General features: G+C 50.0%; 3 protein-coding genes across 5 annotated transcripts; 2 read left to right on the top strand and 1 right to left on the bottom strand.

Moving 5' to 3' along the window:
• The first annotated feature begins 34,046 nt into the window (after window positions 1-34,046).
• KDM8 (lysine demethylase 8) lies at window positions 34,047-39,280 on the top strand. Its single transcript, XM_081170906.1, has 7 exons — window positions 34,047-35,010; window positions 35,458-35,627; window positions 36,339-36,471; window positions 36,866-36,907; window positions 37,849-37,998; window positions 38,503-38,595; window positions 38,871-39,280. Exons 1-7 carry the CDS (start codon window positions 34,492-34,494, stop codon window positions 39,033-39,035), a joined length of 1,272 nt encoding a protein of 423 aa, XP_081027032.1. The 5' UTR covers window positions 34,047-34,491; the 3' UTR covers window positions 39,036-39,280.
• Window positions 39,281-40,312: 1,032 nt separating this feature from the next.
• Window positions 40,313-45,794, bottom strand: NSMCE1 (NSE1 homolog, SMC5-SMC6 complex component). Its single transcript, XM_081170938.1, has 8 exons — window positions 45,280-45,794; window positions 44,286-44,429; window positions 43,062-43,183; window positions 42,552-42,629; window positions 41,954-42,100; window positions 41,719-41,835; window positions 41,355-41,475; window positions 40,313-40,618 (listed from the first exon to the last, which is right to left on the bottom strand). Exons 2-8 carry the CDS (start codon window positions 44,419-44,421, stop codon window positions 40,527-40,529), a joined length of 813 nt encoding a protein of 270 aa, XP_081027064.1. The 5' UTR covers window positions 44,422-44,429; window positions 45,280-45,794; the 3' UTR covers window positions 40,313-40,526.
• Window positions 45,795-47,032: 1,238 nt separating this feature from the next.
• Window positions 47,033-67,693, top strand: IL4R (interleukin 4 receptor). Of its 3 annotated transcripts, none has more exons than XM_081170886.1 (8): window positions 47,033-47,058; window positions 47,454-47,563; window positions 60,375-60,519; window positions 61,245-61,411; window positions 62,548-62,702; window positions 63,688-63,838; window positions 65,223-65,322; window positions 65,699-67,693. In XM_081170886.1, exons 1-8 carry the CDS (start codon window positions 47,048-47,050, stop codon window positions 66,849-66,851), a joined length of 1,992 nt encoding a protein of 663 aa, XP_081027012.1. In that variant the 5' UTR covers window positions 47,033-47,047; the 3' UTR covers window positions 66,852-67,693. The 3 variants fall into 3 exon arrangements, with proteins under 3 accessions (XP_081027012.1, XP_081027011.1, XP_081027013.1); XM_081170885.1 differs by having other exon boundaries at window positions 47,451-47,563; XM_081170887.1 differs by lacking the exons at window positions 47,033-47,058; window positions 47,454-47,563 and adding an exon at window positions 56,276-57,142.
• The last annotated feature ends 1,874 nt before the right edge of the window (window positions 67,694-69,567 follow it).

Genomic DNA, 69,567 nt, shown 5'->3' with positions numbered 1-69,567 from the left:
GTTTGTTTACATTTGCTATTGTTTTATGTAAACTGCTTAGAGGTGGTGGTGGTAGTGGTTTAGTTAAGCAATATATTAATATTGTCCAGTAAATAAATAAGAGTGGTGTGTGTTTGTGTATCCGTTTACCCATTATTGGAAGTAGTGTCCCTTAGGCAAACTAGTCTCTCTCTCTCTCTCTCTCTCTCTCTCTCTCTCTCTCTCACACACACACACACAGAGAGAGAGAGAGAGAGAGAGAGAGAGAGAGAGAGAGAGAGAGAGAGAGAGAGAGAGAGAGAGATTGCTAATTTCCAGCTCACTGCCTACAGTTGCTAAGAGGGACATACAGACAGTTCATCTGGCCCAGATCCTGACCCAGAGATGGCAGGCAGCACCCCTTTCCTCTTCATTTGCCCACCAAGAGCAGTGGGGAAGAGACAGCCACTCTGCCATGCCCAAGCCAGGCCTTTCTTGGGCAAGCCAGCCTTGGCCTCCCTCATTGGCATGCAGACCATCCAGTCACACCCTTCCGACCTCCTTCCCCTTCCTGCCTCCTCACTCAGGGTCTTTGCTAGCTGCCCCAGATAAGAGGACAGCTACTTCTTACCTTCCTCTGATCCTCTTTCTCCTCTGCTGTTATCACAGACCATCTTGCACCTCATCGTTTACCTCCAATCAAGAATTACCCACATGCAAGGAGCAAAAAGAGCTTTGTAGATGCAATTTGCTAGTGACTTGCTGAAAAATGGGTTTAATTAGGATACTAACGGGGAGTGTTTTGCTCCTGCGGTTCAAAAGCCAGAGTCTGAGGGTGCCCATTATTCCAATATTTTCAATTATATATATTGGGATATTTCTCCTCTTGCCTTAATTATCAGAATCCATCTTTATAAATCCCAATTTGGAGCCAAATGAAGCAAAGCCCCCACCTTTGATATTTTACTTAAAGGGACTTGGAGCCAGGAGTCGCCATCATCAACTCTGAGCCAGCTTGCGGGGAGGCAGCTGTGGCTGCCAGTGCAGATGGGGCTGAGCACATACCTCTCCAGGGCTTTGTTGCCACTCCTCTAGGGAGGGAGGGGAAGGGGGTGCCATAGGGCAGATTCTGCAGACCCTCAGTCTGCATGGTGCCAGCCTGCCACACTGCAGTGAGACAGGGTTCAGGGGTTGGAGGTGGGGCCCCTGTTCCTCTTTGGCCAGCCATGGTCTGCTGAATGGCTCTAAGTTACAGCTGCCCCTTTGGAGACAGATGACTGATGGAATTACTAAATTGCCTGGAGAAGGTTTCTCCCAAGGAAACGCCGGGTGGCCATCATTAGAGCCACCGCTGTGCCCTGCCACCCAAGAAGCCCTCCCCTGTTGTATTTAAAAGGAAACCAAGTTCTGCCACTGAACTGCCTCTGACCTGCCGACACTGCTAAATGAGGCTTGTCATTGTAAAACACTGATGAGATTAATAATAAATATGGAAGGTGACGGGAGAGAGAGAGAGAGAGAGAGAGAGAGAGAGAGAGAGAGAGAACTCTAAGAGGGGCACCCAGCTGTGGTTGCTGCCATGGCAGTGTGGATGCCTGCCCTCCTCCTCCAGGATCAGAGTTTATTTCACGGATCAAAGGGGCCCCTGCTTGGCTGCTTTTTCTACCAGCGAGGAAAGGACTCATTTTCATTTTTTTAAATATATTAGCCAACTTGCACAACAGCACCAGCCTCTTGAAGCCCCTCTGCTTTGTCACAGGGAGAGTAAATTTAGAATAATAACAGCATGGCCTGCCCTAAAAATGCCTCCAGCTGACACTGGCTCTGCTGGTAATCAGCCCAAATGAAAGATAGGATGTCCAGGTTTGAATTAAACCAATGAACTCAAGGCCTATATTATTTAAAATGAGCCAATATGCTAGGCTCTCTCCAACCGCCTGCTTGCAAGGGTCTGGATTCCGCGGGGAGATTTCTCCTTGTCAGCTTGAATAATTCTCTCTCATCAAATATGGAAAAGGAATAATGTGATGAAGAGGCCAAGGCGTATTGCCTCGATTTGGAGCCTTGGCTTCGGGTTTCAGTTCACATCCAAAGCAGGGGGTCACTCCTGTTCCCGTTCCAAAGCTTCAGACTACATTGACTACAACGGGACGCATTGACTACAACGGGAAAATCAACAAATGGCTATTATTAAAGTTTTCCCTTTTTTAGCAGAAGTGGGTGGAATTTGCAAGCTTAGCAACCCCTTCTCAGGGGACGAAGCCTGCCATATTTCTTACAAAGAGGTCCAAGGGAGTTGTGCTAGGCACCCTTAAAGCTGATTTGGAAAAGAGAGCTCATCTGGTCTCTACCCCTTCCAGGAACAGTCTTGGGGGCAGCACAAGCTTTTCTGGGCTCTTGCATCATACTTGGACAGGCTGTTTTATTGAACTACAGTGGTACCTCTGGTTATGAACTTAATTCATTCCAGAGGGCCGTTCTTAACCCAAAACCATTCTTAACCTGAGGTACCACTTTAGCTAATGGGGCCTCCCACTCCGCCACTGAGTGATTTCTGTTCTCATCCTGAGGTAAAGTTCTTAACCCAAGGTACTACTTCCGGGTTAGCGGAGTCTGTAACCCAAAGTGTTTGTAACCTGAGGTGTTTGTAACCCGAGGTACCACTGTATAATAAAGAGTACACTAACACAAGCTTTGTTGGGTGTGTGTTTCTGTGCCACATAGTACTCAACCAAGGACATAGCTGCAGACGGACATATACCAGAGCATTGTTTCACACAGATACAAAACTGAAATGAAGTACAACTCAGGCCAGAACGAGGGGTAGGGGTGGGGTGAAAGGGAGCGATGCCATTATGAGGAACTAGAGGTGCTGTGCATAGGATAATCCTTTTTTAGAGTGGCCTGAGGTCACTCCATTGTGCTTTGTGTCTGAGCAGGAGCTAAACCAAGGACGCCTTGATGAAGATGGGAGTGGCTGGAGGAGGAGCGGGATGCAGAGGCCAGGGAAAGGACACCCCTCCATTCACAGTTCTTTGCATCACCCTTTGGACCTCCTGGGACACTCACCAAGCAAAAACCTTCTGTCACCTAGAACTGGGTGTGTGCAATGCAACTGAGCTGTGTGCGGAGTGGGACACAGCTGCAATCTGCATGGCATCTATCCACCAACTTTGGCATCTATCCATCAAAGCAAACCTAGAGTGAGAGACTAGCGTGGTGTCAGGCATCAGAGGATCCAACCCCCATGGTAGGCTGCCATGAACGGATAAGAAGGAAAGTTCTTACCAATGCTTTTTATGCAATATTCACGGAGAGGGGCTTAGAAATGCAGCCTCTTGGAGTAATGGTGTTGCTCCAAGTGAGTCTCCATCCCCTCCCTCTCTCCCTTCATGCATCATCACTACTGGTGCTGAGCAGTGCCCTTTGCCTCTGAGCTCTCTGCTCTCCTACTTCCAATGTCCGCCGGGTTCTGGGAGAGGGGAGGTCTGGAATGCTTTCTAAAGACACTGTGTCTGTCAGCTGCCCCCCCATGCTTCTTCTTCTTCTTCCTCTCCCATTATTTCCCAGATTTCCCCCTCATCTGCCTCTGAGCTGTGATCTCCCTCAAACCCCTGTTGTAATTCTGAACTGTCTTCTTCTTCTTCTCTGGAAGGGTCAGCCTGGGGGGGAGTTCTCCACCATTCCTCCTCTGCCCAGTCCCTGGTGTCAGCAGGTTCCAAGACTCCACAAGACAAAAGCTCACTCAGATAAAGGCTGCCAATCCCCATCCAGAAGGGGCTGGTGGGTGCCTGGAAGGGGCAGATACCTGTAGAAGCACCAGCTGGGTTCTTGATCAGCCTGGAGCTGCCCCCATCAGGGCCATCTGCATTTTGAGGTTCCAGAGGAAACATCCCAGCAAGGCTGATGTTTTGGGTTTGGCACTATTTAGCTCAGGTCAAAACCACATTTGCTGAGTATCTTTTCTTCCACAAACGAGTAGAATCCCAAATCACACTAGAATGACTTGCCCCTTCCCATGATGACTTCAAGGGTCAAGGGGCACATGATTGTCCCTGAGCCACCAGGGCAAGAAGCCACTTCATCTGGCACGGATGAAACTGTCCTTGCTACAAACTGGACAGCCCTGGAGAAAAATGGATCCACTTGCCCCTGGCCAATGAAACGCCACTCTGACACTTCTGAGCAGTGGGGTGGCCATCTCTTATTAGCCAGAGAAGCAGAACCGGAGCTTGACTCTGTCTTTTCTTTCCCTCAGAAATCTGACATATCTGCATCTGTTCCTCAAGCAGGCAGTGATGTATGCAAGCCACTCAGCGTAGGAAATTATGAGTGCCCAAGTTCTGTTGGGCAATCGCTCCCCTCCGTGCGATGCTTCTGAGCTTGATCACAACTCGACTGGCTCCTCTCCCTGCTTGGTTAAATCAACTCCGACAGCTCCTCAGCTCAGCTTGGGTGTAGAATTCAATTCACATAATCAATGCCTTTAAACAACAGTGAGGCTCTGTCTAGTCTGTGGAGAGGAGGGAGGGAAGGCCCGCAATCCCAGCGAGGGGGCAGCGTTAGCACCCAGCAGGGTGTACATCTGCTAGCAAGAGGAGGGAATACTCTCGAGAGCAAGTGGGGGAAAGCAAACACTGAAAGTGAGAGAACAGCCCCTGAGAGAGTACAGGGAGTCTCAGGACACCTCCTCCAGAACAGAATGCTGAAAAGAACCAGCTCCACCAGGAGGGCAGCAAGGAAGGGCCCTAAGGGAAGATGCACAATTTCCCCAGGACAGAACATCAGAAAAGCCCTGTAGTGCTGGATCAAGCCAAAGGGCAACCCCCATCTAGCCCAGCATCCTGTTTTCACAGTGGCCAACCAGGTGCCCCCAAAGGAAAGTCCATAAGCAGGGCATGAATGCAACAGCACTACCCTCCCCACTTGTGATTCCCAGCAAGGGCTGTTCAGAGGAGTCGTGCCTCCAACACAGCTTGGCCCCATATTCCGTCAGCCATATCTGCATCCTGGGACTGTCAGCTGCATGGATCTCTGGTGGTCTGGGGTGGGTTGAGGTCCAAGTGCCTCCATTACAGAAAGGGGTTCCAGCCTCTCACAGGATCTCTGCAGGGCCAGAGGGGGACATCACCCACCAACCCACCTGCCACCACCCTTCACCCTGACACACCTGATCACTTATGTAACAACTTCCTGTTTGGGACTTCAGGGTTTTCCTCATCAGCTTCCAGAATTACTTAATTATTAACTTCACTTTGGTAAAGATAGGCTGTTTATGAGTTTCCATCCATCTCAATGTGGATGCAAGTCACACTTTTCAGTTATTTAAAATAAAATTGCGGGTTCGCTGGATTGCTTCTTCCGGAGCGTCTCAAATTAAAACGCTTGCCAACAATTATAATTAAAATGTTTGCCAACAGTTATAAAACTGCTGGTGTGGCTGAGGGGGGAAATGGGACTTGAAAGAGCAGGGAAGCTGTTCCTATGAAGGAGGAGGACTTCAGTGGGCCCATGGACAACCAGGCATCCTGAAACGAGCCCTTCCTACACACTGGGCTCACTCTTCCTGAAGCAGCCAGAGCAGCCCACCCTGAAGTCACCAATGGCACAAACCTCAAATTGTGCCTCTTTCCCAAGAGGGAAAATTCCAAAAGTGCCCCCAAGCCCAAAAGGTTTGGTGAAACACATACACCTCTCCCCCTCTCCCTATTCCCTGGAGAGAGTCAGAATGTCTTCCACAGAATGAAATCCAAAAAGACCATAGATGACAGAGCTGTAGAGGGCCATCTAGTTGAACCCCCTGCAATGCAGGAATATGCAGCTGTCCCATGCAGGGATCAAACCTGCAACCTTGGCATTATCAGCACCATGCTCTAACCAAGTGAGCTATCCAGGCTAGGAGAAGGTCTGGCTGCCCTGGGCTTCCTCCTGTGCTACCCTTCTCCAGCCTGCAGCCTGAAGTGGGGAGGAATGTGCTGGCTCTGCCCTCCCAAGCACAGGGGGCCCAATACTCCTGCAAGCAGAAAGGGCTGGAGGCTGCACTCCCTTCCTCTGCCCACACAGCAAGGCAGCCTGTTCATTCACCTCCCAATCCAGTCTTCTACAAATCCAAGCCCCCTTTCCTTCCTTCTGCCAAATAGAATATATGTATAATAATAATAATAGAACGCAAGCCCTGAACTTGCTTTTCCTACATTTTAGGACACAGCTGCATGCAGAGCCATTTCCACATGGAGAAGCCTATTCACATCTAATATTGTGTAAACTCATCATCTCAATGGCTCTTACTGGATGCACATTGGTAATCGGAGCTGCAGAGCACTCTTATTCACACGCATACCAGCCAACCCCGACCTGATGCAAGGCATGGTCCCTGAGCATGCATTTGCTCAGGGTCTCTGTCTTGCCGCCTCTCCTGTGCTGTGCTCAGAGAGAGATGATCATTCTGATCTATTTTTTATAAAAGAGCTGGTGGGTTTCCTCCGCCTTTGATGCTTCGCATACACAGGGGGCCGCCATAATAACTGCCTGGCATTGAGATTCATAGTCTGTAGCTAATCTCCAATGCTTTGATGCATGCAAGAATTATTAGCATTATTACTGATGTCACTGCACCATGCCTAAGACGTGAGCACGCTTTGTGAGTCCAGCACTAATGAGAGGAGGAAGCAGATTTCTTGCACCAGGCTTCCTTCTGCTGCTTGAACTGGGAGGCTTGATGCCATCTTGGCACCCAGGAAGGAGAGCAAGGCATCTGGTAGCCTTCAATCCCTTCCCAGCTTTTGCTGACTTGCTGGAACCAGTGTGAGGCTGGCAATGCCACAATGTGTCCAGCAACAACCACCACAAGCTCTGGCAGCTCTGGTCCCATGATTCAAAGCATAGAGTTTGAAGGCTGCTCTTAGTCAAGCCGCCAGGGGCAATCTTTGCATGGCCCAAACTGCCTCAGGTGAGAAAGGAGCTGGGGTGGAGGGCAGGCTCTTTCCTGCACCATCAGGAAACTGCTGTAGCTTTCTCCCTTTGTTCTTCTCATGCATGGAGATGCTTAAGGGGGAGGCTTGGACCTGCCTGGGGATGCATGTGCATCCATCTGGACCATCCAGGGCACCTTCCACCCTTCCTCTCTTGTTGCCACTTGCAGAAGGAAAGGGGGCAAGGGCTGGTGCCTACGCCACCTCACCAGGGCAGCAAGAATTTCCCCAGCCTCTCTGAATAACTGCTTCTTCTCTGGCCCCAGATGGGCAATACTGTAGAAGCTGCTCTGCAGATCTTCTCATCCTCCTGGCTTCTGCTGACAGCAGGATTGCAGTTGGAACAAACTGCCCTGCTCTTGAAAGCAGCCAAGTCCAGATCTGCTCATCAGACTTGTAGCACAAATGTTTCAAGTCACAGATCGACTCAGGGAGGCAGGAGAGGGAAGATGGCCAGAAGGAGGAATGTGTCTCTCGTCAACGCTGCTGCTTCTCCAAAGGCACAGGAGAAAAACACCTGCTCTGGTTTTTTACTTTAATAACTGCAGCATGAAAGCAGAAGAAAGCAGAAATACAAAGGCCCTTCACTCCCTGCTAGGAATGTAAGACGGCATCCTTTTCCATTGCACCATGGATTCATCCCATGCAGCACTGTTTCTGTTATGCTGCAGTTCATCCTCCGCCAAAAAAGGAAGTCATTTGTTTTGCTGTCTGCCGTAGTGAAATTATGTGACTCACGTAATTGATTCTGTAAATTATGTTGCCATATGTTATTCTGCCCCTTTCATTTCAACGCAAAGAAAATGCAGTGCAAATTGGAGAAGTGGGGAAAACAAACAAATTCAGTTTGCGGACTGAAAGCACCAATAAAAGTGAATACCAATCATCTTCTCTGGACTGATTACTGTTCTGGACATGGGACAAATCAGTGGATGCTGGCAATTCTCACTCCTGCTTTCATCAGAATTCTCTGACACCCCTACTATCTGTACCCGCTCCTCATAACAGTTAAATTATCTAGTCCATCCTTCCTATCAAGTTGCAAAGGAAGTAGAAGAATGAAGAGTTTGGTGGGATCTCTTGCTTCATTGCACCTCCACCAGGTTGTGAAACCAAGAAGGGCCTGGAAGTGAGTCATTGGGAGGGGGGAAGAGGGAGAGGGAGAAAGCAGCGTTTAGCTCTTGGATCTCTTTCCTTGTCAGAACCAAAAGGTTTGTTCATTTCCTGGAGGCGGGTCCTTAATTCTCCTTCAGCTGCAGATTGCAAATCCTCCCCTCAACCACACCCAAGCCACAGAACCCAAAGGGTCTGGCACCACTGAAGGGGCCAGCAATCCTGGCTAAGAAAGAGGCAGCCAACATGTATATAATGGAAATTCAATGTTTTAAACCACTTGGAAATTGTTTCATTATTATTGTTTTTTAAAAATGCCCAACTGAAACTCATTTTTCATCGCCAGCCACTTGGCTCCTCTTTCTTAATATTGATTATATTGATTACATAAATGAGGAAGAAGTTTCTTCCTTCTGGGGCCATGTGGCATAGAACATCCTGGGTAGGGAGAAGGGGGAGGGAGGGAAGGAGGGAATGAAATGTGACTGTTGCAGACTGGAGAGAAATCTGGAGCTCCCACAGTGAGCCTTCCACACTGGCGGGCTTCTTTTCAGCCATCTAAATTTAAGAGCCAAGATCCTGGACTAGGCTTGCCATACGTCCAGAAAATTCCTGGCATGTCCTGGCTTTCCAGTGTAAAAATGGCATCGGGGGGGATTTTGCTCCAAAAGCTTAAAATCACTATTTTTGTGGGAGGTTGCCCCCCAAAAGTCCAACAATTATGGTTTGTTCCTAAAAACAAGTGGGTTTCTAAAAGAAGAGCTCAACAATTTTGGTGGTTTCCTAAAATAAAGCATAACAATTTTGTGGGTGTCAGGAATTTTACTTTTTAAATTTGGCAACCCACTCCTGGACAACCTGTGCCCTGCCGTCTGCACCTGAGCTTCACCTGGTTCATCTAGTCGCCAACATGGTACAATGCAGATTGATGCTTGGACTCTAACTCCCAGCAGCCACCGTGGCCACCAGGGATGGTGACAGATGGAGTCCAACAACAACTGATGGGCTGGACCACATTGGCTAGCCCTGGTACAGGCCTCTGTGCCCACCTGCTGCACCCTTATTTTGCTCCTCCTATGGCGCCACCAATATCTGCTCTCCCTTTGTCTCTGTATCTATCGCAGTAACATGTTAAGTGTCATCTGCTGGTCCAGACAACATTGGTTTGTGGAACAGGCACAATTTGCACCCAGACCAACCATTTTACTATCTGTAAAAAAAAAAAAGCATTTTGGCAATTAAAGCTACAGAATTATTTTGAAGCCAAATTGGGGCTCAGTGGGGTTTCTTCATTGCCCCTGATAACTGAAGGAGAGTGCAGGACACATGTTAATGTCACATATGTATAAACATGTAATGTGTGATCAGGAAAACGTGTAGGCTTGGTAACAACAGCCTGCAGAGGAACAAAATGTACAGATTAGCTCTCATCATAGGGTGGTTCTTTTCTCATTTCTTGCATTTGGTTTGTGCTTGTTTATTTCCCCCCCCCTCAATAAACTGGTTTTATAAGTACTTCTGCAATTTGCTTTGGAGATTGTGACCAAGCTACTAAAAGTCCTCTTGTCTATTTCCTAGTGCCAATAAACTGTGTTGTTGGAATATAAACATAGGAAGAGAAAATGACCACACCTTTCTATGATTCTAACTTGGGAAGCAGCTTCTCTGATCCATTTCCTTTGCCACACTGGGTGTCTTCAGGTTTGCCTACCTGCCTGCCAGGTGAGCTAGTGGTGCTGGTGGCAGGCAGGATGGGGAAGAGCTCTCCTCCCTTGCCCTCCATTCAGCCTGAGTGAGCCAGGCACAGACTCCAACCACGGAGCCAAATCCACAAGCACAGGATATGTTTTCTCCAGCAGGAAGACTGCAAAATCCTGAGGGCAATTTCCACCAGTGCCAGCTAGCCATCTCCCCCTGTCCACAAGGGGTGTCTGTAACCTCCCCAACTCCCAGAAAGGGGGTCACACTGGTTATCTTGCAAATGTGACCTGTGATCTGATTGACTGAAAGAGTGCCATCTGTAACTCAACCCAACATGGGGAGGAAGCCCTTCAAAGGGAAGAGGGGGCTGGTAAAATGGTGCCTTTAGCCTTCCAGACCTCAGGGTCCATTGCCCATCAGCAACCATCAGAAAACCCTGCAAGTGACCCCTGTCTCCCTGCGCCCTGTGGCTCCTGAGGAGAGCAGAAGCTGGATTGGAAGGAACTATGCCAGCAGAGGCAGAGCTAAACCAAAGAGCTCCTCCTTTCATTCTCCAGTCTGCTTTGGCCATTTCATAGAATCAAAGAATTGTAGAGTTGGAAAGGACCTCTTCCTTTTTGATTCATAATAAAAATTTTGTGCAGTTTGGCTGGAGAGGCTGGAGGGTGTTTATGCCAATTCTAGGATTCTGGTTTTCTTCCACCTGCTTAATCACTGGGATGGAAGGGGGGATTTCATGGGGGGAGCAGGCTGCACTAAACTACAGGGTGAGGAAGGCAGCTTGCTGCTAGCCCTCCTGTCCTATAGAAACTCTGAAGGAGCTTGGCAGAGGAAAGCAGGTTTCTTGCACCCCAAGGAGGGGGCATCAAGGAAACCAGACGCTATCTTGGTCTCCCCGGTGTTAGCATTTCCCTGAGAGCCGCAGAATTTCCTCCTATCCTGGGGTTGAAAGCATTGAGAAGGATGGAGTGCAAGCAGTTCCCAGGTAGCACTATACCACAAGTGGCCTCCTTGCCATACAGTTGTACAAGGCATGGCTCCTCCTCCTCTGGCCCCAGGGAGGGTCTGGCTTGAGTACCCCCAGGAGGCTGCACGACCTGATGGGGTTGTACCCCATCAGGGTTAGACAGAAGCTGCGTCGACTCTCCGGAGTGAGGCACGCAGGCACACCTGCCTGGGACAGGTGATTTTCTGCTCCACTAGCAGCCTGGAGCCCTGGGGAAATCTGACACGGAGCGAGCAGCCTGGAGGAGCATTCTGGCGCTGTTGTGAGTTGTTGGATGAGGCACCTGCCTGAGTCACGCAGGCGAAGGAGCTGGAAGAAGCAGACAGCGCGCGCGAGAAAAGCAAAGCCTAGCAAAGCAAGGCGCGAGAGAGCCCCCTGCTCTGTGGGAGCAGCCTCCGCACCCACGTCGGGCAGCCGCAAGGGGGAAAAGGAGCCAGGACACGGGAGGGATAAAATCTCCGTTGCTGCAGCACGAGAAGGAATGGCGGATCATTCTGTTCGCCCAAGCCAGGCCCCTTATCGCCGAGCCAAGAGTTTTACTACCGATTCCTTCTCCGCTTTTTTTTTACATTTCAGTAGCTCTGCCTTTGACATGGCTGGAATACCAAGTGCAGCTCCCCTCAGCAGAGGCATCCATTGGGGCATGCTGCCCCCTGCAGGAGTTCCCAGGCCTTGCTCAGGGCTGCAGGAGCAGGACTGCCAGCATCCTCAGGGGCAGCATACCAAACAGGGGCAAGGGCTGCTGCTGCTCTGGACGCCACTGGCCAGGTCAAGGGCAGGAAAGACAGAGGTCTCCAGCCCAGAACTAGCCTCAGCCACAGGCCCTGAGGACAGAGCTGCTGCTGGGGCTGCCATCACCTTTGCCACCCTGCCAAGCAGGGCCGGATTTAGATGAAGAGAGGCCCTAGGCCCCTGCCCACCCCCCACCCTCAAACTAGAATAAAATGGAAGGGTGTTATAAACAAAATTGAGTGAAGCCAAGGATGACAGGTATTTAAAATTCTACAATTCACAATTTCTCCTCTAAAGGACATAAGATATAACTGAACTTTGTCAACCTTTCATGGCCTGGGCAGGCCTGAACTAGTTCATATGTCTTGTTCCTCTCTAAGGAATCAAGTTCAGCCTTCATGGCATTTAACATGGCTCAGCATCCTCTGAGGTTAAACTTTGGACCTCTTGAAAGCTTGAAGGTTCCCAAACCTTCTCTGAGTCACTAACAACAGCTGTATCTGCTATGACTGTTTTAGCACTCTTCAGCATACCTTTTGGGTGGTTTACCCTTTGTGGCCCTTTCAGATCTGCGTACTATACACTAGGCTTCTCTGCTTGTGGCCTGGGCCGGGTCGTCCTCTTATATACCTGCTGGGATTGACAAGGCATCTGACCCTCACCTGAATCTCATGGCTCTCCTGTAGCTGCCTCTGATTAGTTATCATTTAACCCTCCATTCAACAGGAGCGGGGAACATCAAGCCTGTGGACCCAATGCGGCCCTCCTGGTCTCTCTTCCTGGCCCTCAGGATTCTCCCCAGGACAAGCCTCCTCTCCAGCCACATATCCCTTGCTCCACCCACCTTTGTCCCTAGCCACGCCCACCACTGGCAGGAGGTTTCCCAGAAGGGAACATGGGCCCAGGTGGGGAAGTGTTCTCCTCCTTGCCATTCAGCAACCAACCCACTTTCCATTCTACTGCTCTGGCTCTCCTAACCTCATCAGTCTAGAATGGCATTTGGGGTGTTGCAGTGGGAAGCTGCAAGGCCCCCTTCTGTGGGCCTCCTCTGGCTGCCTGTTGCAGAGCAGGAGGAGGTTGCATTTGTCAGAAGAGTCAAAGGCAGGACCAAGCTCCCAAAGCAGTTTCTACTTCCTTCATTTTGTGAATTTCCCCCCTCCGCTCCAGGGACAAGGAGGATTTACGCAGCGGCAGATGTTCTTCCTTGCTTTTATTTGATTGTCCCTGGTCCCGTCTGCCTGCCAGGGACACGTCTGCATTTCATCTGCCTTTATCACACAGAGGCTCCCCACTCCCTTCCTTGCAGCCTCTTCCATTTCTCAGCAGTATTAAACATCTCAAACTCACTCAGCCCCTAACGCAAGATGAATTTCTCCAGGAATCCAGATGTGATTTAAAGCCATTTCCTAATATCTAATTTGCCTTTTATTTGATTAGGGAGCCGCTCTTGCAGGAACCTCGCTGTGGAGATGCCATGGCTTGTTTATGGCTCAGGTCCTGCAGGTGGCCGGGAGCTCCAGACAGAGACGTTGCAGATTAAAGGAGTAATTACGGCACTGAAGCAGAGCCTTAAATAAAAGGGAACCATAGGGAAGTGCACAAGGAAGGGTAAATTAGGAGCAGTGCAATTATCGAGTCGTGCTTCTAAAGGCTGAGCTCTGAGTGGCATTGGCTCCCTGGCGCACAGGCGCTGCTGCACTGGAGGACACCCCAGGTGGGTGCTGGGAATAGAGTCTGAGTCACAGCAAGGGAGCCTGACAAAGATGCTGCTAAACCAGCCTTAATGGCATTTCCCAGTGGCTCTTCATAGAAACTTCCAGCAGCCAGCACAGGCATACTGAGCCTTCCATGAGGCCTTTTCAATCTCCAGCGCCAAGCACAGGCACTCAGAGCCTTGGCAAGGGTTCTGCTCAGAGGGTTGTCGATGGATCTCATGCCAACAGTGGTGTGCCTGATGAGAGTTAGCAGAAAGAGGATGGGATGCTGGCTGCATCGTTATTTCTTACACTTCGAAGTGAGTTGTCATTCCCCTTAGGGCAGCCTGGCAGCTCTTGCTTTCTGCTGCTTGACTTTTCATTGAGTGCATGTTCCTGGTTTCTCAGTGCCCTACCCGAGACCTGAGTGGGCTTCCCACCCCCATGGGCTCATCCTCACCTGGAGGTAGTGGAGGTGGAGAGCAGTGTAGAGACTTAAGTCAACCCACCCCTGACCATGGACATTGCTGTGTCCAAAACCCAGCTGGCTGCAAGGATGTCGGGAAAGGAATCTGGGGAAAGGGTGGAAGTAGCTCCTTCCTCTCCACAGTGCTGGGGGGAAGGGCAAGCCCCCAGGTGGGTCTCCCCTGTAGGGCCCAAAGCCAGGCTGCCTGCAGTGGCTGACAAGCAGAGGTCCTTTGGGTGCCTTTCTCCTCCAAATGCCCCTCCTAGGCCAGGGGCTCTCAGAGCAAGTCACCATTTTCAACTGCTCCCCTCCAAATTTTCTTCTGACGATTTGATCATTTGATGGAGGAAAAGCCTTTTTAAATAATTGCACATTGGTACCAACAAATCCCTCCACAGTAGGGAATACCCATTATTTGCCCATACAAATTATTTCAAGCATTGTTAGTATGTAAACTATGATTAATTAAGTTCTCAGGAATTGTTTCTGTTGCATGTAAATTGGTAGCTCGCTGCACAGGGAAATTTAGGAGCTGGGGTGCCCCCGCAACCCCACTAGGAAGCTGGAAAAGCAGAGCAAGGAGCCCAAACTGGGGGTGTCCCTTTCTCAGAGATCACTTGTGCCTTAGGCATGATGCAGAAAGCAGCCCTACAGGTGGGCAAGCAGGAGAGTACTGGGGGGTGGTAAAAATGCCGCCCCTCATCATATCAAAGCCCTTCACTGTCATTGTCACCTTCTCCCCTTACCCAGATCCAGACCACCAAGCTGAAAAGATGGGCAGCCCTGACCCCTGGCCCAGGGAAGACAGGCAGGGGGTCCCGGACTACCTCCAGCAGCCTCCACCACTGCTGACAATTGCAGATCTGGATAGAAGAGCAAATGAGATGCAGCCCAACTCCACCTGTTGGACCTCTGGGAGAAATAAGATAGAGGGAAGTGAGGCTCCTCCTTGAAGAAAATACTCAGTGGCCTCTTTGAATCAGGGGCTCACTCCGGAATGGCACAAGGAAGAAAGAGACTCACCAAGCCAACTTGGGGGGAGGGAGGCAGCAGCACTAAAACACAACTTCCTTCTATTGGATTGGGAGATGCCACCACAGCAACAGCTGCTACAGGCATCTCATCCTCCTGCAGTTCAGTTAGGAACAAAGAGCCAGCCTTGGACATTAGTTTGCCAGGCCATTGTAGAAGTTATTCTCTGTAGCTGCCCTGCCCTGAGTAGTTGAGGGCATCTTCCATGATCCACCAACCACCCAATGTAAGGTTACCAGACATCCCCGTTTCCCAGGGACAGTCCCCAGATTTACAAATCAGTCCCCATACAAAATCCATTGAAGTTGAAAAGTGTCCCTAGATTCATTGAAAAAAATCTGGTAACTTAACCCAATGCCCTCTTAAGGGCAGGTTTTGAGAAGGAGACCTTTCAGTTTCCCTCCCAGTAACCAAAGGACCTTTGCCAAAGCCTCCTACTCTGAAATAACAATGCTCCCCTCTCACAGGACCCAATCCAGCTTATGCCACAAGCCCTTTTTTTTAGTTTCTTAAGATGCCAGAAAACTTTTCGTTCTGTTTTACCTCATTTCCCCCATTTTCATTTTACGTTGGTTGTTACATTAATTAGTAAGCTGAGCAAGGACCCTCCCAAATGGGGAGTGTTTCAGCCTATGGTGACAGAGTCTGTTTCTTGGGCATCTCTGCCCCCACAAGGAAGTGAGATTCCTTGGGCACAAGGGGTCCACCCACCACCACCCAATGGTGCAAGCGAAACAAGACACTCCTAAGAGCTCAGGGGAGTGGGAAGATGCTTCAAAGGCAGTGGAAGGATGAGGACCACACCTCTGTCCTTCCCAAAGGAGAAGATGATGTGCCGAGTTAGGTTGCCACCATTCCCAAGAGAACCACTTGGCAGCCATCTTGTTTCCCTGAAGGATGCAAAGAAATATGCACCTCCTCATTTTAAACTGGAAAATGACAGGTACACTTAAGGGCTGAAATATACTTTACAGATAGTAATGGATATTGTTAAAGTAATACCTGCTTTTTGGATTACCAAAGGCAGAGTCTATCAATTTTTATTTTTATATTAAAGTTGTTGTTTTTTTCATCTGTTGAGAATGTCTCTTTGTGATTTCATAGGGCATTACACTTTATGTCTCTCATTTGCTATCCCCAGAGGAATCGCAGCTGCCTGCATTAAAAGGTATCCAGGGATGCCAGGGAAGCTTTTAGCTTTGCAGAACACTCTGCCTCCCACTCCTGAGCGCTGCCTGCTTTACATTGGATGGGGGGGGGTGAGAGGAAGGATTTTCCCACAATCCAGAAGGGATGGGAGCCAACTCTCACACTCAAGACACTGTCAGACAGCTCCATCCCTGGCCATGCAATGCAATGCAAACTCTCAGGTGTGCTCATTTCTCTGTGCCATTCACAAATACTCTGGGCAGGTAAACATTGCAGTAAATAAGATGAGGGGTGATGTGTCCTTCCCCCAGTGAGCAGAACAGCTCAGAGGTTAGTGGTAGCATTCAGACACACTCCTGCTGGTCAACAGAGTCCTGCTGGTCAACTCCTGCTGGTCAAAACAGAGGTTTTCAACCTTTTGGGGTCCACGGCTCCCTTGACCAACTACATTCTTTCTCTGGCTCTGTGGGGCTCAGGAGCCCAGTTGTGTCACCCTTGCCTGCAGAGCCGACAGCCCCTCACCCCTTTTCAAACATCCACCCTTGTGGAGGGTTCCCTCAGCCTCCTTTCCTCTCCCCTCTCCTCTGGACAGCCACTACTGCTTCCCCTGGTCTCTGAGCTTTCCCCCCTGCCCCCAAGAGAGGTGCCTCCTCACACTATTCCACAGAGGACTGAAAAGCACCCCCTGGCCTGCCCCAGAGGTACCATTCTCTTGGGGAGCTTGTAGCCAGGAAAGCTACTGCAACAAACAGCTGTGCAAGCCTTTGGGAGGGAGACACAAGAGGGCATCAGAGAAGGGAGGGAAGGGAGGAAAGAGGGACAGAGGCCAATTTTGCCCACGGCACCCCTGACCATCATTCAAGGCACCCCAGGGTGCCACGGCACACTGGTTGAAAACCACTGCCTTGCTAGGAAAGATCTGGGTGACCCCTCATGCTGGGGGAGTGTCATCTCTGTGCACCAATCGGCCTCTCTGGTGTCAGTAATAAATAGCACTTGTTCAAAGCTCACCCAGTGCTTTGGATGTCAAGGAAGGTAGTTCATTCATCTGTCTCTCAGCACTTGCAAGAGCAACAGAAACACCTGGGTGGAAAAGTCTGGCTTCTGCGCCTCAATCAAATACTGAGACTTGTGGACAGGAAAATGAAATGTCCAGGCAACAGATGCACAGCCTTGGGTAAGAAACTGTGCAAAGGAATCTGGGCCATAGCTGTGTAATTATTAAATAAATCATTTGGAGAGACCCAAAATGTCTAGGCTCATTTGACCAGTCCTGTGGAATACTCTGCCAGTAGAAATTCATCAGACACCTTCCGTGTCAACTTTTCTATTCTACCAGATCTATGCAGGCAGTTAAGAAGATATCCTTCCACAATGGTGAACTGATGCCTTATTTTAACCTTTTATGGCTTTTATTGTATGGTTTTATGTACAATAATTAGACCCGCTCTGGGGGTTTTTAAAATAAAGCAAAATATAAATATTTTTTGTGAATAATAAATAAACAGGCACCACCAGCTGGGAGTTTTGCAGTGAAAATCAACACCCTTAAGTTCCTCCTGGGCATGGTGAGATCCCAAATGCAATCAATAAGACCCAAACTTGGATTCCTGCAACTGAATCAGAGAGAGGGGGAGGTCCAAAGTACATGTACAATCTGACCTGTATTTAACCTCCCAAATGAATGTTTTATGTGACTAGCACCAATTCCAGAGGCATGACATGGTGAGACGCCATTCGGGGGGAAAGAAATGGAGGAGAGAAATTGTCAACCCCACAACTCACGTCTATCCACCTGACAGATCTGGGCCTGGCTGTGTTGGGCTACCTGAGGTATCCAGGCCTGTGGTGGCAGAATGTCCTCTACATTCATGTGCTTGTTAAACTGTAAACCACCCTGTGGCATCTTAATAGCAATTAACAGCAACAATAATAATACAGGGCAAGATACCTGTGTGTATGTTTGTGTGAGAGAGAACGGGGGCGGCACTTTCCACAAAACAGCAGCAAAGCCCTTGGCAGCAAATGTCCTCTTGGTGCAAATGGGCAACAATTTTATTACTGAGAATTTCTGTGTGAGAGCTGCTTTCATAGTCTTCTGCGTGAGCTCTGGTATATCTGAGCAACATGCGGTGCCTTCACAGGGGTGATTCAGACAGTGGCTGAGCTGTCTTCTCTGTTTCTTCAGCACCACGACTCTGAAGACGTGAGTAACCAGCACAAGCCTCTGCCACATTTACATGTCCATCTGCACTAGCAGATCACTTGGCAAGGAAGAATGAAGCGCGGCTGCTAAAGGCCCCCTCTGGCCTCCCCAGTCACACTCGTTGAGCCAGAAAGGAAGATGCAGGTCATCTGCACAGATCAAGCCCCTGTGTGGTTGTGGGCTGTGCCTCAGGCCTTCTATGGATCTGTCAGGAGAAGAGACTGAAGGCAGCTTAGTTTGTCTCCCAATTAGCGCTACCCACTAGCTTGGCCTCCTAACCTGGCCTGACTCTACTCCTCAGGTCCTGTCAGAGGACTCTGCCTGGAACCAAACAGTCTCTAGTCACATCCACACCACACACACACATGGCTTCCCCCCAATAATCCTAAGAACTGTACTTCACTTCTCATCCTTAATCATCTACAGTAGATCACCCCCAGCACCTCTGACCACCTACAGTTTGCTTTCAATGTTACATAATAATCATTATTACTATTTATTATTTATACCCTGCCCATCTGGCTGGGTCTCCCCAGCCACTCTGGGCGGCTTCCAACCGAATGTTAAAAACAATACAGCATCAGACATTAAAAACTTCCCTAAACAGGGCCGCCTTCAGTTGTCTTTTAAAAGTAAAATAGTTGTTTATTGCCTTGACACCTGCTGGGAGGGCGTTCCACAGGGCAGGTGCCACCACTGAGAAGGCCCTCTGCCTGGTTCACTGTAACCTCACTTCTCACAGCGGGTGAACCGCCAGAAGGTCCTCGGTGCTGGACATCAGGGTCCGGGCTGGATGATGGGGGTGGAGACACTCCTTCAGGGATACAGGACCAAGGCCGTTTAGGGCTTTAAAGGTCAGCACCAACACTTTGAATTGTAATGGTGCTGATGCAGCCTCTCTTTGGAGCCTGATTTTCTCCCAGTATCATGCTGAGCTGTCCATGGTCCTCCTTCCATCCCTGAACTCTGGACCTGCTCTCACAGCCCAGGACAACATTCCAGCAAGCAAGGCCAGCAGTTCATTTGTCGCAGTGCTCACTTGAGGACAGTTCAAGGTGTAGCTTTGAGGGAGATCTCTGTCTGTGCAAGGACTTCTGCATCAAGAGCTTTTTGCTCCCCGGTAGGGTTTGTCATAAAGGCATAAGCAGACCCTCTTGGTCATGACCAGCAGTTGTGCTTGAGAGGTCAAAAAAACCATCCTTGTGAGAAGGACCAAGGCAATGCCTTCTCATAGCACCTGGGCTCAGTGCTGTGCCCAGTCCAGTGGCTTCTTCTCCTTCTCCTTCTCCTTCTCCTTCTTCCCCCCTCCCCAGAGTGGATCCCTAGCAACTAGTTTTTGGCTCCGGGGTCCCCTCTCCTTCCTCCGAGGTGTCTCAGCCACTCGGTCAGACTCTGGCCAACTCATGACAGCTCACAGAGCAGGAGCATAACAGTGACTATAATTGCCAGAGTGATTACTTGCATCCATTACAGGAAGCTTTAAAATGCTCCTTTTTTCACAGTCAACAGCTGGTTCACAGCTTGAAAGCAACAGTTAAGATAAATTAAATAAAAGGGATAATAAAATCCAAGCCTAATTTAATTTTTGCAGTACATGCAGATGCTGGCAACATTTTTAAAATACAGCAAAAAAAATGCCAAAGTCAACACACACACAGTAACAAGTGTGGGTTTCATTCACACAGAGGTGACACTCAGAAAATGGAAAGCAAAGAGAGAGACTGAGGGCACCTCAGGAGGTGGGGAGGAAGAAGAGCTTCACCCAAGAGAGGCAGGGGGAAACCAAGAATCTGGGAGTTTTGCATACATTTCTCTGCTCTGCAATCCCCACTGGGGACCTCAGCCTCGCACCTGCAGGCAGCAATGGGGAGGAATAGGTGCTCGGTCAGGAAAGCTGGGAAGGACCAGGGTCATGTGAGAAGATGGGAGGAGACGCAGACCAATGGGCCATTCACCCACAAAGCATCCTAGGTAACCTTGGGCCAATCACTGCTATCTCTCAGCCTAGCCTATCTCACATTGTTGTTGTGATGATAAAATGGAGCAGGGGTGGAGAAGGCCACTTTGAGCTCCTTGAAGGAAAGGTAGGATATAAATGTGCTTAAATACAGGTCAGAAAGCAGCTCTGGGGAAAGAATCCCACCTGCCTGGGCTGCTCTTGAGTGGCAGGTAAAGAGGGCAGTCTACCAGGGTGGTCACCTCTGAGGTATTGCTTCCATAACCTTCCCTCCTTCCCCGACTTGCTATGAGCTGCAGAAAAAGTGAGGAGCACAGCAAATGCAGAGGAGATTAACCTGTGAGCTTGGGAAGGAGATGGAACCAGCTCTTGCCCTTTGGGAACTTGAAACAATCTGGCTCAGCACCCTTGGTGGTTAAATTTATAACAAATATCACTTTTAAGCAACCTATGTCCAAATCTCGTCTTGATTCCAATAGACCTGTGCAGCATTTTGTCACTAACACAGAAGCATAATTTATAGTGTTTTTGCATGCGCACATATATCTGATGGCCAAAAAAATACCCCTTTTCTTAAAAATGAAACTGCATGATTATTCAAAGCTGTTCTGGTATTTTGAAATTGGCTTTTTGGAATTAAAAAAAATGAGGACAGATCATTTGTTTTAGAAAGGTAGAGAGAGTGATCTATCACTCTGTGTTGTACCGTGCTCAAATAGAAACATTAGGAAGCTGTCTTATTCTGAGCCGGAACATTTGTTGGTCTATCTTGCTTAGTATTGTCTGCACTGACAGGCAGTGCCTCTCCAGGATTTAAGGGAGAAGTCTCTCCCTTGAGGTGCTGTTGGGGACTGAACCTGTGGCTTCTGCTCCCAAGGGAGAAGCTCTTCCACCATTAACACAACTTAAAAAAAAAAAAAAACATTTGGGGGGGATGTGCAACATCCCAGCCCCCAATATCTGAAAAATGTTCCGGATGTCTGTCCACAAATGATGTCAATCTGCTGCATCTCTGGGGGGGGAAGTGATTGATGGTTGTGAAAAGTTGAACCACGTCACCACGCTAAACCACCAGCTGTGTCACAGACCCCTGAAACACACACACGGAGATAAATATATGCTTTTGGAAGTTAAGATTTCGAGAATGGGAGAGTATTTATATAGCAATATTAAAAAGCCAGAGCACTTTAGAGCTATTAGCTAAAAGCCTGAACTCCAGCTTGGATAATTGCACTCGGCTTTATCATAAGCTCCCTGCAGGGTTGGTGTGTTTGTGTGTTGCAATTAATGCCTCACTTCCTGCAACAAATTGTTCTGTAGTGTTGCTAAGTCCCACTCCAGAAGGGGCAGTGGGAGAAGAACTCTTAAGCTGTTAAATAAAGGTCACTTGTCTCCAAAGAAGCCGTTGTATTCCTTACAGCTTAGAGAGCACCTGTTGGCTTAAAAGGAACACTCTTGTCTGCCGCACGACTTTTTCTTGGGGGAGGGATGGTGTGCAAAGCTGTTGAACTCTGCCTGTGGGGCTGCCTGCAGGCTGGAAGAATTTCTTCCTAACTCCCCCCAATTCCACCCTTTGACTTCCCGCTGTCCTTCACAATCCTCTCCCAGGTGCAAATCAAAAGAATGAGCTTCCTGGCTATATGTTAATGAAACCCACCTTTTTTGCTCTCCCCACCCCACTTTTTAAACAAATGCAATTATTTTCCATTATTCCCCCTTTTGTATGAGTTTGTTCTATAAATGTACTGTAAAATTTCTGCTCGCCTTCAGGTCCACACGTACACCTTATGGGATGGTTCAGATACTAACCTTTGTGTGTTGCAAAAAAAGGGGGGGACAGAATTGAATGATAAAACGCTGAACTTTTTTATAGAAAAAAAAATTCTCCCAATTATTTGTAAATGCTCCAAGTGCAGCTGTTCTGTTTTGTTATGGACAATGCCAGGCACTGAGAGCGCTGCTGGGCACAAGCCAGGGTCTTCCCTCTACAGAGGCAAAGGCTGTTTGTTCATGAAAACAAAACCTGAAAAGCTGCACTGCCTAGAAAGCACTGCACAGTGCAGCACCCACTGCGTCGCTTCCCTTTTTTCCTCTCCCAGCTGCTCAGAGGGACAGATCTGAAGACCAGCAGTGCAAAACCTTCCCCTGCTTTAAATCACTTTTCACTGGGGAAGAGGGTGGGCTTGGTCTACACATGTGAACATTGAGCACCAAAATAGATTGGTTCCCCCACACTCAGTGGCATGGCGTGGGTTGCTAGCACCCGGGACATTGCATGTGTGGTAGCCTCCTGGGGGACTGGGCAGCCAGGGTAGAGGCTTGCGCCAGAGCCCCTGCGGAGGGTGAATGTGGAAAGCAGCCACAGTGCTTCCAACATGAGCCAAGACGCACCTCTTGCCCAGAGGAAGAGGAGCAGGTGTGTGGAGGGCACCCTGCAAGGAGTGATTGAATTGCAGAGGCTCTACCAGGTGGCAGTAGCGAGGCATGTGGGTGAGGGGCATGCTGGTGGGCACCCATGTTGGGACTGCCTTCTCCCTTCCATGTCCCACCATTGCTTGCCAGCCATAAGCCCCCACCAATGTTGCTGTGTCTCAGCCTGATGAGGGAGCCTGTTATGGGGGTGCTTGGTTGCACTCCTTCATGATTTTGCACCCGGGGCAACTGCCCCCCTCACCACCAACATGCTATGCCACTGCTTGCACTCTTTGCAAGGAGAAAATGCATCTGCACTGGAGCAATCTGGTTCCAGGCCACAACCCCACAGAGGCAGGGGATTGACCCTTTCCTGGTGCTCTTCCCCTGTTCAAGCCCAGCTCCTGCCACAAAGTGGGTATTTACTCTCTGGGCATAATGAAAAGGCCTATCCAACCTGTAGTAGCCAAATGAGCTACTAGGTGGGAGCAAAACATTGTGGCCAGAGGAAGGAGACTGGCCTGATCCCCAAGGAAAGAAGGAAGTGGTCTAAAGAAGAGGCTTCTCAAGGGATCAAAAGCTCGGGAAGGCAGCCAGTAGGATTTCTTGAAGAAGACACCCTAAGATGTAACTAAAGGAGCAGGTGGTCATTCTGTGACTATGTACCCATGATCCCTTTGAAGCACATGGCTTCCCAAAGCATCCTGGGTGTTGGGAATGCTAGCTCTGCAGAAGGCAAACTAGATAATTTGGGGGGAAGCCTTGTGCTTAAAATGGATGGTGTGTGCACAGCCTACATGTCAGAAGCTTTATGCATTGTGAAGCCAGACAGACATGCTCTAAATAGCCCTGAAGTCTGCAATTCATTGTGGTTCTGTATCTTCCACATTAAAGCCAGAGAGGAAGTACGGCATCCTGTTTCTTGGGCTTTCAGGAAGCAGTTGGGGAGGGGGAAACTGGCTGTGAGAGGCAGTGATCTTCCCTCCCCACTGCAAGAACACCCTGTCTCCAACCCACACATTGCAAAGTGCCAGGAATAATGTCACCTTATCTCGGTTAAAGTTATTCCATCCAGTAATATCAGAGAAATTATGACAATATGTTGTTCTACACGCAAGTACACAACAGAGCTATTTGTACGACCCCAGCAGCTGCCACTCTCCACAGAGCAGATGGCGTGATAAAAACACAATGCAGGGAACAGGTTGATAAAGACATCTCGGTCATTGCAGACTCCTCGCTCAGCTCGCTCCAGAACGATGCTCAGTGGCAAGAACCATGGCGGCTCCAATGCACGGCTGCATCTTCCTTAGCAGGAGCAAGCTGCTTATCAGTGGAAGATCATTCCAGCGCAACTATTAATTTTGCACATATTAGTAATCAATATCTTTCAGGGCCTCTCCAGGGAAACTTGAGAGAGCAGCAACCAAAGGCATGTGCAGCTTCCAGAGCAAGCAGCAAAATCTCCAAGCTCCTCTTCCAGTGGGGAAAAGGCCAGAGATGGGGAGAAGCTTGTTGTCACACGACCACCAGCCTTCTGCACCAGTGGAGAGGGAGAGAGAGAGAGACCAAGACCAAGACCGCCAGTCACACATAAAAGGTAAAGGTAAAGGGGCCCCTGACCATTAGGTCCAGTTGTGGCCGACTCTGGGGTTGCGGCGCTCATCTCGCTTTATTGGCCGAGGGAGCCGGCGTACAGCTTCCGGGTCATGTGGCCAGCATGACTAAGCCATTTCTGGCGAACCAGAGCAGCGCACAGAAACGCCGTTTACCTTCTCGCTGGAGCGGTACCTATTTATTTACTTGCACTTGGACGTGCTGTTGAACTGCTAGGTGGGCAGGAGCAGGGACCGAGCAACAGGAGCTCACCCCGTCGCGGGGATTCGAACCGCCGACCTTCTGATCGGCAAGTCCTAGGCTCTGTGGTTTAACCCACAGCACCACCCGCGTCCCCATACATGTCCCTAATGCAGGTTGACTTTGGCAAGAACCTAAGAGCCCTGCTGGGTCAGGCCAAAGGGGGTCCTGAACATCCAGTGGCTAACCAGATGCCCCAATAGGAAACCCACAAGCAGGACCTAAGCACGAGAGCACTCTCTCTTCTTCTGTGGTCTCAAGCAACTCATATTCAGAAGCATTACAGCCTCTGATGGTGGAGGCAGAGCATACTGTAGTTACCATGTTCCCTCCTTGATGCTTTGGTTGTCAAACTGGTTAAATGCAGGTTGGATTCCTCAAGTGCTTTCACAGCTGGCTGGAGAATGTAATTAAAAAAGTGACCATCCATGGCTCCTCTTTGAAGTGGAGGGGGGTTTCCTATGGGGTACCAAATTAGGACACGGTCAGGAGTTTTCAACATGATTTAGATGAAGGGCTGGAGGGAATCCTTGTCAGAGCTGTGAGTGATACAAAACTGGGAGAAATGGCTAACAGCTCAAAAGTCAAGATTAAAACTCAAAATGACCTTGACAGATTGGAAAACTGGGCGAAAACTAACAAAATGAAATTCAACAGAGACAAAGTTCTGGGGGGGGGGGGTGTCAGTTGCAGAGGTAGAGCATGGAAAATCCCTGGCTTGACAGCAGTTCATATGGAAAGGATCTTGGAATCATAGATGATCACAAGCTGAAAACAAGCCTGCAGTTGATAGTTCAACAAAGGCTAATGAGATTAGAGGCTACACTAAATAGTTTTGAAGGCGCAAGAAGCCAGAGTTGCACTTGATTCTGAACTGGGTCCAGTTCTGGGTGCTTCATTTTAAGAACAGAATTCTGGGGAGGGAACTGAAGAGGGTCAGGCAGAATTTGATTGACCAGTAGAATAAATTTATTGATGGAAAGAGCAGCCTGATAATGGAACCCATTGCCTGGTCAGGGAGTGGACTTTCCCAGCGGAAGGTCAACCACCATCTCTTTCTTGGCTCTCCCTGCTCCTAACACACTGCAGCTGCTGAGGTGTATTTTGAACTGTCAATAACCTAGTTGAGGCCAGTTCTATCTTTCTAAGATATCTTTAGCAAAAAGAAGTAACCTGCTGGCTTCTGTATTGGTGGAACTTGAAGGCAGGCATCTGAAGAGTGGATGAGCACAGCATACAGATGGCAGAAAAGAGGCTTCAGCAAAACAGAAGGATGGGACTGGTGCGGGGCTAGCAATCTGGGGTGCAAGGGATAGGAGTGTTGCAAGCCGAACACAGAAGTGGCCCTGTTTTTGCCTGTGAAATGATGGTGGGATGGGAGAGGGCTCATAGAAATTCTGTGTAGCCCCATCGCTGCTGATTGGTTTTGCTAGTCAACATTCCTGGTAATTTACAAGTCCCTTCCTGGGACTGCATCGATGGGGCATCTGTTGCATTTTTATTACCTCTGGCCTCGGCTTCCGCCTTCCTTCACAGATCAAATAACAGCTTCCTCTCCTTGCTAATTCACACAGCTGGTTATTACTCACCCAGCTCCCGCTATAATCGCCAGGGGAAGAATTATAAATAAATGTGTACAAGCAAACAGATGCTGTCATTTTAAAAATCGATCCATCTCGTAAAAATGCCCCACTTAGGACTGGAGTGGTGAATTGCTGAGCATGTGTCTATGCCATTTTCACAAAACCCAGAAGCCCTGGCTGGACTCTGGTGATTAATTCAAATTAGGGATGAAAAGAGTGGGGGAGGGGAAGAGAAACCTAGAAGGGCAGGATGGCTGCAGGGCTGGGCCCAGAGCAATGGCTTGGCCTTTCCCCGTGAAAAGCATTGCAGGCAGAGCAGAAGAAGCCGCCCAGCAGAATGTGGTCCTTTGCTCAGACACCAGACCCACACATTGTTTGGGGGGGGACGGGCAGGAAGGGGCTGCCCATCGCTAGAGCCAGCAGCCCCTTTGAAAGGAACCAGATCACAGTCCCACTACCTGGAACTAATGTCGGCTTTTCTTTGGCATTGAAAAGATCAGCAGTCAAGGTCAGCGGCTTAAGAACAAGAACAAAGGCTGCCAGCCCCCGCTGTTCATCCCAAGCCCTTCAAAGTGAAAAAATCCTGGCAAAGAAGCTGAAATCCATGGCTGAACACCTGACCCTCTGCACCCGCCTTACATAAGGTTAAGAGCCAGCAGCCACACACGGAACTCTTAAGAAAGCCAGTTTAAAAATAAGAATCTAGTTTTTAGCTGTTTTGGTGTGGAATTCAAGGGATGTTCTCCCCACGTGAGCTCTGGGTGGGAGCAAATCACTTCCTGGGGGCTCAGTCCAAGAAGCTCATGGGACCTAAAGGACCTGCTGCTTCCACAAAAGCCTACCCAAAGAGTAAGGACCCTCCTCTTTAGTTAATATAAATATATAGGCTGCTTTTCACTTATAGGAAAGTGGTTTCCAACACATTAAAATGATAGCAATATCTATTTAAACCCATGAACAAAACAGAGCACCCAGAACAGCCCCACAGTAATAGAATAATAGAATTATAGAGTTGGAAGGGACCACAAGGGTCATCTAGGATGTTGGTACTGTCAGGAAATGCCTGAGGAATAGAGAAGTCTTCACTTGCGTGTGGAAACACCCCACAGCCTAAGCCCAACTAATTTTGGAAGAACATTGCATGTGGTAGGGGGACTTGCAATGGAAAAGGACTTACACCCTGAGTGTTGCACCTTTGAAAAGTGTGGTATGGGGTGGAGCTCATCTGACCACCAGTCATCTGGGCTGTTTGTTTAGGAACAAACAGTCTCTCCAATAACCTGGGCCCAATCTGTTAATAGCTTTGTACACCGTGCAAACCACATCACACGCCGTTCAATGCCCATTGACTTCTATTAAGTTTAGGAACCTCCGTCCAAGATGTACACACAGAACCTCTGCACTCACCACCCAGGCAAGGAAGCTGAAATTCAGCTCATCCTCCACTTTCCTCTTTTTTGCACTGAGAAAATGCTCCCTTAGGTGACCAGGCCTATTAAGCGTTTTCTTCTCTAAGCCCTCAGTGTTCAGCCCTGGTTGACTCAACCTTGGCCCACAAGTGCCCAGTCTTGGCTCAGCCAAGGTTGGTTCAGTCATGGGCTGTGTACACACTAACCCATTTGTAGCACAAAACTGTTGTTCTGCTTAATCCAGAATTGTTCATGCCTATCCTCAACATACTGCTTTCAACCTAGATTGATTCTGGATCCTGGTGACCACAAGGGTGGGTGCAGTTACTTGATAAGAGACATGTTTAATTATTATTATTATTATTATTATTATTATTATTATTATTATTATTATTATTATTATTATTATTTTTAAAACCCTTCCCTGGATAGGCTCTCCCTGACATGCCCCAGGGGAAGGAAGAAGTGGCGGTTGTGATCTTGGCAGATGTCACTGGGCAGACACAGATCCACCCCCACCTCATGCCAGGGCAGCCTAAATTGGACAGCCCAAATGGGCACACTGCAGGGGAATGCAGAATCCATCAGCAATGAGCTTTTATGTTCAGAAGGAAACCAGTTTCTCAGGAAGTGCTTTTCAGGGGCAAAAAAAATGCAGTCAATCTGGATTGTGTGTGGATGATGTAGAAGAAACAGTTCCTGGATCCAAGGCCATGTGGAGGAAGCCAAAGCAACCCTTCCTGCCTCCCTTCCAGTTTGCGTTCTTAATGTCTGGTCTGTCAGGGTGAAGGCAGCTCCTCCTAGGGAGGGTGTCCTACCCTGCAGTTTGACATGGATCTGCCCATCTGCTTATTGTGTCTCCAGTGCTTTTTTTCTTTTTAAAAAAATGGGGTACTCTCATTTTGACTCAAGAAAATCGCCATTTTGTAGTTAAAATCGGGGAAAATGAATACAGTAAATGGACAAAAGTACAAAGATTCACAAAATGTTTAGGGTAAGGTTACCAGATTTATTTCAATGAATCCAGGGACACAATTAATCAATCAATAAATCAATCAATTTTTAAAAAACAGGGGGGTGGGATTATTAAAAAAAGAAGTAATATCTTCTCTTCTGTGGTCTCCTCTGTTGCGTGGCCGTCCTCTGGGTCCTGGCCTTTCTTGGAGCGCTAGCCCTGCTTCCCCCCTCCCTCCCTCCTTGCACTGCGACCCCCTACAGGCTTATTTGGGAGTAAGCATTAGCAGGACCCCCCCTCCTGCTGCTGCCCTGCCCGTCTGTCTGGGCGTCTCCTGCGCAGGCATTGTCCAGCGGCTGCCCATCCGGGCCATGGCACACCCAGTCAGCGGGTCCGGGGCAGAGCCGACGGCGAGCAAGTGGGAGGAGGCGCGCCTGGGCCAGATCACCTCGTCTCCTGCTCGCCTCTCATCCGCAATGGCCAACAACGAGCTGGCCAACAAGCTGAGCCACCACTTGCAAGTTGAGGAGCACAATGGTGAAGCCGAGAAGCCGCCACAGCTGCCCAAGCACCACCCGGAGGCTGAGCCGATGGCGTTGGGCAGCGGTGCCGACGGCAAGCTGAGCGCCAAGTTGCAGCAGCGCACAGAGCTCAACGACCCCGCGCAGCTTTCGTCCAGCGGCGGCGCCCAACACCATGTCTTCAGCCCCTACTCCGAGTCCCCATATGTGTCTTGTGAGCAACACATCATATGGGGACTTCCAGCAAGGCAAAATGGCGGGCACCACGGTAGCAGGCAGCTCCGGGCTGGCTCCGGGCTGCTGAGACTGCCCCTGCTGCTGCCACGTTTCCCGGGGACATTAGATGAAATCCGGGGACATTCTGGGGATGGAATTTGTCCAGGGACAAATTTACAAATCCGGGGACTGTCCCTGGGAAACGGGGATGTCTGGTAACTCTATTTTAGGGGTATGCGTACCCCTGTATCCCCCCCCCCAGAAAAAGCACTGTGTGTCTCCAGGCACTGTGGGGAGAAGGAGGGACCATTGTGCCTCTTTCACCGGGGGCGGGGGGAAGGCTCGTCTGGTCTAGTAGTTAGTGCAAACTCCACCACTGGACAAATGACTCATTGTTCCTAAATTATAGTTTTGTGCTCAGAGTCCTTTTGCAAAGCCTGAAAACCCTTTTCATTTGTGCACAAACAGACTAATAGCCAATTCTGCAGCTTTCGGAAAAAGGGTAATCAGGCCGTTAAGGCCTGGAATGTATTCAAAACATATCCTGTTCAACACTCCCCCCCTCTTCTTTTTTTAGAAAGAGCTTTAGAAAGAGAATATAAACCCACTTTGTCAGCGAATGACCTCAAGTTGTTTTTCCTGTTAAAAAAATTGCAGCTTTCAAAGATAATTTGTTAATGGCTCACATTTCTAACAGGTTCAGCAAAAAATTTACCACCAAATATTTCCACACATTTTTATGCAGGAAATGAAGAATGCATTTACTTTTGCATTATTACAGTTATCATATAACACAGGATATGAAAACTAAAACCTCAGACACGTTAAGGCTAATGTTTGTTTATTGAGCTAAGCCCAACATAACCATGTTCCCTGCAAGCACCTGTAAGAGGAAGAGAGGCGTTTATAAATATTTCAAGTAAACAAGCGAGCTCACACCTTAAGATGACATGTTAATTAATTAATCTGGAAGTGCCACCCACACACCCAATTCTGTACATGAAATTGCAAAGCCGAATTTAAAGCCTAACCATTTGTAAAGATTAGGGAAGGCCTCCCAGCCTCCACCTCTCCACACCTGGCAAGGCTCAGGAAGACATTTGACTTTGGACTCCAGAACAAGGCAATGCATTAAAGAATTTGTCAACCATTATTCATAGAGTGAACAGGCAACAGGGGTCCACTATTAAATATTATAGGCACATTAATATACAGTATACTAAGCTTTTAAGCTTATGACTAGAGAAGTTCCCCTATTCTTTGCCCGTGTCTGATCCAACCCATTTCTTTGCCTTCCTACAGAATTACCTCCCTGTAGTAAGAATTTGTCCATGGAGTTTTCTTGGAAGGGATACAGGAGTGGTTTGCCGGTTCCTGCTCCAGGTGGATCACATTTGGTCAAAACTCTCCACTATGACATGTCCATCTTGGGTGGCCCTGCACGGCATAGCTCATAGCTTCTCATTTTCTCATAGCACTCATTTCACATGCTAGCAAGGTTTTGCTTAAAATTCTACAAGGAAGGCTTAAGCAGTATGTGGACCAAGAACTCCCAGAAGTGCAAGCTGGATTTCGAAGAGGCAGAAGAACCAGAGACCAAATTGCAAACATGCGCTGGATTATGGAGAAAGCTAGAGATTATGGATTATGGAGAAATCTAGAGAGTTCCAGAAAAACATCTACTTCTGCTTCATTGACTATGCAAAAGCCTTTGACTGTGTCGACCACAGCAAACTATGGCAAGTTCTTAAAGAAATGGGAGTGCCTGATCACCTCATTTGTCTCCTGAGAAATCTCTATGTAGGACAAGAAGCTACAGTTAGAACTGAATATGGAACAACTGATTCAAAATTGGGAAAGGAGTACGACAAGGCTGTATATTGTCTCCTTGCATATTTAACTTATATGCAGAATTCATCATGCGAAAGGCTGGGCTGGGCTGGATGAATCCCAAGCCGGAATTAAGATTGCCGGAAGAAATATCAACAACCTCAAATATGCAGATGACACAACCTTAATGGCAGGAAGTGAGGAGGAATTAAAGAACCTTTTAATGAGGGTGAAAGAGGAGAGTGCAAAATATGGTCTGAAGCTCAACATCAAAAAAACGAAGATCATGGCCACTGGGCCCATCACCTCCTGGCAAATAAAAGGGGAAGAAATGGAGGCAGTGAGAGATTTTACTTTCTTGGGCTCCATGATCACTGCAGATGGTGACAGCAGCCACGAAATTAAAAGATGCCTGCTTCTTGGGAGAAAAGCAATGACAAACCTAGACAGCATCCTAAAAAGCAGAGACATCACCTTGCCAACAAAGGTCTGTATAGTTAAAGCTATGGTTTTCCCAGTAGTGATGTATGGAAGTGAAAGCTAGACCATCAAGAAGGCTGATCGCCGAAGAATTGATGCTTTTGAATTATGGTGCTGGAGGGGACTCCTGAGAGTCCCATGGACTGCAAGAAGACCAAACCTCTCCATTCTTAAGGAAATCAGCCCTGAGTGCTCACTGGAAGGACAGATCCTGAAGCTGAGGCTCCAATACTTTGGCCACATCATGAGAAGAGAAGACTCCCTGGAAAAGACCCTGATGTTGGGAAAGATAGAGGGCACAAGGAGAAGGGGATGATGGAGGACGAGATGGTTGGACAGTGTTCTCAAAGCTACCAGCATGAGCTTGACCAAACTGCAGGAGGCAATGGAAGACAGGAGTGCCTGGCATGCTCTGGTCCATGGGGTCACAAAGAGTCGGACACGACTAAACGACTAAACAAGTAAGAATTTACTTTTACACCACCAGTTTGTTACCCAGCTTATATAGCTTATCTAGCACTGCACACAAAGAGACACCAAACATCAAAACATTTTTCTACATACAGCAAGAAAGGTTACAGGTCATGGGATGTTAAAAACACATGGCTCCATACCGATATCAACTCCCCCACAATTCCCTTGGGGTGCCCCAAAGTTCCCAAGGATATTTGGGTCTCAGCTTACAACTTATTAGATAGTTGTCTAGGCAACCAGACCTTCAGCGAGAAGGTCATAAATTCCTCTCCCATCTCCTCTTTCTGGGCCCCAGATAACTTCAAGGAGAAATGCAAGTTCTCACCCAGATGTGAAGCCAACACATACCTCTTCCACAAAACATTGTCTGACCCTTCCAGGGTCAGATAAGGCAGGAGGTGGCATGCAATGTTAACACAGCTTTACACAGCATAGGAGGATGGCATCAGGCACACAAAGATCAAGCCTAATACATTCTGTCTGAAAGGGTAAATGTGATTAATATTAGGGCAGTCAGAATAAAATCAGTATCTATATCTAATAGCTAATATTCAATCAGATATCACAATTTTTACATTAACTCTGTTCAAAGCCTGCTCTTGCCAGAAGAGGACAGGAATTTTGCTGCTGGTCTCCTGAATCTCCTCACCATCATCTTAATGTGCTGTCTGATGAAGCGAAGGAGCATGGACTGGTGGCTACAGGAGGTTAAGGGGAAACCCATCCCCACTGAGAAACCTGGAGCATGTCCATGCAACATCGTTTTTGGTCAGTCTCCCTCAGTCCTGACCCTGCATTTCATTGCTTCCCAGATTTTGGGGGCCCATCTAGCCCAGCCTCCTGTTCTCACAGGGGCCAACCAGATGCCCCTATGGGAAACCCAAAAGAAGAACCTGGGCACCAAAGCAGCTCTCCTGGATCAAAATTCATTGAAGTGAGCAGCGTGGAGGCCAGTCAAAAGAGGCTGTTCTTGGAGATCTGAACAATGTTGAGGCAAGCTGCTAGTCCTGTTGAGGGTGCAGAATACAAATGCACAGATGGTAGAAACTGCACTGCCCAGGCCATGGGTAGGCAAACGAAGGACCAGGGGCCGGATCTGGCCCAGTCGCCTTCTAAATCCGGCCCACGGACGGTCTGGGAATCAGCGTGTTTTTACATGAGCTGAATTTAAATGCATCTCTGGGTTTTTGTGGGGCATAGGAATTCGTTCATCCCCCCCCCCAAATAGTCCAGCCTCCCAGAAGGCCTGAGGGACAGTGGACCGGCCCCCTGCTGAAAAAGTTTGCTGACCCCTGGCCCAGGCAGTACTTGACACCGAAGAAGCAAGGAAATAATGCCTCAATACAATGCCCTGGAAAGCCTGGTCTGCTTAATTTTTTCACCATCCCTCCTCAGATGAGCACAGGACGATGTACGTAAAACATACAAACAAAATACAATAAAATGGAGCTAAAAAACATATTTCAGCAAAAAGATTCTAAACATACGCTGCTAGCCTGCAAATGAATGTGGGGGGAGGGACTTGGCAGTAGGAGGGGGTCGGGATTTGTCCGTCTCTCTACTGTACTTCGGGGAGGGGGGAGGAAGCGGCAGCCCGGGGCAGGAGCCGAGGGCGGGAGGTCGACGCCTTCGACCCTCTGGCGGGGAAGGGGGGTGCCCGATGCTGAGCCCGGGCAGAACCGCTGCCGGGGGGAGGGGGCCTTTTTGCTACAGGGAGAGGCTTCGCGCAGAGCTGCAGCACTGCACCTTTGCTTCGCGTCAGTGGCGTAGCGTGGGTTGTCAGAACCCGGGGCAAGGCAAGTAATTTGCGCCCCTAACCCGTGGATTTGCGCCCCCTAACCCGTGGATTTGCGCCCGGTACGGCCGGCCCCCCCTGCACCCCCCACGCTACGCCACTGCTTCGAGTGCACAGGCACTCAAGGGTGGGCTGCACTGCAAGACTGTCGTGTCCCGGCAGCCCTCCCTTGGTCCGAAATGTGGGGAGAATACCGAGGGGCTGCATTTGCATTTTCAGAGACCGGGCGAATGTTTTAAATGTTACAAATAAACAGGCGGTCAAGAAAACAAACATGGATGGACTCCGAGTGGAACCGCCTCTCCTGTCGGTTGGGGAGGACAAGACGCCTGATCCCAGAAGCCGCTCTCCCCACGGCTAGTCTATACGTTTGCAGTTCTACGGTAAACGAGCGGCCCCTGCCGCGCGTGAGCTTAGAGGAAATGAGGCCGGGCACGCCTGTGGGCGGAGCAAGGGGAAAGGGCGCTCTCGTTGCGCAGGCGCGGGATGCGTGAGAACGCTCCCATAAACTTATGTCAATTAAACTCCCGTGCAGAGTACACATTTCTGCTTGTTCATCTTTGGAGGCGTTTTGGTTTCCCGCGGTGCCTGGATTTGCGACGCCGCCGTAAGATTAGCACTGAACTTCACTGCAGGGCTGTTGTAAGAAACACTTAGAAACGCTTGATCACGGCTTGCGAAATGTGGAACCCGGAAGTCCCACACCCCCAAACCGGGATTGTGTTTGTTTCTGTGCTCTAGAGAACCGGCATTGCTCTGCGCAGGCGTGTGGCGGGAGGTGAGAAAGACACCTCCGCAGCCAAGTAGAGCCTTCCTGTCCAGGGGCAGTCTACCTCCAGCGGCCCAGCTCCTCCGCCCGCCGGGTGGCATGGAGCTTCCCTGTCCAGGGGCAGCTCACCTCTAGTGAGAGGGCTCCTCGTGGCCCCTGAGTTGTTCTCTCCTCCCTGCCTCCTTCCCTCCCGCCGGTCCCGGCCATGGCTGCTGCTTCGGAGCAGGAGGCACCAAGTGCTGCTGCCTGCTGGGCGGCGGTGCGGGCTCTGCTCCCGGGCACACGGGCCGGGCTGGGGCTGGGATCGCTGGGGCTGGGGGCGGAGGGGGCCCGCGTGGCGCTGCTGCTGGAGGAGGCGGCCGCCTTGGTGTACCCGGGCGATGCGGGCGAGGAGTCTCTGGGCTCGGAGAGAGCCCGCCGAGCCTGCCTGGAGCTGGGCGAGCAGGTCTGCGACTACTCTTGGGAGCGGCTGCACGTGGGCCCGTGGCGGGCGGTGAGCGCCGTGTGGCGGCGGGCGTGGGCGCTGGGCTGCCTCTTCCGCGTGCTGAGCCTGTGCCGGGCACGAGGGGCCAGTCGGGAGGCGCTGCGCCTATGCGACCTGAGCCTCCTGCTCGGCGCGCCTGTCCTGGACGACGTCATGGGCAGGCTGGTCCCCGTCCTCCAGCGGCACCTGCCATCCGAGGAGCCAGCAGCGACAGCCCGTGCCGGAGCACCCCCGAAGAAGGTACCAGCTTGCAAAGGGCACCCTTGCCCACCCCCTTCCCGTCTGCATGAACAGCTCCCCTCTCCTCGAAGGCGAGCCTCGCTGCAGCTGGATCGAGCAAAAGGCGAGCCCGTCTACTGCAGCCTCCTGTTCTTGCAGGATGGCCAGCCAGGTCCTCCAGTCGGGTGTCCCATGGGGAAGCCCCCACTCCCTCACAAGCAGCACCCCAGCTCAAGATCAGCCCCCTTCTGCGGTCTCCAGCAATTGGTCCTCAGAAGCATTGCCGCCTCCCGCACAGTAGAGCCCATTTCATGGCCAGTGATGGCCTTTTCCCTTGGCACACCTCAAGGACTGAAGCAGATTAAGCCCTCCTTTTCCCAGTGTGTGCAGGGGCGGAGGGGCCAACCCACACTGAGCCCCCTGCCAGTGAAACAAGAAGCAGAACTAACCACCTGCTCCTTGTTGCAGAAAATCCGGACGGACATCACCCCAGCAGCCCCTGCTATAGCCCCAGAAACTGCTGTCCCACAGCTTCTCTGCCCATCGCTGGAACATTTCCGGGACAGTTACCTAACCCCTCAAAAGCCAGTTGTCTTGGAGGGGGTTGTGGACCACTGGCCTTGCCTGAGAAAGTGGAGGTGAGGGCAAGAGAGCAGGTAGAGGGTGGGTGGCTGCCTCCAGGACAGGGAAAGGTTTTGCCCAATGGAGGCAGCATCTGCTGCCAAATTATTGGGTGTGGGGCTGGAGGGGCTCCTGACATCATGCATCCTCTCCAGTTTGTCTTCTGTAAGAGGATGCTCTCTCTGCCCCTGAGCTAAAGGCAGGAAGCCTGTTTTGGGCCTGCATTCTGCACTGCTGGAACCGCAGGGCTTGATTTTTGCCTGTGCTCAGTTTAGCTTTTGGCTACCATAATATATGCCCTGGCAAGCCTGACAGTGAAATTCCAGGGGGTTCACAGAGGAGTGGATCAGAACTCGTGCTATCAGGAAAACACAGCGAAGGATCGGAAATGACACCAGCCTGACCTTTCCCTCTGCCTGCTTGCTATTCAGGTCAAAGTTCCTCCAAGGAATGGCAGATATCCCAAGATGTATAATCACAGGCAGATTGTAACAGAAGTAACTTCATCTGTGAGTTACTAGACGGTGCCCTGAGCCAGCCAGGCCAAATACTCAAAAAATACACAAAGTGTTGCAAGTTCCCGCTGGCACTTCCCCCATGTAGGAGAGGAAAGAACAAAAAGAACTGTAAAGCACTCTGCCTGAGGAAGAGGGAACAGGGCCTTTGGAAACAGGGTGGGCACACAGAGAGAGAGAGCCCTGCCATTGATTCTTCTTCCTTTGTTGCAGCGTGAGCTACATCCGCCAGGTGGCCGGCAGCCGCACAGTCCCTGTGGAGCTTGGATCGCGCTACACAGATGAGGAGTGGTCCCAGACCCTCATGACCGTGGATGACTTCATCAGACAGTATATTGAGAATGAGGTCTGGATCTTCTCCCTCCCACAAAACAACCTGGCTGGGAAGAGCAGGACAAATTATGCTGGGTTGAGTTTGTGTTAACTCCATTGTTGTATTCCGCCTGGGAACCCAGCAAGCAGGAAAGTTGTCTCCTTAAATAAAATATTAGTGAACTTATTTATGTGAGCACCTGCCAGCTTTTGAGTAACATGGAAGGCTGCAATGAGACTGGGAAAGGGAGGGCAAGCCTGGCAGAGCTCCTTGGGGTGGGGAGCAGGGAGCTGACCAGTGAGTGGTAGAGTTTGTGGGCTGGGGCTCTGGACTCCCCACCAAATTGTTTCAGTTGACTTTTCTGTATGTAGAGGATTTCCACTCACTCCTCTCTCTCTGTTGTCCCCCCCCCCCTTTCTGTTTGCAGGACCACAAGGGATACCTTGCTCAGCACCAGCTCTTTGACCAGGTAAACCAAAGGGATAGTTCTTCTAGTTCCTATTTGATGGGAGGAAACAGATGCCGGGTTCACCAGAATGCAGTGAATTTCCCACCCCCAAAATTTCATATCTGGAAATTATCCAAAGTGCCACCCACACCTTTCAGGGAAGCATTTCTCTGGAAACTCCACCCCAGGCATCCTCCACAGTCCATGGGAGGAGGCACGTGGGCCAAACAGGTTTCAGAGACCTGTGCAAAGGGCTGCGAGCATCACAGTAGACCTCTCCTCTCGTAGGTGTCCAATCCACTTGGTGGGAAAACTCCTTCCTGACTCAAGGTGGGCTGTCTGCCAAAACCCACTGAGTCACTTCTAGCTAATCAAACTCATGTTGTTTAATGCCAGCCAACATCCTGTTGCCAGCTGTTCTCCTGATGTCCTGAGGAAGCAGGGGAGGAGGGAACCCAAGACTGTATAGAGCAGCTCCCCACCAACCTGGCCCCAGCAGAGAATCCCCATAACAATTAATGCTGGAAAATAGGGAGACCTTGTTTGGTTTGAATGCTGTCCCTTCGCCACCCACACTAGTAAAGAGAGCCTTGGCTGAGGTGCAGGATCAGGCCTTTTCTGTGCTCTGACCCATCTTGCCCCTTCCTTGATAGCTGCCTCCTGGCACTTTGCAAAGCCTCTTCCCTTTTCTGCAGGCATTTGCTTTGCCCAAGTGGTTGATGCCTGAAACTCCGCCTTTTTCTGTTTCCATCCTTTGCCTCACCATCTCTTATCTTGTGGTCTTGTTTTAATGGTTGCCGTGAGCCATCTTTGGATTATTATTATTTTATTTATTTGCCACTTTTCATCCGAAGATCGCAAACAAAATAGACGGCAGGTTATAAATGCCTTAAATAAATGTCAAGCTAGTGTACGATGAGAACCTCTTTCCCCGCTTTCCTTTCTAACCAATTTTCTGCCAGATCCCAGAGCTGAAGCTGGATATTGGCGTCCCTGACTATTGCTGCCTGGGTGAAGGAGACGAAGAGGACATCACTGTCAACGCCTGGTTTGGTCCACCAGGGACTGTCTCCCCTCTGCATCAGGACCCGCAGCAGAACTTCTTAGTCCAGGTAGGGCCTCCATGGCAGCCTGCAGTGCGGAGGGTAAGGAGGGCAGTTGCCAATCAGAGGCAGGACTTCTGTATCCTCCTGCCTTTCAAGGGAGGCTGCTTCCTGCTCTAGGGGTGGCAGCAACAACAGTCACCAGAGGAAGCTTCCCTCTAGAAGTTACCATGGGAAGGCTCTCTGCAGCCAGAGATCCCAGCTTGGGAAGCTGATGCCAATGGGCTCCTTGTCTCAGGTGGACTGAGGTGCTGATGGACTGTCAAGGAGAAGAGCAGAGAGGGAGTGCTGAGAGCTGAAATTAGAAAGGCACTGGGGCAGGGGAAAGTGCCTATTGTTGGCCTGCAAACTTTGGACGGAGATGTCTGGGCTCCTTTTTCTGCAAATGATGGCAAGACCCCATTTGCAGAAATCCTGTGTGTCAGGGCACACTCCAGACACCAAGCAAAGGAATGCTAGTTAGAAAAGTTGAGCTTGGATTATTGACAAATGTTTCAACATTCCTTTCTCCAGGTAATGGGACGGAAATATGTCCGTCTGTATTCTCCTCAGGAATCTGAAAACCTTTATCCACACGAAGGCCACCTCCTTCACAACACCAGCCAGGTGGGCACCTAGTAAAGTCAGTTCCTCTTAATGTGGGCTGAATTATTCCATGAAGCAAATCATGTTCACCCTAAAAATTGGCACCGTATCCTATTTCCCATCCCCAACTGCAGCCAAGCTCCCAACACTCGCCTCTTCCTCTTCCCTGCTTCCCTCCACATCCTGCCCCTCTCTCCTGTCACCTAAATTGTAAGCCTCTTGAGGCAAAGAATGAGACAACCATGGATAGTCCTGTCTGAATTATATTAAGACAGCGTTTTCTCTTTCATTTCCAGGTGGATGTGGAAGACCCTGACTTGGTGAAATTCCCCAACTTCAAAGCAGCTGCATTTCAAGATTGCATCTTGAGCCCTGGAGAAGTTCTGTTCATCCCAGTTAGCTACTGGCACTATGTGCGGTCCCTGGACACAAGTTTCTCCGTCAGCTTCTGGTGGTCATAGCGTCTGCTGGGAACAAGGGAGGACTCTTCTGCTCAGGGACTTCAGGCAAGATGAAGGAAGGAGCTGCCAGGAAGCAGCAAGGGCTGTGACACACAGTTCAACTGCTGTGGTTGAGGATCAAGGGCATCAAAGATGCAGTTTTCTGAAGGGGCTAAAATAGTGACTTGTCCCTCTTTGGGTTTTATTAAAAAGGGCTCTCTTAAAACTTTTCTCAAAGGACAACAGAATACAAATTAATATTTAAATTATGTGTTGTGAATTCAATTGCTTTTGCTGATCTAGCACAACCTGCTTGGTCAAGGGAGACAGAAAGCTCACCATTTTGATTCTATTTTCTTGGTGGAGGCTCTAATGGAACTGATGCACTCATGACTAGAGCCGCTGCAATACATGTTGGGCAAAAGGTTTCTTGCATTGCAGGTTGGACTAAATGACTCTTGGGATCCCTTCCAACTCTACAATTCTGATTCTATAATACTGCTTTACAAAGTCTGAAGGGCTCAGATCTTGTGCAAGATGGGCAAAGAAGTCCTTAGTCATGGCGGAGGGAAGTCTCTCTGTAGATTCATCGTGCCCTCACCAACCCCACAAATGCAAGTTACAAGGAGGAATTGCGATTTCTTTAAATTTGGGGTTGGGGGAGGGCAAAAGTGTCTGTTTTCCACACAGTCCAGAGTTCAAACTCTGCCTTCTGAAAGTAGGGCTAGGAACAACCCCTGCTGGGGACTGGAGCTTCCTTTGTTCATGAGAACATGAAGAGCCTTCTTGGTCAGGCCAGTGTCCCATCTAGCGCAGCATCCTGTTCTCACAGTGGCTGACCAGACATCTGAATGGGAAACCCGCAAGCAGGACCCAAGGACAAGAGCAAATCTCCCCTCCTGTGCCTGCCAGCTACTGATTTTTAGAAGCATTGCTGCCACGAACTGTGGAGGGAGAGAGCCTAGCCGTCCTGGCTAGTAGCCATTGGTGACCCTCTTGTTTTAGAGCCATCTAGGTTGCTGGCCCTCACTGGCTCCTGCAGGAGAGAGTTTTAACTATGTGTTGCATGAAGCAGTCCATCCTGAATCCTGCAACATTCAGCTTCTTGAGATGCTCACAAGTTATGGTGTTCCAAGAGGGTTACGTTATCTTTCAAAAACAAAAAGATACCGAGGACAGCTTTGGGAAGGAGCAGAGTTGAGGCCCAGTCACCCTCATAAGACCTTTAAAAACTTTGCTAAATATACGGTCATGCCGTTGCCAGGAAAGGTATTGTATGTGCTTTTATAGCTTGAAAATAAATAAAAACCCTGTATTTTTTATTTTAAAAAAGCTTTACATAAATAGTAAAAAAGGAAAGAAAAAATTGTGAGACAGGCTGGATCCCGAGGAAAAATATATATCACAATATATGCATTTCAGACACTTAAATTATGCAAATATAGAGCAGCTGTGCTGGGCCCCAGTAACAGCTGCTTGTCTGTACTTCTCCAACAAGGGCCTGGAGAAGTCTTACTGCCGCCTCTGGGCCATTGGGGAGGCGGCACTCCTCCGGGTCTCCTGTGGAGTGCTTGAGAGCCCAGAAGGTCCTGGTAGGTTGATATCTGTGGTGGAGATGGAAAAATACAGAATGGGCGGAATAAGAGTTTGATTACCTTACCGTGGCCTTTGGGACCATTCCCACCTCCACTTTCACCCTCAACCCATTTATGTACCAGTTTCTGACAGGCAGAACTTTCCCTGTTGGCCAAAAGAAAGCCCGACCCAACAGAGATCCTTTTCCCTCCCAGCCTGAGGGCAAGAAATAGAATCCATCAAATGAGATGAAATCTGGCTCTAGTTTGCTAGCTGCTTCCGGGAGGGTGAGCTTTCCGTGAACTTTGAGAGGGGGTTCTGCTAGAAATCTAGCATTCTACAGTGGTACCTCGGATTAAGTACTTAATTCGTTCCAGAGGTCCATACTTAACCTTAAGCACCACTTTAGCTAATGGGGCCTCCTGCTCCTGCCGCGCTGCCGGAGCACGATTTCTGTTCTCATCCTGAAGCAAATTTCTTAACCTGAAGCACTATTTCTGGGTTAGCGGAGTCTGTAACCTGAAGCTTATGTAACCCGAGGTACCACTGTACACAAATGATCCTCTTTATCTCATATGCAAGAAGCTGTATCGCTTCCAGGAAATCTGCCAGTTCACTAAAGCAAAGAAGTCCTTGGGTTAATCCCAGAATGTCATGAAAGGCAGACAGTGGACCAGAAGGAGAGCAGGCTGCTGTCTCCCCATTCCCACCCCTGGCACGAAACTGGTCGTGTTTTTCTGGGGAGGCACTCTTCAGGGGTGTTACCTGGAATCTGATGTGGCCAGAACTGCTTGCAGTTAGGGCAACGAGGTTCCCTTTGGGCTTGGAAATATTTGGCAAGGCAAGGCAAGTGCATGGCGATTCCACAGTCCTCACAGACTTGGCTCTGAAAGGGAAAAGCTGCTGTGAATGGGAGGCAGATGGCCTTTGTAAGATGATCAGCCTCAGGGCTGAGCAGCAGTAAGGCTCCTGGAGGCCAAGGGTGGTTAACACTAATCAGCCTCTCCACAAGGCTGGTTTTAAGCTGCAGGGGAGGTGGCACTGCACAGAGGAACTCCTGGCCACTGCTCCCCCATCCCCAAGCCTTGCCCATCCCACATACACCACTAGCTGATGTGGGCCTCCTGACCTGGATGGAGAGGCTGTGGCAGACGTGGCACTTGCGGGCAGAGTCCTGGTAGTGGCGGAGGATGTACTGCTCCAGCTCCAGGACGCAGCGCAGGTGCAAAGTGTACTCTCCCTCTTTCTGTGAGAGAGCAGAGGCCCAGTTATGCCCCTTGTGGCTCAACCGCCCCCACATCAAAGGAAGGCATAGGGGCCAAAGTGGACCTGCCCACTCCAGCTCCCCACCCACATTCCCGTACCTCGGAGAGCCACTTATCCTGCACCAGCCGCTGCAGTACTAGCTCAGCCTCCACCTTCTTCATCTTCTTTGGCTTCAGCTGGTCAGCCAGGTTCAGGATCTCCGTGGAGGAGGCAAAGCCGTTGCTAGACAGCACAATCAGATCCATCTGCAGATGGAAAACCCCTTTCCTAAGTGAGCAAAGGACATCACAGGGGCCACGTCCTTCTGGCCAGCTAGCAGGAGGATAGTAGACTCCTGGCTTTGTATTTCATTAAGCCAATGCTTCTCCAAAAAGGTGCCGGTACTCACCATGAAGTTGTGACAGTAAGTACCGCACTTATAACATGGGGGGAGGTGCCGGGATTGTGTACCCCCAGAAAAAAACACTGCATTAAGCACATTGGATGCAGAGGGCTGCATTTCACCCTCCCAAGACCCGTGAGATTCCCAAAACATGGACAAGCTGGGGAGCAGAGGCCAAGTCCAGAAAGTGAGTCCCCCCGTGGCTACTGGGGGCCACTGAATCTGGGCCACTTAGGAGGCTGGCCAGCAGGTAGGCAGGCAGCAATCTGCTACAGATTCAGCCACGTTTGCGCACTCAAGGTTTCCATGCTTACAGTCTTCTTGAACAATTCCAGCTCATTTTCAGAGTAGTCGCTTGCCATCAGGGTGATCTCAGTTTCAGCCAGATTCACCTGGGGGAGAAAGCAAGTGTGATAAAGGAGACACCAGGCAGCCTCTGAGCTCCAAGCCAAGAGGATTCTTTGACGCTGTCTCCCTGGCAGCCACAGCCCAGACGTGGCTGGCCCCTCCCATGGGCAAAGCTTCTTTGAAGGAGGCAAGCACCAAGCCTCACCTCACTGCACCAGGAATCCCCTTGCTGGGCTCCTTTTTTTCCCCCTGCAGCTATTGGCTCATCTCAGTTCCTGTGGCAGAGCCTCCAGTCTCTGGAGCAGTCCTGCCACCATCCAGCAAGGGTGTAGAATGAGGGGAAGGATGTGCCTCTTGGATTCCTTGTCAGGGGGACATTGTGATCCAGCAGCAGCATGCGACTCCCCCCAGATCCCACCCTTCCCAATTTCAAATTACAAGGAAAAGACACCAGGTGACAGCCAACCCTGCCTTACCAAAGCATAATATGTTCTCCCATTTTCTTCCGATATTCCTTTCCTGATCTCCAAAGACAAAGGCTGCAGCTGACCATTCAAACTGTTGATGAAGTCATCCAACTTATCAGGTGCATAATGGACTGTGGAGGAGGGAAGATAAAGAAAGGTGAGAATATAAGGAAAAGGAGAGCAGTCACATAACAAGTTCACAATTTCCATTGATCCCTAAGGGAACATTTCCAATCCATGATTTATCCAATCTCTCTCCCCACCCCCATCCATGTTTTCTTCCTGAAATGGCTGCAGCCGACCAGCAAAGGAAAAACTGATTTTTCCAATCCCTCTCCCCCACCCTCCCTTGTTTCTGGCTGAAAATGGCTGTCACTGACCAGCAAAGCACAAACAAGTAAGGAAATAAGGAAGCAGGAAGACTTTGGCTGTTTGGATATATGAATCTGAGGTGTGTATAGTGAGTTTTGGGTACTAACTCCTCATGTTTGGATAAGTGAATTTTTGCATAGCAAGTGTTGGGAAACAGGACCTGCATGCATATTTATTAGTCATCTGCCCCCCCCAAAAAAATTGTAATTCAAAATCACTTTAAAAAAATAAATCTCAGCTAAAACTATCATCTCTCTAGGGTCCAGCTGGCCTACAGTTCTGCTTGCTTTTAAAGAAACAAAAAGCCCCCACACCCGAACACCTGTGACTGCTAACTCTTGGAGGCAGAGGGTGGAAAGGGGGCATTGCCAGACCCTGAGAGGCTCTTCATTACACACTCAGAGGGAGGGAGGGGAGGGTCCCCTTCAGTCTCCCTCTCCTGCCTCAGTTCTGACACTGGCACTGATCCAGGTGAAAGAAATCCCTGGAGCCCTGGAAAGAAAGGTTGTGGATCCTTTTGCTGACAAATTACACCCACCCACACCCTGTGCATCACATACACAGCTGACTTTTTGCACTGAACACAGCAGAAGATGGAATGGAAAGATGGAACAGCTTAAGAGCACACAGGAGAGGATGATGGTGGAGGGGAATGCCATAATGCCACCACCGCCTTCCCTGCTCAGCTTGTCAAAGAGCAGAAAAGGATCAAATGTGGGGAGAGGGGCTGAGTCTCAAGATTACTTAGCACAGGTTTTACTTACACACACAGCCCTTCCTGCCTCCTTTTCCCTTCCTGAGGACTAGTCTGCTACCCAGCCCTCTATTAATCTCTGCCAGTGGACTCGCTCCCCCACTCACCCTTGTGCAGCTGGCAGTACAACTGGTGTAACTTCGCAGCTTCAGGCCTCTCCACAAAGCCAAGAGTTAGGAAGGCCTGCAGGAACCGGCGGTGAGCATCATTCAGGTTGGTGCCCAGGGCCAGGGCCAGGGCCATGTTCAGGACTGCAGGATGGAGAAAAACAGCTAGATAACAGGGCCGTGAACAGCATTCCTGTCCCCCTCTTCCTCTCCCTCCTCCTGGGGATCCTTTCGGTCTCATCCAGTAGGCTCCCCAACAAGCTCACTGTGCAGAATGGCTTTTTTTAAAAAAAAAAATTCTCAAATTTGTATACTGCCCATACTCTGTAGATCCCAGGGCGGTACGGTTCACAGCATAAAAATGCAAGATAAAAATACAAAATACGCCATAAATAAATCACAAACCCAAACCCCATCACACCCCTTCCCTTTGAAATTACAGCTTCCTTGACACAAAACAATTGCTACGTTCACTTTTATGGGGTTGCTTTTAACATTTTTTTTTTTTTTTATGTACTTTGGGTCTCCTTTGCTGACGGCTTAGAGGGGGCTCCTCTGGGGAATGCAGAAAGGGGAGGTATGAGGAGGTCGGGGAAGTAAGTTTTAAGAAAATAAGGTTTTGAAATTATACTTGTTCTTTTTTTGTTTGTGTTTGTTTGTATTGTTGTGTTTGATAAAATTTGTAAAACTTTAATAAATATTTTATAAAAAAGAGGGGGCTCCTCTGCAAACGTCGGGGGGGGGCCGCTTCCAGCCTTGCAACTTCTTCATGTTTTTGGCGATCACTCGTAGCCGAGTAAGATTGTCCTGGCATTCTGCTCCGCCACACCTGGGGTTGTTGCTGCTGCTGCTGCCCAGTTTCCGGTGTGTCGGCCCCTGTCAGGGAGGCAGGGAGCGCCGCTGCCGGCTTTCCCAGCACCCGCCCTCCGCAAGCCACTTTGCCTTCCCGACGAGCGCGAACACACGTGAATCCTGCGCGTGAGACGCTGCCTACCTTGGCTGGGGATGACCCGGAAAGAAGCCTCTGAGCGTGGGCAGAGTGCAACCACTCGGAGAGAAATGAAGGGGTAAGCGGGTAAGCGAGCGCGCCTGTTCCTCTCGGCTGCTGCTCACCTAGCGGAGAACGAGAGCTGAAGAACAGGAGAGAAAAGAATCCGCGGGAGAAAAGAGCTTCCGACGATAATGGCCACGCCCTCTCGGAGCTCTTAGCCAATGAGCGAAGTCACAGCCGGATTGACGTTTGGAGCGGGGAGAAGTGCAGGGCCTCAAGATAACAAAGTAGAGAGGGGCACGCTCATGGTTTGTAGAAGGAGCGTCCTGGTTCAGTTAGGTGGGGTTTTTTTGGGGGGGGAGAGATAGTGCTGCCCGCCCCATAAGGGCGTGGGGTGGGCTCAGACACTCAGAACTTCAGTATAACTCTGAATGGTCGCAGTTCCACAGTTAAAGGAAAAGTCACTGCAAAGTCAGGGCTCAGGCTTATTTTCCCTCACGTATTAAAAAAAAAACCACCCAGCTGATGCAACTACTGCCCAGCCATAATACAGTGGTACCTCGGTTTAAGTACTTAATTCGTCCTGGAGGTCCGTACTTAGCCTAAATCTGTTCTTAACCTGAAGCACCACTTTAGCTAATGGGGCCTCCTGCTGCTGCTACACCGCCACTGCACGATTTCTGTTCTCATCCTGCAGCAAAGTTCTTAACCTGAAGCACTATTTCTGGGTTAGCGGAGTCTGTAACCTGAAGCATATGTGACCTGAAGCGTATGTAACCCGAGGTACCACTGTACACGGTATGTTTCCGAGCACAATTCAAAGTGTTGGTGCTGACCTTTAAAGCCCTAAACGGTTTACCTGAAGGAGCGTCTCCACCCCCATCATTCAGCCCTGAGGGCCTTCTGGCAGTTCCCTCACTGTGAGAAGTGAAGATACAACATTGGTGCCGACTCCCCGGGGCTCTGGGTGCCTCAGCACCCGCAAAATTCCCCATGAAGGGGCCAGGCACCCACAAATAGCGGCACCAGGGCCACGCATGTTGCATGGCACCCATGGTTGTGGGGCTAAGCTGTCACTCGGGGGGGGGGGTACATGGAACCAGGCAGAGGGCCTTCTTGGTAGTGGCACCCACCCTGTGGAACACCCTCCATCAGGTGTCAATGAAATAAAGAACTATGGGAATTTTAGAAGGCAGATCCATATAGGGAAGTTTTTGATGTTGGATGTTTTATTATTAGGCGATATTGTGGCTGAGAAAATGGAGGTTCCATCCACTCGTATTGGTGAGTGAATGTGTGTGAGAGAGAGCACTGCAATGTGGTTCAACTTTTGCTATCCAGGCTCCTGAAGCATTGAATTGCTTGTTTGAGGAAAATGCAGCCAAAACAAAGGGGGTCTCTAAATTGTAGTAGCAACTTAGCAGAGCACCACCGGCTTTCTCGCCTGAGGTGGCTGGGAGAGAAAGAGAGTGACTTGTGCATGAGGGGGATTTGATCAAGAAAACACCATCCCTCACTCCTCCATCTCTCAAAAAGCTCTAGAAACCCGCTCCATGGCTGTTATATTCTATTGGGAGTTGCTCTGCCTACTGATCTGAAATAAAAGGTTCCTAAGTTTAAAACCAGCTCTGTCCACATTCAGAGGTGCTATGCACTGAGTTGCTGCTGCTGTGCCCCCAGGCAGCAAAATCCCTGGGCTGAGCCTCCCTGTAGAAGCGACCAGGCAGCATTAGCGGCAAGTACAGCAAAGCAAAGAGACCCGGAAAGCCACATGGAAAGGGGGTCAGTAGTGGTGAGTGTTTTGGGGCCCTAGCATCTGAGCCCCCTTGGCCCAGTCTCCTCCCAGCTACTCATAGAAGCTGAAGGCCTGAAGGGCAGGACAAGTGGTTGGCCACAGCTGGGCGACTGGCCAATGTCTCGTGGCTTCTGCCTGTTGGATGCTGGCTATGACTGTTGCAAAGGAGCTGGGCCTTGCTCTCAGTTGGGCCTTGAATAAAAGGGGGTCTCCCTAATCCCTTCACACAGGTAAGCAGGTGGCGTTCCGTAGTGAAGATCGCTCTAGGGTTCAGCCGAGCCTGCAGAGCCCCCATTGCCTGTGGCAGTCTACCTCTACATGCACGCATCTGGAGGCGGCCAACAGGCTTTCAAAAGGCATTAACGTTGTCTCTTCCCAGCAGGGCCAGGCACATTCCATCACCAGCTCTCCCGATGGGCAGGACGGGCTTCGGGGGGCCCCAGAGGCCTTGCCTCCTCCTCTCCGTCTTCCTCGCCTGCTCACTTTGGCACAGTAAGTCTCCGTGGAGGAAAGCTTCTTCCCTCTGCAGGAGGGCAGCTGGGCAGCCAGCCGGGCAGAGAGCGAGGCCAGGAGTGGCGGCGGAGACCTTCCTGCCAGGTTTCAGCTGCCTGGAAGATTTCCAAGGCTTGGACAGGTTGAAATGGGCTGAGGCTGCTTGGGTCAGGTTTCCAGGAGGCCTGCTTTTCTGGTATTGTTGGGGGTGGTGTGGGAGTGAGTTAAGACTTTTTGCTGGGTCTGGGTTGCTCTGGGTTTTATGACTGCATGGTGGAAGCCACCTTTGGAGACTCGTTGCCCTAAAAAGTGGCTTTTGAAACTCTGCAATAAGCCAGAAACCCACCATCCGGCCCCATTTCTTCCCCTCTCCATAAGTGGGCTGCATTCCTCTCACCACCATCAGCATATGTCCAGCCATAGTCATTGGGTGTGCGGGGGGCAGGGCAATGACTTGGGATCTTAAGTTGCATTATCCATATTATCTACACGGACTGGCAGCACTTTAGCTGTGATTCCTGCACTGCAAAGGGGCTAGGTGACATCACTAGCAGCAACCCTACAGTTCTGTGATTCTGTGAATTTTCATGAGTTCATGGGTGCTCCGTCTGTCTCCCCCCTGTTTTCTTCAGGAGATCCTTCCTACTTCTCTTTAGAAGTGCAACATTTTTCCGGTATATTGGGCAGATGTTGTTCTTTCCCCTCCCTCCTTGTTGTTCTTTCCCCTCCCTCCTTAACAGACAAACTCATTGGGGGCGTCCAAGGAAGCTAGATGTTGGGAGACAAAAGCAAGGTCTTCCCCACACATTTAAAACATTATGGGACTCACTTCCACAAGTGATGGCCTCTAACTTGGACAACTTAGACAGGATGAGACAAATTCATGCAGAAAGAGGAGGAGGAGAGGGCTGTCAGTGGCTACTAGCCCTCCGGTGTCAGAGGCAGTAAATGCCTCTGAGTAATGCCACTTACTGGAAACGGCAGTGGGGGCAATTGCTCTTGCTGTGCCCAGGTCCTGTTTGTGAGCTTCTACCCTTTGGGGCATCTGGTTTTGGCCACTATGGGGACAAGAGCCGGAGTGGTCCTTCCTCATGGCTGCTTCCATGTTGAGGGAGTCGACTTGGTCTGCCCTGAGATTTCAGGGGATGGAGGAAGAGAGAGAGAGATTTCCGAGAGTGTGGGGGAAAGGGTGGCATATATGCTGCCTGTTTCCTGGGCTCAGTGAATTGCCCTCTTGGGGAAAGTCTAGTGGGTGGCATGGGTATAGCAAAAGGGGGGCAGCTGCCCCCCTAAATCAAGTAAATCAATAAAAAGTAACCCAGGTTCTGCCCCCCCAACATAAAGCCTGGCCACTCCCATGGTAGGGAGCAGGGTTGCCAACTTGAATAAAATATGGCGGGGGGGAGCCCAAACCCCACATAATTGATCACATGATCCGGTGCACCCACACCATTTGAATGGCAATATCCATCAACTTGGGGGAGGGCGGCCCTCTCAAATATTTTATCAGTGAGACCAAAGCCCCCTCTGCCCCTTAGAGTTGGCTCCTATGGTAGGGAGCAAGAGCAAGGGAGGGGAGGGCTCAGGGAATTGAGGGGGAGAAGTTGGAGATCCACACTTAGGTGAGCATGAAGGGGAAAGGGTTTTATTTATTCCGTGCTGTGCTTCTTTCCCCTGCTTCAATAAAATTCCCAGGGCAGCGAGCTCCTAACATTTCAACGTGCAACAACTCCAAATGGAAAGCCCCCTAAAATGGTTCCTTGTTACCAGAGCTTTCTTCAGTTCCATCTTGAAGGAGTCCACTTGGTCCACCCTAAGATTTCAGGGGATGCAGGAGAGAGAGATCAATATCCCAGAGTCAGTACAGGAGAGTGGCTGGGCAGTTGGGAAGGGCCTCTCACCTTTGGGAGACAGACACTGCCCCTTCCCTGGGGGGGGGGGGAGGTGCTAGTCCTGTGGCTGTTTCATTTCCGGAGGGCTGAGTAAGCTGAGCTGGAGATGTCGTGGCACAATCTGGAGCACAGCTGTGTTGCATAGGAAGTGGCTCAAGGAAGCAGTCAAGGAAATGAACTGAGGGGCACCACTAGCTCAGATAAGCTGCGTCCTGCCTGCGCATTTCTCAAAGCAGGGGGAGTGAACCTGGATAGAGAAAAGTTTCCTTCTTTCTCTCATAATGCTAAAAGTCAAGGACATCTAGTGATGCTTAATGTTGGAAGATTTAGAACAGATAAAAGGAAGAACTTCATCCAGCACAGAGTTAAAATGTGGAACTTGCTCCCACAGGAGGCAATGATGGCCAACAAATTTGATGGCTTTAATCCAATTTCAAAGAGGGCAGGACTGTCAGTGGCTACCACCATGATGACCATACTCTGCCTCTAATCAAAACATGGAAACCCTTCCAAATCCCATTTGCAGGAAGTAGAGAGTCTCTTGTGTCTGAATACTGCTTGCAAGCTTCCCACTGGGGCATCTGAGAGAACAGGATGCTAGACTAGATGAGCCCCTTTGGCCTGATCAAGTGACAGGGCTAGTTTCATGTTCTTAGGAGAGCTTTATAAACGTTGAGGGGAGCAACCCAATGCACCCAGAGGAGGAAAAACAAGCAGCAGTCAACATAGAAATTTAAGGCTTGTCCTTGGAAGGTCTTTTTTTCTAAGGCAGAGGCAGAGTTAGCTTTCCAGACTCAGACAAAATGCATTCTCTACCCCAGGAGTATTTTTTTTTTTAACTACACACACACACACATATGCACACACACAAAACACACACACACACAAGGTCCCCCTCGGCCAGACTCAGATCTAGGCTTTATTTCACCCTTGTCAAAGACACAGCTTGGCACACACAGGTTAAGAGCCTCAATGGCACCCATTTGGAGGCTTCACTCGGGGCAAAAAAACCTGGCTAGCCCCCCTGTAATTACGGCTGTGCCTGAAAAAACAGGAGTAGAGCAGAGATTCTATCCCTTTCTGCAGTGGAGTCTTGGAGGGCCAAAGTGAGGCTTTGCAGAGGCCCTTTCTGGCTAGGCCTCCTCTGAATATGTAAGTTGCATTGAGTAAAACATTCCTACACTGCTTTTCTCTGAAAATCTGGAGATGACGCACAACAGCTGGTGTCAGTCTGGCACTCAAGCAAACTCTTCTGTTTCTTTCTAGCCATATCCTCAAAGGACATCCAGCCACCTTGCTTCACAGACTATGACTCCGAAGTGGGTTGTTCCTGGGAAGTGGACGCCTCTACCGACTGCTCCAAGAAGTTTCTCCTGCGTGTTGCAGCGAATAATCGATTCAGTGGCCAAAAGGAGGTCATGCTATGAAATGTGAGAACTGCCACCCGATCTCCTATTTCCTCTGTTGGGTGTTTTGGGGGCTGGTGGTACCCTCCTTACCCCTGTGAGTTTTCCAAACTCAGAATAAGAAACGCAGGATCCAAAGGGTTTCTCATTCTACTTTTCACTGGACCACTTGTGGTTGGAGAACTTCCAAGGTGCACAGATTTATGTCGTCTGGCACGCTTGCAACTTTTCCTGGGGAATCCACAGCCTGGTGCAGCTGGAGGCATTGCAAAGCCCCTCTCTCACTTGGGCTGAGCTTTCCCAAATCGAGGCTGTGGCAGAAATAATCCGAGTGTTGTCTACTTTGAAAACATCTTTTAAGTCTTGCCATTGTTCCAGGAAATCATGGGAGTGTTCTCCTAAGAACAAGAGAGGCCTGGATGTGACCCCCAAGTGTAATTGCACCATTCAGTCTGAAATACGAGATAATTTCAAGTATCGTTTCTCGCTGGAGGCCAATGGGAAAGAGATCTGGAAGACGAAGATTAAGGAACTTCGTAAAATTGGTAAGGGATCCTTTGGTCTGCAAGATCCTTCTTGTGCATCCTTAGAGGCTGATCTGAAGAACAAGACAAGAGTAGCAGAATACAAGTGTGGTGGGCACAGATCATTTGTCTTCACGATTAGCACCAATCAATGCTGAGAGACCTTCCTTAGCCGCTCCTGCATCCGCCTTAGTACGTTATGCAAAGTCACCACCTTAAACAGTGGCAGGTTTATTGTGGCAGAAACCTTTGCAATGGAGAGCCCCCTTCTTCAGGTGCCTGGAGGGCGATACTCCAGTTCTGGAGAGAACTTGGAGAGGTTGAGGTCTGTCCTCCAGGGTGAAAAGTCTGCCGCTTTGACCAGCCCTTCCTTACAAAGCAGAGGCCCATGTTGTCTTCCCTGAGAGGTGAGCAGGAGCCCCTTTTGCCTCCCCACATCCTTCTCTTTGTTGTCTTCTTCCCGAATGCAGTGAAACCCCGACAGCCTGTCAACCTGAACCTTGAGATGGGGGATGGTGGATACATCCTCACCTGGGAAGATGGCTATAATGATGGGAGCATTCTCCATAAAAATTCGGAAACAGACTATGAAGTTGCCTTTGGGCAAGACGGCATGCTGGAGGACAAGGTAGGCACACCTTCCCAGTATGCTCCTCTCTGTACAATCACCTGGAATAGTGCTGCAAATTTATTATTGTTAATCAGTTAATTACATTTATATCCCACCCTTCCTCCCAAAGGGAACCCAGGGTGGTAAGCTCATCCATGTTAAAACAATGCCATTAAAACAAAAATTAAAAATACTAAAACAACCACATACACTGGGGGGGGGGGGAGACCTTCTGTGTCCTGAGCAGAGGTTGATGTTTCAGAATACCCCTCTCCCCACCCCCCTGCTCTGCCTCATGCTGGTTGACATGGCATCTCCCCTGCCCTTCCATGACACTTTCTTTGGGCAGCTCTGCATGAGAAAGTGCCTTCATTGTTCTCTCTGATGTCTATCAAGGACCATTCACAGAATCCATTTGTTCTAGTGAAAGTCATTGCCCCCACCACCACCACCACCATATGCACACAACAATACATATGTTCAGCTGCTCTTTGTGGCAAAATAGACAGGCAGATTGCCCTAGTTGCCTATGCAGACCAGTGTGCAGAGCTGCATTTGAGAAAAGGGCAGTATATGTGGTTTTCAGCCCTCACTACAGGAGTAGCATTTATTAATTTCTAGGGTTTATCCTAAATCTATAACAATATATTTGGCAGATGATTTTATGCCCCTCACAAGTGGGGCACACATAAGAACAGTGTGTTGGCTTTTATGACTTCTCAGAGTAGACTGGCTTGAGATCAGGGCCACCAGCCCCAAGCCATTGCTTTCCTTTGGATCACAGAACCTAGGGGAGGGGTGGCAGATGCAGCCTTCCAGGCCTCTTTCACCACCCCATTACTGTTCCACACACTCCTAGTTCTTTGGCTAGGCTGAATTGCATCTTTTCTTCCTTGTCTGGATGGAGGAATGAGCCCAACCCTGGGTCCCTGGCTGTGGCTGTCCCCCCACCCCTCAGGTGAGAAATGGCCAGGCTCAGGAGGAAGGAGATTCTTCTGCCCTGGAGCCTTCGGTCATTTGGTCTCAAGCCCTTTGACTTCATCTACAAAGCTTCCATTCCCTTGTCCATTGCTACATAAGAGTCCAAAAGCAATTTTCTACCATATCCCAAAATTATCTCCTTCCATAGAAAGTTGAGAAAGAGAAGAATTCCACTCACCAGAAGAACCTCCTCCCAGTGTTTTCCTGTGGTGTGGGAAGCACCACATAATGTAAACCTGTTTGCTTCTCGGTTTCCCCCCCCCCCCTCCAAAGGCACGCAGACGCATGACGACGGACATGCAACTTAAAATTTCCATAGGGAGTCTCATGCCAGCAACAATCCATTTTGCTAAAGTGCGCCAGAAAAATTATTTCCTCGGGAACAACTGGAGTGATTGGAGCATCCCGACATATTGGCGAACAGATGGGTGGATCGGGTAGGGCACCTGTTTATTATTAGCAATGTGTTGGCATCCCTGTGTGTTCTGGGCTCCACATTGTGGGCTCTTTATTTCTAGATTTTGTAAACCTTCTGGATTTGTGAAATATTCCGACCCCACCCACAGGAACGCTTGTGCATCATCCGGCCCCTTTGAGTGAGCGACAGCATTTCTCTCACATTGCTGGGGTCTTGCATTTCCAGTCAGCTAGACATCAAATTAATATGCAGGCCTCTCACTTAATTCAGTACAATTCTCTGCTGTAGACAATACCTCTTTCTGAAGTCACCCCAATGATTTTTATTGTTTCTCATTTAAATAAAGACAAGAACACACAACTACATTAACTTGTCCAGTAGTCCATTCTTATTAAATTCCATACGTAGTACATAGTGCACATGCAATAAGTTATGTATTATCAATTCAAGTAGCCTCTCCACAGAGATTCCTGTGTTGAAAGTGGAATAAAAGTATCTTCCGTCTCATTTATAAAGGAAAAGGAAGGAAGCCAACATCACCAAAAGTGTCTATCCTTGAAGTGCCTTTAATTACACTTTTGTTTCCAATATCGGGCTATTGTAAATTGGGCTGCTGATAACAGAAAACAATACTAGGGGAGCACCAAATTATTAACCCTTTTCTCCTTTCAGGCAGAAATGGGTGGAATCTGTGAGCTTAGCATCCCCTTTTCAGGGGATGAAGCCTGCCAAATTTCACACACAGAGGTCCAAGGTAGTTGTGCTTGGCACCCTTAAAGTTGATTTGGAAGGAATAACTCATTGGGCCCCCTATGCCTCTACCCCTTCCAGGAACTGACTTGGCAGGCAGCACAAGCTTTGCAAGGCTCCCGCCTCATACCTGGACTGAACTATATTAAAGAGTACACTAACACAGGCCATTGCTGTCAACCTTCCTTTTTTTGCGGGAAATTCCCTTATTCCAGCGCCGCTTCCCGCTATCCCGGATTGTTAGATATCCCGTATACTGTCCCCGGGACAGGTGAGGCTGCTGATCCCTTATTTTCAAATCTGAAAATTGACAGCGATGACACAGACTTTGTTGTGCATGTGTGTTTCTGTGCCACGTACCGTAGTCCCTCAAGAACACGCCTGAAGATGGACAGATACCAAACCACTGTTTCTCACAGATACATGCTGACCTCAATAACACTGAAATGAACTGCAACTCAGGCCAGAACGAGGGGTGTGGGGTGAAGGGGAGCAAGGTCATTCTGAGGAGATGGGGGTGCTGTGCATGCGAGAATCCTCTTTTACCTTCCCAGAAACCCTGTGAAGTACGCTAGCTTGAGAAATGGCAAGTGGCCCAAGGTCCTTGGATGAGAGAGATGCAGAGGCCAGGGAAAGGACACCCCTATGCTCAGTTTTATGCACCACCCTTTGGACCCCCCAGGAAACTCACCAAACGAAACCTGCTGCCTCCTGGACCCGGGTGTGTGCAGTGCAAGTAAGCTGAGTGCTGAACAGGACACAGTACAGTCTGCATGGGGTCTATTCGTAAAAGCAAGACTAGGGCAGTGTCAGCAGGTTCCAGGAAGCCCCCTTTCTTCTGAGATTTTTGGAGTGATCTGTTTGTTTGAGCCCAGGCTGGTGGGAGGGGTTGAGTGGGGAGATGTATCCGAAGGTGAAGGAATCGATAGCAGCATTTATTTATCAGAAACTAGTCCTGATGGTTTTATTGTGTGGTTCTGTAATACCTGTCGCTTTCAGCATACTGCTTTAGAGATATGTTCACATAGTTATTTTTATATATACAGTGGTACCTCTGGTTAAGAACTTAATTCGTTCCGGAGGTCAGTTCTTAAGCTGAAACTGTTCTTAACCTGAAGCACCACTTTAGCTAATGGGGCCTCCCGCTGCCGCCGCACCACTGCCACACGATTTCTGTTCTCATCCTGAAGCAAAGTTCTTGACCCGAGATGCTATTTCTGGGTTAGCGGAGTCTGTAACCTGAAGCGTCTGTAACCTGAGGTACCACTGTAGTCAGGGAAGGGTCATTGCAGCTCAGTGGTGTCTGCTTTGTATGTATGTAGAAGGTTCCAGGTTCAGTCCCCAGCATTTTTTTAATAAAAAAAAATTGCATTTAATCTTTATTGATTTTTCAGTATACATCCCAATTATCACTCTCCATCAAAGATATAGTAAAGTAACAAGACTTCCCTCCACCTGAACGTGGGTCCTCTACAATTCTATATTAACTGCTTATTGAATAACATCTAATTTATATTTATGTAATATATCCATAAGTTATGTCACCTTGCAGGAGTCATTTCAGATTTTGGATGTTTACAATGATCTTTAAGGCATCGTCTTATTTGTCCCATTCTGTGTTAAATTTTTGGTGGCCATGATTCCTAACTTTCCCCATTAGACTTGCCATCTCAGCGTACTCAAATAAATTTTTCTGCCATTCCATTTTTGTCCCCAGCATCTCTAGGTAGGGCTGAGACACACCCTACCTGAAAGCCTTGGGGAGCGATTGCCAATCAGTGTAGACAATGGTCTGACTTAGTATAAGGTGGCGTGGCTGCCTATCTAGACCTTTTCTGTATTGCCTAATTATAAATAAGGAAGATCCACTCCAGCACACTGGCTAACTTGTCAATGAGTAACTGCATCCCAATGACAGTACTGTTCAGTGGGAAGAGGAGGTGCATGTGGAAACCTTGATGCAAGCACCAGTTAAGCCTTTTCCTACCTTTCTACTTCCAAAAAACCCACCTCTTCCTTCTTAGCACCCCTCCTGGGCCCCATAGACTCCTGCTTCTCCCCCCCCCCCCTCCAATGATCTACCTGGTCAACTTTCACCTGCTCTTATAGGAAATGTAATAAGAGTAGATGAGCCCAGCTGCAGCTGAAACAGACCAAAAGGGTTGCAGCGCCACGACTCCAGAGCCCAGACTGACTTGGCTGCGCGCACACACCACGGGGCTGGCGTGGTCCTCCCGCGCCGCGAGCACTCTGCACATGCTCAGGAGACACCGATCGCAGTCTGTTGTAGCCGAGTTTGGTGCGAGCCCCGCCAGGGAGGGCTTCCAGGCTGGCTGGGAATTCCCCGCAAAGGCGGGAAGGGGCCGGGCTCGGCATGCAAATCCCAGGAGGAGGGCCGGGGCGTAACCCAGCGCTTCCCGGACAGCAGCCGTAGCAGCGGAGGGCGCGTGGCCCAGGTGGGCTGGAGCGGGGGAGTCGCGAAGGGCTCCCTGTCGTCGTCCGGGTCTCCGCCCCCCCTCCCCGGGCCTTCTCCCCTCTGGGATTCCCTTTCGCTTCGCGCACGAGCACTGGCCGGAACCCCGGGGGAGGCGGGACGAGGCGGGCGCTGGCCGAATTTGCTCAGAGAGCCGCCCCGGGACGCGCGGAGGGAGGCCCACCCTTCCTCCCCACCCACCGAGCGGAGCAGCCCGTCGCCCAAGCAGGCAGCAGCGGGAGGGGCTCCGGCACTACGGGCAGCCAGGTCAAGCCAAGCGGGGGCGGGCCGGCGGGCGTCTCCTGAGCTCCGCTTCGCCTGGCTCCGCGCCTGGCGGCCGGGCTGGCACTGGCAGAAGGAGGGAAGCGGGCCGCTCGACGTTGTTGCCTCTTCCCGGCAGGGCCCGGCGCACTTCGTTCCCGACTCTCCGGATGGCCGAGGGCGGGATGGGCTTCGGGGGCCCCCGGAGGAAGCCCGGCCTCCTCCTCCTCCTCTTCGTCTTCCTCGCTTGCTCGCTTTGGCACAGTAAGTCTCCGCGGAGGAAAGCCGCTTCCCTCGGCAGCAGCAGGGAGAGTCCGGGCGCGGCCAGCCGAGCAGAGAGCGAGGCTCCCCCGGCCGGAGCAGTTGCGCACCCAAAGACTCCCCGAGGGGCGGCGGGGACCCGAGGTTCAGCCGCCTGGAAGCTTTTCAAGACTTGGGCGGGTTGCTTGCTTGGGTCAGGTTTCCACGAAGCAGGCGTGCCAAGTGGAATACAATATTATGGGGGGGGGGGTAGGAGGGGTTTAAGCCCCGCCCCATAACGGATCACATGATGCTGTGCACCCACACCATTTGAAAGGCAATGCTCATCAACTGGAGGGAAGGAGAGATCTATCGGCCCCTAGGATTTGACTCCTGTGCCAGGAGCATTTCTGGCTCTAATTCCTGGTATTGTTGGTTGGTGAGGAGGTGTTTAAGAAGTTTTGCTGGGTCTTGGGTTGCCCTGGGTTTTACTACCATACCCTTAGGACAGTCGTTGCAGCTTTTGAATCTCTACAATAAGCCAGGCACCCACCACACGCACCCCATTTATCCTCCTGTCTCCATAAACAGGCTAGGTTCCTCCTGCCATCATCAGTAAGTGTCCAGCTGCAGGCGCGGGGGGGGGGGGGTTGTTGGTTGGCCCATATTTTCTACACCAGAGGTCAGCAAACTTTTTCAGCAGGGGGCCAGTCCACTGTCCCTCAGACCTTGTGGGGGGCCGGACTATATTTTGGGGCGGGGAAAACAAATTCCTATGGCCCACAAATAACCCAGAGATGCATTTTAAATAAAAGGACACATTCTACTCATGTAAAAACACGCTGATTCCCGGACCACCCATGGGCCGGATTTAGAAGGTGAGTGGGCCAGATCCGGCCCCCGGGCCTTAGTTTGCCTACCCATGATCTACACGGACTATAAGCCCTTGCTTTCCAAGGTTTCAGGCAAGGTTTCTCCAGCCCTCCCTGGAAATGCTGCCATTTGGGATTGAACCTTGACCTTCTGCATGCAGAGCAGGTGCTCTGTCCCTGAGCGAAGGCTTTCCCAGTGATGTGCAGGTGGAGGTGGAGCAGTCTGCCAGCCAAGCCATGGAGCCCAGTTGTTAGCTATGATTCCTGCACTGCAGGCAGGTGGGCTAGGTGGGGTCACTAGCAACCCTACAATTCTGTGGTTCTATTGTTTTTCTTGAGTCTGTGGGTTTTCCCTCTGTCTTCCCCCTGTTTGCATCAGGAGAGCCTTCCTACTTCTCTTTAGTAGTGCAACAGTTTAATTTTTACGGTTATTGGGCAGATGTTTTTCTCCCCCTCCCTCCTTAACAGGTGAACGTTCAAGGATGTTGGAAGACAAAAATAAGGTCTTCCCCACACATTTAAAACATTATGGGACTCACTTCCACAAGAGACAGTGATGGCTTCTCACTTGGGCAACTTAGACAGGATGAGACAAATCCACAGTAGAGGTGGAGGAGAGGTCTCCCAATGGCTACTACCCACAATGATGGTTTTCCCTCCAGTATCAGAGGCAGTAAATGCCTCTGAATAATGCCACTTACTGGAAACAGCAGTGGGGGGAGTTGCTCCTGTTTGTGAGCATCTTCCCTTTGCGGCACCTGCTTGGCCACTATGAGGACAGGAGGCAGAGTGGTCCTTCCTCATGGCTGCTTCCATGTTGAGGGAGTCGACTAGGTCTGCCCTGAGATTTCACGGGATGGGGAGTGAGAGAGAGAGTTTCCCGAGTCAGTGTAGGAATGTGGCTGGGTTGGCAAGAAGGGGCTCCCTCTCCCTTGGGGGACAGATGCCACCCAACTCCCCTCACCTCCTGGGGAGCATCTAGTCTGTTTCATTTCTTCGTGGCTTTTCTGCTGAAGATGAAAAGGGAAGTTTGCTCCCTCTGCTGTTTTTGAGGAACCGAAACTAGAGGCGAAGCTGCCTTGTGTGTGTTTGATAGGAAAATAAACATCCGGAGAGTTGCGCAAGCTGAGCTGGAGATGTCCTGGCTCAGCCTGGAGCAGGGAGGCCAATGGGGCCATGTTGCTGTAGGAACGCCAGGAGCAGGAGAAGCGGTGCAAGGAAGCAGACTGTGGCAAAGATGCCATCTCGCAAGCTGCAATCCTGCCTGAGCATTTTGCAGCAAGTTCCAGCAGTGGGAGTCAGGAAGACTGTTGCAGGAAGAAGAAGAAATAGTTTCTTGTTGGCCTAAGGCCCTAAGCTTTGGAATGATAGACCTTTCAGTCTTCAAGTTGCTACAGAACTCAGTGGGAATTGTTTCTGTGTAGACATGCCCAGGATTGCACTGTGAGAAGCAGAGGAGTGGCTTGGGTGGCGGAAAAGTAGAACATCCCTGCTAGAAATTTTAGACAGGTAAGCAGTAGCAGATAAGGAGACGAGATAGGGAAGTTTTATTTTTTCTCTCATAATGCTAAAAGTCAATGACACCTAGTGATGCTTAATGTTGGAAGATTCAGAACAGACACGGAAACGCTTCCAAAACTCAGTTACAGGAAACCACAGGAGCTGGGGAGTCTCTTGCGCTTGAATCCCACTTGCAGGCTTCCCATCTGGTCATTCACTGAGAGAGCAGTGGGGCATCTGGTCATTCACTGAGAGAGCAGGATGCTGGACTAGATGGGCCCCTTTGGCCTGATCCTGCGGCAGGGCTACTTTCATGTTCTTAGGAGAGCATTATAAATGGTGAGGTGAGCAACCCAAAGCACTTGGAGGAGGAAAAAGAAGCAGCAGTCAGCTGAGGTCCAGCGCCGAGGGCCTTCTGGCGGTTCCCTCACTGCAAGAAGCCAAGTTACAGGGAACCAGGGAGAGGGCCTTCTCAGTAGTGGCACCCGCCCTGTGGAACGCCCTCCCACCAGATGTCAAAGAGAAAAACAACTACCAAACTTTTAGAAGACATCTGAAGGCAGACCACTGTATTTTAATACTTTGTTGGAAGCCGCCCAGCGTTGCTGGGGAAACCCAGCCAGATGGGCGGGGTATAAATAATAAATTATTATTATGGAGAATTTAAGGCTTGGAAGGTCTTTTTCTAAGGCTTTTCCAGACTAACACACAGTGGCACCTTGGAGGGCTGGAGTGGGGCTTTGCGGAGGCTCCTTCTGGGTAGGCCTGTGTTGGACTCTTCCTCTGAATAAGTAAGTTTTGTTCAGGAAAACGCCTTCCTCTGAAAACTGCACAACAGCTGGTGTCAGCCTGGCACTCAAGCAAACTCTTCTGTTTCTTCCTAGCCGTGTCTTCAAAGGACATCCAGCCAAGTTGCCTCACAGACTATGAATCCGAAGTGGTTTGTCACTGGGAAGTGGATGCTTCCACCGACTGCCCCAAGGAGTTCCTCCTGCGTGTTGCAACAACTAGTACAGTTTATGACCAAAGGTAGGTCATGCTGTGAAACATGTGGACTGCCCCCAGATCTCTTTCCTCTGTCAGGTGTTTTCAGGGCTGGTGGTGCCCTCCTGAAAGCTTGCCAGGGTAAGGTAATAATAATATAAAAAGTGAGAGAAATTAAAAGAAGTGACATTAACGTTGTTGGGCCTCGCTCAGCATTACTTGTGCCACAGTGCTTCTCTTACAGAGAAGGAGGCCCTTAACACATGGCAGGTAAATATAAAGGCCTCACCATCCTGGGGACTGTAGTCTGAGGGCCTGGACTGCTAGCCCTAGTGGCTACTGATATCAGGGCTGCAGAATGCATCTGTGGTGGCTTCACCTTCTCTGAGACACCCTGGGAGGAGTAGCCAGCCCAAACCTTTTCCCGAAAATGTATGCAGGTTCTTTACAAAATGTCTCTGGGAGCTGAGTTGCAGTCACTTTGAGTTTTCCAAACCGAGAATAAGAAATGCTGGATCCGAAAGGTTTCTCATTATACTTTTCATTGGATCATTTGTTGTTGGAGAGCTTTCAAGGTGCACAGATTTATCCCCTCTTACACACTTGCAACTTTTCCTGGGGGTCTGGAGAATCCACAGCCTGGTGCAGCTGGAAGCATTGCAAAGCCCCTCTCTCACTTGGGCTGAGCTTTCCCAAATTGAGGCTGTGGTAGAAATGATCTGAGCATCGTCTACTTTGAAAACATCTTTAAACTCTTGCCATTGTTCCAGGAAATCGTGGGAATGTTCTCCTAAGAACAACAGAGGCCTGGGTGTGACCCCCAAGTGTACTTGCACCATTCGGTCTGAAGTACTGCATAACTACAAGTATCATTTCTCACTGGAGGCCAACGAGAAGGAGATCTGGAAGATGACGAGTGTGGACCCTGATGACATTGGTAAGGGATCCTTTGGTCTGGCAGACCCTCCTTGCGCATTCCTGGGGGCTGCTCTGAAGAACAAGGCAAGAGGAGCAGCATACGAGCAGGGTGGGAAGGGAGGGTTTGTCTTCATGATTAGCACCAATCAATGCTCAGAGCCCCTCCTGCATCCATCTTAGTCCGTTAGGCAAAGCAACCACCTTGAATGGTGGCAGGTTTATTCTTCAGGTGCCTGGAGGGGGATACTCCAGTTTGGAAGAGGTTGATGGAGAGAGAAAAAATGGCTGCCTAGAAGAGCAAAAGCTACTCCCGGGAACTGGTTGAAGAGCTTAGGAGAAGGCTCAGAATTCAAGAAAGCAGGGCAATATGTGGCAACTGTGGAAAACCCCAATGGATTGAGGGGTTTGCCTCTGTATGCATGTTGGGGGTCACCTGGAATGGACACAGCCCGCTACTTGCCCACACCTGCCGGCCGCCTGTTTCTCTATAGCCACATCAAAGCCACAGGGTGCTTTCCTACACAGTAACATAAGAACAAAACATCGAGCATTTGAAATTTGCCAGGCACCAGGTGCATTTTGCCTTGGCTCTGCTCTGTTTTACACACTAACAGCACACCCTTTAGAACTGTATCTGTGATATTTTATCTGCACGATCAGAACAAATTTTGGGGACCAAGCTGCTTGGCCCCAAAATGCCAACTAGACATTCTGTGGGGGTTTTTTTAAAAAAAATTATTAAGAATTGCAAAAAAAATGCAAAAAACATAGAAAAGAAACACAATAAAAAATTAACAAACATACATTACAATACATCTAAGATAACATTCTGTTTTCGTGACTGTAACCCTGGTTTAAGGAGCCTTTTGGTACCTAGCTTATATATCTGAGTTTCTAACACGGAAAACATCCTGTTAATGTGTGACACAGCATTGCCATGAAACGGTATGGTGCAAAGCAGCAGTGAGAAGGAATTAAGAGAAGGAGGTGTCAGTGTGTGTCTGTCCTTCCAGGGAGAAGGACCTGCTGCTTTGACCTTCCCCTCCTTCCAAACCAGAGGCCCACATTGGCTGCTCTGTGTGGGGAGCAGGCGCACTCCCCAACCTCTTTTGCCTCCCCACATCTTTCTCTTTGTCGATTTCTTCCCAAATGCAGTAAAACCCCGACCGCTTGTCAACCTGACTGTTAACAGGAAGGATGACTCGTACATCTTCACCTGGGCAGATGACTATGAAGAAGGGAACGTTCTTCACGAAAATCGGGAAACAGAATATGAAGTTGCCTATTGGCCTATAAACCAGGCGGACAAGGTAGACACACCTTCTCAGCATGCTCCTCCCTGTACAATCACCTGGAATAGTGCTGCAAATTTATTGTTGCTAATTAATTACATTTATATCCAACCCTTCCTCCTAAAGGGAACCCAAGGTCGCAGGCTCATCCATGTTAAAAAATGCCATTAAGTCTAAAATTAAAAATGCTAAAACAATCACATACACTGCGGGGGGGGGGGGTCCTGCGGGGTCCTGAGCAGAGGTTGAGGTGTTGGGGCCCCTGAAAGCCTCAGAATGCCCCTGCCCCCCCACTCTGCCTCATGCCAGTTGACATGGCATCTTCCTTCCTGCCCTTCCTTAACACTTTCCTTGGGCAGCTCTGTAGATCCAGCAAACTGCAGGCCCAAAAGCCTTTAGATGTATTTGGCAAATGATTATATGCCCCTCACCAGGGGGACACACAAGAGCATGGGCTGGCTTGAGATCAGGGCCACCAGCCCCCAAGAACCTAAGGGAAGGGAAGCAGATGCGGCCCTCCAGGCCTCTTTCACCTGGCCCCTGGGGCTCTGTCCAGGCCAGGCCTCCCCCACCTCAGTCCTGTTCCACACACTCCTAGTGCTTTGGCTGGGCTGAATTGCATCTCTTGCTTGCTTGCCTGGATGGAGGAATGAGCCCAGCCCTGGGTCTGTGGCTGCCCCCCCCCCCGCCACTCAGGTGGGAAATGGCCAGACTCAGCAGGGAGGGAAGGAGATCCTTCCACCCTGGAGCCTTCTGTCATTTGGTCTCAAGCCCCTTGACTTCATCTACAAAGCTTCCATTGCAGCTTGTCTTGAGACAGTTCTCTGAAATTAATTGCCTTGTCCATTGTCACATAAGAGTCCAAAAGCTTTTCTACCACATCCCAAAATGATCTTCCTCCATAGAAAGTTGGGAAAGAGAAGAATTCCACTCACCAGAAGAACCCCTTCCCAGTGTTTCACATAATGTAAACCTGTTTGCTTCTGTTTCCCCCCTCCCAAAGTTACACAAACACACTACGCACAGCTTTCGTTATAAAATCTTCGACGATAACCTCATGCCAGGAACCACCTATGTTGCAAAAGTGCGGCAGAGAATTGAATCGTTCGGGGGCATTTGGAGTGACTGGAGCGCTGAGTACACATGGAAAAACGGTAAGGGGCTGCGCAATGCACCTGTTTATTATTAACAATCTGTTGGCATCTCAGTTGGCATCCCTGCGTGTTCTGGGCTCCACATTGTGGGCTCTCTCTTTTCTGGATTCTGTAAACCTTCTGGATTTGTGAAATACTCCCACCCCACCCGCAGGAACGTTTGTGTGCCATCCGGCCCCTTTGAGTGAGCGACAGCATTTCTCCCGCATTGCTGAGGTCTTGCATTTCCAGTCAAGCTGGACATCGAATTAAACTGCAGGCCTCTCACTTATTTCATCACAATTTTCTTCTGTAGACAGTACCTCTTTCTGAAGACTAAGGCACACGATACTAGTCATTTGGAAGACTTGTTTTAGTAGAAGAAGGTGGCACAATGTTCTGCATGAAAATGTCCTAAGCGATCAGTGGCACAACACAGGCGGAGAGGCAGGGGGCAGTCGCAGTTTGCCAGGCTAGAGACAAATAACTGGAAAGACCTTCTAGATTCCACAGTGACTTTGATTGCTTGTCCTGGGTAGGCTTGCTAAAAGCAGCTCTGCTGCAGACCCCTGGGTGAAGTTAGCAGGTTCAGTGTGGTGCCACAGCACATCAGGCCCTGCTACCACCGGTGCTCCCTCTTCCTGCATCAAGCTCATTATCTGCTGGTTTTTCTCTGCATATAACTTCACGGTATACTGCCTGTAGCTGTATTTGTGCTTCCTCCACCTCCTCTGCTCTCCTCTCTTTTCTTCTCCTTGCCTGTTGTCTTTTCCTTGGTCAAAGGTGAGATGATAGACTACCTGGGACAGAGACCTACCTTCTTGCTTCTCTTGCTCTGTGTGCGGTGATGGTGCTACATGAATAATAAGCAGTACAAATCTTGTCTGCCCCTTACCTTGGTGGTGCTGGGTGACCCAAGGACCTCTTTCCCCAGCCCAAGGTAAGTCTGGCTGAAGGGAAACCAGCTTGAAACTGCAGGAGGGGGTTAAAGGTTAGATTAGCATGTGCAGGAGAAACCAGACACATGAGGCATTAAATGTGCCTGTCGGTGCCCATCCCCACATCCCAATTTGGGAAACTCCTTTGCCAAAAGAAGGACTTGGAAGGCTTCAATTCCCCTAACATATAGAGAGACAAGCTAAAACCAACAAATGAACCTCACCACATCCCTACAAGGCAATAGGCAAACAAAAACCCTAATACTGCAAATCACCTGAAATTCTTTCCAGCTGTGTGAGTTGGGCTCCTTTGTCAACTGAGGCTTCTGGGCGTTGAGCCTGATCTTGTGCCCCCTTTCCAGGTGGGTGGGTGCCTGTCTGCCAGCCAGCCAGCCAACCAGCCTGCCTCCCACAGGTATCAGGGTGAATTGTACACCCAGATAACCAAAATGCTTCTTGCCTTCCAGACATTGAGCCAAAGTCTGCTTCTGTCCTCTGGATTTTCATCCCCTTGCTGTGTGTGTTCATCATGGCCCTGGCAACCTTCAGCTTCTTCTGCGTCACCAGGTAGGTCTTGGGTGCCTTGCAAGGTGTTGTCTCCAGGGCTGCCCTTTGCCCACAGCAAAACAAATTAAAAAATGGTCACTTCTGCTTGAAGGTTGCAGGCCTTGGTGGCAGAGGCATTTTCCTGCAACCCTGACAGGAAAGGAGGAGGAAAGCAGCCCCTGTCCCTTCTGAGTCTTCTCCTCATCCTCCTTCCAGCCAAACAGTCTTCCTCAGCTCTCTCACATGGTGTTTTTAGCCATGCATTTGGCTGCTAGTCACCTCGGGAGGGGGAAGATTGGTTCCTGATGTTCGGAGGGGAGGCAGCCCTTGCAGAGCCCTGTCTCTCCCTTTCTGAGGGCCGGGAAGGACTGACGGGTGGCGCTTTCTTGCTTTGCAGGGTGAAGAAGGGATGGTGGGACCAGATTCCGAACCCTGCCAAGAGCAAAGTGGCTGCTGGCGTGACAGCAGCGGTGGTGCCATTCGGAAACATGGGCCTTGAGCACCCTGTGCATGTTCACAGCTGCGTTGCATCTGCCAAGCCAGAAACTCAGAAAGAGAAAGACTGCCAGGTCCCTCATGAAGACACCGTGGCCAAGCTCTTCAGGGACCTTCTCAGTGGAGACCTGAGCAGTGGGGGCACCGGTATCCTGGATGAGCACCCACTTCTCGAGGACCAAGCTCTGGGGCACATGCAGAGTGCTTTTTCCTTTTCTCAAGATGCACCGCTGGACAAGCACCATGGTGTTTTGGAGACCTCTTCCAAACCTGTCTATCACAACACCAGCACAGAGACAGTGGCTTCGTCCCAGCCAGGCAGTGCTGCCCTGGAACTGCCCCTCAGCCACAGCCTCTTCTCCCCAGAGGCACAACCCGTCACCATGGACAGACTCTGTCTGCAAGGGGGTGGCGGCAGCACAGCCGCCCCCCAACCCTCTGGCTACAAGTGTTTCAGCAGCCTGGTGGCGGAGCCCATGGCCGGCTTCAGCCAGGTCTGTGAGGAGGAGCAGGAGGAGTTTTCTCCTTTCAGGGACCAAATCCAGCCATTCAGCCATGACTCAGGGCCTTGCCTTGCACCTGTGACTGGCAGCCTGCACCCTGTTTTCCAGGGTGTCTTCCCAGAAGCCCAAGACTCGCTTTGCTTTTCCTCCTGTATGGCAGCTGCAGAGCAAACGGCAAGGCCAGGCAGCCCCTCCCAGCATGCCCCAGGGAAGTCTGGCCCCTGCCCAGCAGCCTCCCTCCTGGCTGGTTACCGCTCCTTCAGCTCAGCTCTCCAGGAAGGCACAACCCCCCAGGGCAAGAGTGGCAGCGCTGGTTGCGGCCTAGATGGGCAGTCCCCTTACAAGCCCTTGCTCAGCATTGTCCAGGACAGCCCCACAGCAGCCACTGGGGTGAGCAGGGTCCTCTTTCTCCCTGGCTGGGGGGCTCAGGAAGTAAGAGACCTGGCCTGGGCAAGTGCACCCTGCAGGGCGGACCTTGACATGCAACAGGTGGGTTCCGATGGATGCTTTAGGGAAGATGTGGCCAGGGACAAAGGCCTTTCATACCCCTGAGACCCCTTGTACCTCCTTAATTCCACCTGAACCAGGCAGTGACCTCCTCCAGGTGGAATTCTCCCTAAATCCAGAGATCCGCTATGCTGTAAATAGGAAAGCAGCACCAACCGCATATAGGGTTTGGGGGTTCAGGGAGGAGGCGCTATGGGACTGCAGTCGGAGGAGGGTGTATGGGAGAGGGAATTAAAGGAGAGACAAAAGGTGTTCACCATCCCCTTTAAGCCCAGGTTGGGAAGGGCTCTTATTACCAACAGAGGACTAAGCCAAAGGCCAGCAAGGAGAGGCACCTTCCTGCTTGTAGGCCTGCATCTGTGTGGAAACTCTGAGGACAAGTTGCTGGACTCAAGGGGCTGCGTTTGGCACTTCTGACATGAATGGGACCTTCAGGGAGATGGGTTCTTTCTTGACGCAGATTGGGCTGGGGGCTGGAGCACCAGCTGTTCTTGGGCTCAAGTTACTGGACAGTCACCTGCAATGGATTCCACACCTGCCTGTCAAGTGTTTCGGTTCTGCCTGCTGACAGGCTCTGAATCCAGCAAGTGGCCAGCTTTTGCTCAGGCACTGCCTTGGTTTTTGCAGAGAACAGTCTGCCTGCCTTTCTTTTGTTGCTGCTTCTATACAGGTAAGGTGGTCTTGCTTCATATATCCATAGCAAGCAACAAGGTCTCTGCATGGTGGTGTGACTTCCTGTGCCCTCTGCCAGAGATCAGATGAGAGGAGGGGAAGCAGGCTGAATAAAGGGACACTCTGGAACTGCTTTTGGTGATGGGGATGCCAGGAAGTATCGCCAAGTGACTGAGACAACACCATTCTAGCATTAAAGTTTTTTATCCATATGATCCAGCTTTATTGCACTTATTCTACTCAAGGTGTGATATAGGCAGGATGGCATTTCCAAAAGGAGGAAAAGAAGCTTGCAGCTTGCATGGGGAAGGACCTGTCATGGACCCCCCATGGAGGCTGAAGCAGCTGCTCCCAGCTGGCGAAGAGAAGACTGTGTGGCTGTGGGCAGCCCAGGTGGACCATTCTGGCACCCGCGTCTCACGGGTACCTGTAGAATGAATGGCTTCTGAGAAGATGAGAAGCTATCCAGGCGAATGGAAGCTTCACAAGAAAGGAAGTGGTTACAAACATTCAAGTACAGAACCTGAATGCTGAAGCACATTTGCATAAATCTGCATAACCTTTTTAATGTATGAGTGCAGATTCCTGCCAGCTCTCAGGCTCTTGCTGCTGGCTTACTCTGAGCCACGGGGTTCAGCCAGGATTTGATAGGCACAGTAGACTGCGTGCGGATTGGACCCTCTGCAGATTGAAGCAAAAGTTTAATTACCTGCTAATTAAGAGGTGTGACTTGAACTGTACAATATAAAAATTTCGTTCCTCCATTGCTGGGGGTCTGAGTGATTTGAGGTCTCTGCCGTACTACACTTACATGGAGGCAGGGTCTGTCTTCCTTAGCTGACTCCCTTATCTTAAAACGCTCCTCAAAGAGCTCCCAGTTGGCCTTGCAGTGACTCTTGGACACAAGGGGGCAGCAGTCCTCCAGGGAGCTCTAAGCCTGCTGGCCCCCAGTTGACCATCCTCCATCAGGCCACAGAGGACCTTAAACCCACACCAGCCAGCTGTGCCCAGCAGCAGCAGCACCCCACTCTTGCCCCTGGCTAAACCCTAGAATGAGAAAGGGCCCTTGCCCAGCGCAATAGTTTGGTGCCCTGCTGCTCGGCATGAATTGTGTTCAATTCCCAAAGTGCCACTCCTCCCCTTCACTGGGTTGGTGAGCAAAATGTGCAGCACAGCATGCAGCAGATGTGGAAAGCCCCCAGCTGATTCGCAGAAGAGAACTTGACTCCAGGAAGCGCCTGCTTTGCATGAAGTTGGGAGGTGACTGTTGAACTGGTGGGCGGGCAGGCAGCTGGTAGCAACCCTGGGCCTTCCGTAGCAGCCCACGCTCCACACTTCTGCTATTTCTGCCCTTTGTTCCAGCCCCACCCAGTTATATGCTGGATGGTAAGAAACCTGCAGTCCAAAAGAAAGAGAAAAAACAAACCAGGATTTTTTCTGGTGGAGGCAAGCATAGAATACCCATTCATTCTGTAGACTATAACAGTACAAACCTAAACATGTCTACTTGGAAGTGATTCCTACTGAATTCAGTAGGGTTACTCCCAGGTAAATGGGGCTAGAATTGCCGCCTAACTGGCCCTAACCTAGAGCTTTATAGTTCCTTGGATAGCTCAGTCAGTGGAGCATCAGACTCTTAATCATACGTTGGACGAAAGGTTTCCTGCATTGCAGAGGGCTGGACCAGTTGACCCTTATGGTTCCTTTCAACTCTACCATTCTCTGATTCATCTGGTACTTAATGCTTCACAACTCTTGTGATGAAAAAGCTTGGTAAAGGAGAAGCAGGCTGCTAAACAGGGAAGGAAAAGCCAGCAGAAAACACCACCCACTTTCCATTGACAGAAGCCATCACTGGATCAAGGTACTTTCTATGAATGGGTGGATGCTACCATCCCTGCTGTGCTAGGGCACTTCAGTTCAGCTGTAATCTATATTCCCTTTTCATAGAATCGGGCGTATCACGTGCTGCCTTTCACATTCTGCTTCCATCAGGGATGCTGATTGTCATGCTCAATACAGCTGAGGATAATCGGAAGATAAAATAACCACATTTAAAGAAGAGTGGTGTGTTACTACACCTTCAAAA

The sequence above is a fragment of the Podarcis bocagei genome, assembly GCF_964188305.1.
Source record: "Podarcis bocagei genome assembly, chromosome: 14".
In the NCBI taxonomy this organism is placed as follows: Eukaryota; Metazoa; Chordata; class Lepidosauria; order Squamata; family Lacertidae; genus Podarcis; species Podarcis bocagei.
The sequence above is the reverse complement of the archived record's forward strand: the minus strand, read 5'-3'. Positions and strand labels throughout refer to the sequence as shown.

Bases quoted from the DNA above. Each gene is read 5' to 3' on its own strand.
- NSMCE1 (XM_081170938.1), bottom strand. From the start codon at position 44,421: ATGGCCCTGGCCCTGGCCCTGGGCACCAACCTGAATGATGCTCACCGC. The intron at 43,184-44,285 runs GTGAGTGGGGGA...CCTCCTCCACAG, and splicing joins GTACTGCCAGCTGCACAAGG to TCCATTATGCACCTGATAAG. The intron at 40,619-41,354 runs GTAACACCCCTG...TCTCCACCACAG, and splicing joins CTGGCCACATCAGATTCCAG to ATATCAACCTACCAGGACCT.
- IL4R (XM_081170885.1), top strand. The intron at 62,703-63,687 runs GTAGACACACCT...CCCCTCCCAAAG, and splicing joins CTATAAACCAGGCGGACAAG to TTACACAAACACACTACGCA. The intron at 63,839-65,222 runs GTAAGGGGCTGC...CTTGCCTTCCAG, and splicing joins TGAGTACACATGGAAAAACG to ACATTGAGCCAAAGTCTGCT.
- KDM8 (XM_081170906.1), top strand. From the start codon at position 34,492: ATGGCTGCTGCTTCGGAGCAGGAGGCACCAAGTGCTGCTGCCTGCTGG. The intron at 36,472-36,865 runs GTCTGGATCTTC...TTCTGTTTGCAG, and splicing joins GACAGTATATTGAGAATGAG to GACCACAAGGGATACCTTGC. The intron at 37,999-38,502 runs GTAGGGCCTCCA...TCCTTTCTCCAG, and splicing joins AGCAGAACTTCTTAGTCCAG to GTAATGGGACGGAAATATGT.